This window comes from Oncorhynchus gorbuscha, linkage group LG24 (genome assembly GCF_021184085.1).
Source record: "Oncorhynchus gorbuscha isolate QuinsamMale2020 ecotype Even-year linkage group LG24, OgorEven_v1.0, whole genome shotgun sequence".
NCBI classification, from domain to species: Eukaryota; Metazoa; Chordata; class Actinopteri; order Salmoniformes; family Salmonidae; genus Oncorhynchus; species Oncorhynchus gorbuscha.
The window spans coordinates 27877414-27948626 of record NC_060196.1 but is presented as its reverse complement, the minus strand read 5'-3'; the positions used below and the strand labels follow the sequence as shown (position 1 = coordinate 27948626).

Sequence of the window (71213 nt, the reverse complement as noted above, 5' to 3'; positions counted from 1 at the left end):
GATATTTAATTTATCGACCCATTATTGTCCAATGTGTCCGCCAAACCACAATAGCGTCGTTCGCCGTCTTCTTTTGAACTCAACCCCTTCAGCTACCTTCCTACCCGGCGAATATTTTTTTTATGTGCGTGCGTGAGCGCGCCCCTGAAGCGTGTCTGCGTAATGGCAAGTCGGGATCGTAGTGGGCTGGCTCCTTCCGAAATCAGAAGAGGCTCGACTGAAATAGTATCTGGACGCCGGTTCGTATAGCCCCTTTTTTGTCGATGTCTTTATTCAATGAAACCGCTTTAGCGTCTCTGAATGCTTCTTCCCAGCACAATGGCCGCTTCTATAAAGTCACGGTTTGTGTGCTGCGACTCTTCGCCTGCCTCTCTTCCTCCCTCTCAGGTTTCTATATTCTCCCTGGAGTGGCTGTCATCCATCCCTCTCTACCGGCCATGCCAGAAACCTACACCAGAGGAAATGTATCGCTATAGGTCAATAGATGGCTGCGGTGGGACACATGTGCGTAAAGTAGTGTTGGAGCGCCCCTCGGTGGTATCCGGACCGGTGTAACGGCACTTCCTTTTACTCAAAAAGATGGCGTGTCCAGTAATCAGCTTTTGAGGATAGTTGCTTTGGTCTTGGGCTGAACCCGCCATCTAACGGCAATGTAATGTAATGCCATGCCAGTTGAGCCCTTTAAAAGGTCCACTGTTCCAATCACAATCCACACCCATCACAACAGTTTAAAAGAATGTGCTGTATTTCCTCAATCTCTCACTTCTTGCATGGAGACTAAAATCAAGATCGTCATTTAGGTCACTCCTTTCCAGAAAAATAAGGGCATGCAATGAAGGGGCTGTCTGCACAGCTACCACCGCACATTATGTCAGGGTGCCACACCAGGACATGCAGGTGAAGCCAATTATTCAATGAACACACAAAAACATCAATAGACATCAATTGGGCTGGATCCATTGTCCTCATATATACTCTCAGGTGATCAAGATCAATAACATCCCATAGACCTAATCCTATAAGTGGCTCGTCTATAGCCCAGTATAATCAGTGAATGACATGTTCACAGTAGCCTTTTCCATCGACAAGAGGTAAGGGGATCTGGACAGGTGAGACCGACGTGTGTTTGTGTCCGCCGTCCATAAGATGGGAGTCTGTGTGTAGTAGGCCTATGGGCGAGGCAGGAGACGTCTGTGTGTACGAGGATCTCAGAAGTCCAGACTAATGCGTCAGTAGAGGGATACCCGCCATAGCTTTCTCCAAGCCCAGCCTTACCCTGACCAATACTGTACTGTCATAGTGCTTCCTAGCCTGACCTGACATCAACCGGACATCATCTCTCCGTAGCCAGGAGCTGTTATGCATCATCAGCATTTCCTCAGTACTGTGGATAATGCAGACATGACTAGTGGAAAATCAACTTTTATAATCCATCCGCAACGGATTTGTTCAGTCTGAATATTATGGAATAACAGAACATTACTAAATAAATAGGGATAAGAAAGACTTATTTTAGTCCCCAAAATGTAAAGAGGGAGTGAGAAATGGAGAGAAATAAAGTGATGCTAACTTCCCCATGAAATTATTCAGAGCAACTCCATGGAGATATTTTCTTTCTCTCATTCTTTTTACTCAGACATATGTCTTGTCAGTTTCTCTCTGTCACCCCCCACACTTCTCTCTTTCCAAACACATTCACACATCCAATGATCCACAGTCATGAAGGCTTTGTATGAATACAAACCCACACAGTGTAGACCTTCAGCCGTCAGACCTGGCAAGCACACAGACACCACACACTGAGTTGAGTCACACTGACTGAGTCTAGAGGCAAATGAATGCAAAGCAGGACAGCCAGATGTTGTCGTTGACCGTCCATTGGCTCCCGCAGCAGTGCACACATACACAGACAGTCACACACACACATTCTGTAAACCCACACACACACACACAGACAGTCACACACACACATATTGTAAACACACACACACATAGACAGTCACACACACACATACTGTAAACACACACATACACATACTGTAAAAACACACACACATACTGTAAACACACACACACACACACACTGTAAACACACACATAGACAGTCACACACATAGTGTAAACACACACACATACTGTAAACACACACACACACACTGTAAACACACACACACACACACTGTAAACACACACACGGATCACCACCAAAACAGACATATGATACAGTAATATATATGTAAAGAGTAGAGGAAGAGGTAATAGTGATGGGAATGACCTCAAGGAGAGTGACGTGACTCGGGTGACATTCAGTTTACGGGACATCGGTAGATCCACTGACTGCTTGGCCACTGTTATCATTTTAAGGCTGCAGTTGTATAGTGTTTCCGCTTCTTGTATGTAGGCTATTCATTGATAGCTCCTGTACTTTAGCATACAGACACCTAGCATAATCCTTCCAGATGAACATGGGTTCACCCCAAACGGTTTGACATACATTACTGTCTAATAAGATTCCCTCCGTCCCCAGACCTATACCATCATCAGATAATAAGAATAGCTGATATAGTAGAGACATAGGATATCCCACCAATCACATAGTGCCTTCAGAAAGTATTCACACCCCTTGACTTTTTCCACATTTTGTTGTGTAACTGCATGCATTTAAAATGTTTTAAATTGAGATTTTGTGTCACTGATCTATACAAAAATACCCCATAATGTCGAGGTGGAACTATGTTTTTAGGATAATCATCATCAAGCTTTGGTTATTTGAATCAACTGTGTAGTGCTAGGGCAAGAATCCCATGGGGGGGCCCAGGACCGAGTTTGGGAAACCTTGCCTAAAGGCAAGTCTGCCAGGATCTTTAGACATGGACCGTTATAACCCCATCTAGTGGTCATTGGTGCCAACTACAACATTCTATCTGACCCTGCACGATAAAGAAGCACTGATGAAACATGATGAAATGCGCTAGTCATCTTTGTTTTTAGCACGCTGAGTCCAGCTGCAGACAGTGAATGAGGCGTACGAGACATGCACACACACACAAACACACACTATGAGACATGTTGCCTCTACAGCAACCCAGTTTCAACATTTTAGCCGATTGCATTTTTCTACGCACTGATTTAGCCCGCTAAGTGGCTAATTTGTCGCTAATGTTGCAAAGCACCTTCTATGGCATAAGATTGAATCAGCAAGTGTGACTGTTCTCAGTGTTCTGAGGTTGTGTGTATAGGGCCTCTGTTGACGTGTGTTTTAACTAGCCGACATAATTAACTTATAGCAAGGCATTCCAGTTCCCTTTTCCCATTCCAAATGGCTCAGATCCACCCTCCCTCTCTTTCTCTATGTTTCCCCACCACATATACTCTCTCTCCTTTTTACATGTCATCATTACTCTTCCTCCCATCCTCCCCGTTTGAGTCTTGTCCCCTTTTCCCTGTCTGCCCTCCTTCCATCTTCCTCTGTCCATTCTCTCTTTCTTTTCTTTTAAATGTGGATTCATCTTTGGGTTCGGTATATCCCTCACTCGACCTTCTTCCGTGTCCAACTTCAATTCAAATTCAAATGCTCGCTCTCTCTGTTTCCCTATTTATTTTGGCCCCTTTTTCTCACTTTTCCAGTGTCTTTCCTACTCGCTTCATAGCCATGGAAACCGGGAGACCGGAAGAGTGTGCATGCAGGTCGCCTTGGCAACAGGGGAATGGGGAAGAGCCAGGCTAGGAGCTGTCCTTTGCGCTGCCTGGTGAAAAATGTTTGAACAAGAGCTCAGGCAGGCAGTCGCCTAGACACCTCAGGTCCAAGCAGGCACCTTATGTCTGGGGCCTGAGTACATACTGTATGTACATACATTTCCCCCAACGCATTCACTCTGCCTCCAACTGACATTCGCACACACTCATTACACATGCACGTTTACACATAGGCTATACAAATCAGAAAATATCCAAATCCCTCATGTCAAGACAGTTACTTGAAAATAATTTGATAAATAATCCACAATAGCAGGACATTTTTTAACTGTTTTTGAACTGTTTTGAAAAGAACGTTCCAATTCATGAGACAAATGTAGCCTTTGTTCCATGTAACATGCAGATGCTCCTCAGCTTAATTTGGTCAAATTAATTACATTTCATCTAAATATATTATATTATAAAATGACCAGACATGCTAATATAAACAGTCACACTTGCTTTTATACTCGTTTATATTGATTCTCACTTCGTCCTCATCCTTCATCCTCAATTTAATCCAAAATGAAAACCAATATGAAATATTGAATAAAAACGACACCACACAACACCTTTTGTTGCCAATAGCGTGTTCCACTGTCAACACTGATACAAAAAAATCAGTAAGACAGACACAGCCTTTCTCCTGCCCACTCACACACACACACTCACACACTCTCGTACGCAAGCACACACACATACACAGCCCAAACCATGGAAGTGTGGCACCACAACACATCAGGACAGCTGTGAATTCCAGCTCTTCAAAAGAGGAGACGGTCAAATGACCAGTACGGTCAAAACCTCAAAAACACGGGTTCAAAAGAGAAAAAATGGTTAAAAAAGAAGACTCGTGTCACAACCGCTTCAAGTAAACAGGCAACCAAAAAAAAGACCTGTTTGTAGCTTTAGCATGACAATTTAGTTTCTCTCACACTCCTTTCTCCCTCCTTTCTCTTGACCTCTGACCAGGAATTGGTGGAGTGCCTCCTCTCTCCCCCACACTGGTTAGTATATACAGTTGAATTCTGATAAGTTCACATAAGTGCAAACTGTTTAAGTATTAAACCGGTTTTTAAAACTTAACATGGCAAAGTGGGTGGGGTTATATCCTTCCTGTTTGGCCCTGTCCGGAGGTATCATCGGATGGGGCCACAGTGTCTCCTGACCCCTCTCAGCCTCCAGTATTTATGCTGCAGTAGTTTATGTGTCGGGGGCTAGGGTCAGTTTGTTATATCTGGAGTACTTCTCCTGTCTTATCCGGTGTCCTGTGAATTTAAGTATGCTCTCTCTTTCTTTCTTTCTTTCTTTCTTTCTTTCTTTCTTTCTCGGAGGACCTGAGCCCTAGGACCATGCCTCAGGACTACCTGGCATGATGACTCCTTGTTGTCCCCAGTCCACCTGGCCGTGCTGCTGCTCCAGTTTCAACTGTTCTGCCTGTGATTATTATTATTTGACCATGCTGGTCATTTATGAACATATGAACATCTTGGCCATGTTCTGTTTATAATCTCCACCCGGCACAGCCAGAAGAGGACCGGCCACCCCTCATAGCCTGGTTCCTCTCTAGGTTTTTTCCTAGGTTTTGGCCTTTCTAGGGAGTTTTTCCTAGCCACCGTGCTTCTACACCTGCATTGCTTGCTGTTTGGGGTTTTAGGCTGGGTTTCTGTACAGCACTTTGAGATCAGCTGATGTACGAAGGGCTATATAAATACATTTGATTTGAAACACTTTAAAATGTTTTGTTTAAGTGGATTGCAGTTCACCAGTCCCAATTTAAATGTATTATTTTCGATGGCTCAGTCGATATCTGCACGATTCACAACAGTTATGAGGAGCTTCTGTTACACACCACATCAATCCATCTCTTTGTATACATCTCTATTCAGTGCACAACAACCCCACTGAGCACACACTGGTTGAATGAATGTTGTTTCCATGTCATTTCAATGAAATGGCATTGAAACAACGTGGAATAGACGTTGAATTTAAGTCTGTGCCCGGTGGGACGCTGATTGTGTTTATAAAGAGTCATGAAAGTAACAGAAATAGCAGGCGAAGAGCAGCTTGCATGCCTGAGGAAACAAAAGCGGGATACATAACCATTCCTTTTCCACTATATCTTGAGTCGCTCCTTCCGTCACAAACACTTTACTCCCTTATAAAACCCAAGCTGGAACAATGGCAGGTTCACCGATGAAACATTTTTTGAAATCTTCAAGCCATAAACCTGACAGATTATTTTCTCTGATGTATTTGTAACAGTATCACAACCCTTCAGTAAAAGTACAGTACACTCTGTTTAAAAATATATATGCCTCGTTGCTGCCAATTGGAGTGTTGCTATGATATGTTTTTTTTGCACTCCCAACCCACATCCACATTCATAAGGGTATAGAGGGGTGGAGAGATGTAGCCTCATCCTCGCCACTCCTTCTCATACAGCACAATCATTACAAAGATAGCTCTACATTAGATTTAACAATATTCCAATGTGTAATAAAATGCTTGACGTTGTAAGGAAAACATTGCCACACATTTGCCTTCTGTCTTCTACAAGACCATGGTGCTTGCCTACGGAGCTGTGAGGGGAACGGCACCTCAGTACCTCCAGGCTCTGATCAGGCCCTACACCCAAATAAGGGCACTGCGTTCATCCACCTCTGGCCTGCTCGCCTCCCTACCACTGAGGAAGTACAGTTCCCGCTCAGCTCAGTCAAAACTGTTCGCTGCTCTGGCTCCCCAATGGTGGAACAAACTCCCTCACGACGCCAGGACAGCGGAGTCAATCACCACCTTCCGGAGACACCTGAAACCCCACCTCTTTAAGGAATACCTAGGATAGGATAAAGTAATCCTTCTCACCCCCCCCCCCCTTAAAATATTTAGATGCACTATTGTAAAGTGGTTGTTCCACTGGATGTCATAAGGTGAATGCACCAATTTGTAAGTCGCTCTGGATAAGAGCGTCTGCTAAATGACTTAAATGTAATGTAAATGTCTTCCAGGAATGAAGGGGGACCATTATCAGTTCCCATCTCTGCAGGTATACCCTCTACAGGTGAGTTTTGTAGAAGTACATACTTCCCAAATGTCTTACCTGCAACACGCACCACCGCCCTCTCGGCCGGGTCCAGCACAGAGTTGTGGGTTTTCCTCTTTCTCCTTTCTCCTCTCTCGTGTCTGGACGGTCGGTTCCAGGGTAGGGTGTCCCCAGAGGGGCCTTGGAGTCCGGACGGGCAGGGGGACAGGGAGCCCCCCCGAGCGCTCGCTACGCAAAGACCGCTCGCTCCTCTCACTAACGTAGGAGCGCTCGCTCAGTGTCTCCTCGTCCGAGGACTCCATCACGCCGGAGGGCTGGAAGAAAAGAGGAGGAGAAGAGGAAGAGTGTGGGGGAGGTGGTAGAAATAAGGGGCAGGGCAAAAGGGGGGGAGAAAAAAGGGAGACAGAGAAAAGAAAGGAGGTATGAGAGATAGGCAATGCTGTGTAATTCATCATCCACAGTGTAATCTGGCATAGCTCACGAATAATGCAAGGCTTCTTGTAATTAGTTTAAGTCACCTTGATTACAACACGATGTGGTAAACTAATGGTGACGACAATAGGATGGAGGAAGAATTCGGTTAACAGAACTGCCAGGTCTCAATGATGCTCAATGAGTTGGACGAGTTCAAAGTAATATGACAGCAGAAAACCATTACTCAACTTCCAAGATGGAGATGATTGACATAAAGGCAAAGAGGATGGCTAGACATCACAGTGTCACTGGAGCGGTTGTGAAACCACACCACACTTCAAGCAATAGTCAATGGAGAAGGACAGGAAAAGGACTAAATCAGGACAATTGAGCATCTTTCAAGCAACTTTGGCGACAAACAAGAGCAGTATGACTTCCATTACTCTACATTCATAATAGATGATTGACAGGTGCGTCTTGGGGTCATGATGAAGATGGTTCAACTGCTGAGTCACTGAAGTAATGATGTGGAAAGACCAAGGGACAGGTTGATCGAATACCCTCGCTCCAGATTCTATTAATACAGTCTGGGTCCTGGTCTATACTGGATTCTCTACTCGAGTCATGCAGAGAGAGGAGCTGAGGAGCATTGAGTTCTTCTGTGATCAGCTGCATGTGGATGGGACCCAAGGGAGCATGGACTCGGGCTCTGTCCATCATATTGGGGATCAATACCACTGACCTCAGCACAGTGGTGTCTGGGGACTTTGAATGGGTTTTACTGTCTAAAGGCTGTCTAAAGGCTGACCCAGTCATGCTAAATGACTGACACGATTTGATTCTGGTTTTATTCAGCTATTTTTCAGATCAGACCTTTGCAGTTTTACGTCTCATGAGGGTCCTAGTTGACCACAAAATCACCACGGTGTTACATTTTTATCTAAATAAGGAAGAGTATTTTTTTTAAAGAGTTTTGGCTTTCTATCCATAATTTTATACAAACTCCCTTACTACTGTAGCAGTGGGTAGGTAGTGGAAATATTTAAATGATATGTGAGTCGTAAGGCAAACAAGCTAACTACTATTTCCATCTGTGGTAACTGTGGCGAATTTCCTTGTACTAGTCTAGCCCTGGGCAGAATGCCTGCCCCACTTCCTCCAGCATGTCCCTTCCCAGCATCCTCAGCGTTCCGTTGGATCACTCAGTTTCCCTGCTGCTGCCTGACAGAGTGTTGATTCTGAGGCGACCGGAGCCGGTGGTGTATAAATAGAGACAGAATGGGGGATTCAAAGCCACGCTGTGTCATTATGCCTTCGTGTGGCATCGCGTGAAAGGAAGACAGCTTTTGAAAGAAAAAGCTGAAAAGTCTGAAAAAAATCTTAATTATTCAATAATTACCTCTCCAAAACAGCCCCCTCCTTTCTCTCCCTCTCTGTCACAGTCCTCTTCCCTCTCTCTCGATCTTTCAGTCTTCTTCCATCTTTCTCCTCCCTTTCTGTCTCAGTTCTCTTTCCTCTCCCTCTGTCTCAGTCTCAGTCCTCTTCCCTCTCTCTCCCACTCACCCCCCGACAACAGCTGTTGGAGTTGCACCATGTAAGGACGCAGAACAGTTGACTGGGTTGATTTATAAGATGTAACGAGGCTTCCGGGTTTGCATGGCCATGGATACAGGGTGTTCCCATCCACAGCTGAGACAGAGTGATTCCAAAACAGCATTCCTTCATAGTCTATGGACCGGCTTACCGATGAACAGCTGTTGAAGCCTCATTGATAGTTGAACAGATAGTAGGGTTACGTAGGCATAAAGGCATATAATCCACATGGTTTTGCGTACATGCATGAATGATCTTGGAGACAGTTGAGAGATCCTCATAGATATAGGCCTCCAGCTATGAGTAACACTGACTAGACTCTCAACCCGGACTCACTGGCGATCCAGATATGCTCTGATACAGAAAGCCACTGTCAAAAGTCACTGCCATTGAGGTGCTGTTGGAGTTGACTGTCTGAGGGAAATGAACATGGGAGAGAGAGAGAGGGAGAAAGGAGAGAGAGCGTTTGTGTACTCAATATATAGGTTAGCATTTGTTTTCTTGTTCTGGAGGCAGCGCTGCAAAGTGGTCACTAGCTAGCACAGCCACAAAGTCCGAAAATCTGATTTTAAACCTAACCTTTACCCAAATCTTAACCACACTGCCAACCCTGATGTGTAAACCCTAACCTTAAATTAAGGTTAAATATTTTTTAAATAAATGTTTACAATATAGCCAATTTAGACTTTGCAACTGGCCTATCTAAGGGGAAATCGCTCATTCCTGCCACTAGGACAAGACTCAAGACAATAAACGTCAACCTGCACTGCGCATATGTGCATGTGTGTCAAATCAAATCACTTGTGCTGAATACAACAGGTGTAGATCTCACAGTGAAATGCTTACGTACAAGCCCTTAACCAACAATGCAGTTTTAAGAAAAATAAGTGTCAAGAAAGTACAGTTGAAGTCGGAAGTTTACATACACTAAGGTTGGAGTCATTAAAACTTGTTTTTCAACCACTCCACAAAAGTATCATTTACAAACTATAGTTTTGGCAAGTCGGTTAGAACATCTACTTTGTGCATGACAAGTCACTTTTCCAAAAATAATTTACAGACAGATTATTTCACTTAGAATTCACAGTATCACAATTCCAGTAGGGCAGAAGTTTGCATACACTAAAACTGAGTTTAAATGTATTTTGCTAAGGTGTATGAAAACTTCCGACTTCAACTGTATATACTCACATAAACTAAAGAAGAAAAAAAGATTAAAACAAATAAGAAAATAGAAAAATAACAAACAATTAAAGAGCAACAATAAAATAACAGCAACGGGGATATATACAGGGGGTACCTGTATATGTCAATGTGCACAGGTTAGTCGAGGTAGTTGAGGTATTATGTACAGTACATGTAAGTAAAGAGACTATGTGCACAGGTTAGTCGAGGTAGTTGAGGTATTATGTACAGTACATGTAAGTAAAGAGACTATGTATAGATCATAAACAGAGAGTAGCAGCAGCGTAAAAATGTGGGTGGGGGGGTCAATGCAAATATTCCGGGTAGCCATTTGATGAGCTGTTTAGGAGTCTTATGAATTGGGGGTAGAAGCTGTTAAGAAGCCTTTTGGACCTAGACTTGGCACTCAGGTACTGCATGCAGTGCGGTAGCAGAGAGAACAGTCTATGACTAGGGTGGCTGGAGTCTTTGGCAATTGTTAGGGCCTTGAGCAGCTGCATATCAAGAGGTGATGTAACCAGTCAGGATGCTCTCGACAGTACAGCTGAAGAACTTTTTGAGGATCTGAATACCCATGCCAAATCTTTTCAGTCTCCTGAGGGGGAATAGGCATTGTTGTCCCCTCTTCACGACTGTCTTAATGTGTTTGGACCATGGGAGTTCTTTGGTGATGTGGACACTCAGCGCTCAACCTGCTCCACTACAGCCCCGTCAATAAGAATGTGGGAGTGCTCGGCCCTCCTTTTCCTGTAGTCCACGATCATCTCATTTGTCTTGATCACGTTGAGGGAGAGGTTGTTATGCTGGCACCACACTGCCAGGTCTCTGACCTCCTCCCTGTAGGCTGTCTCATCGTTGTCAGTGATCAGCCCTACCACTATTGTGCCATTGTGAAACTTAATGGTGGTGTTGGAGTCGTGCTTGCCATACAGTAATGGGTGAACTGGGAGAAGAGGAGGGGACTAAGCATGAACCACGTGTTGAGGATCAGCGTGGCAGATGTGTTGTTACCTACCCTTACCACCTGGGGGCGGACTGTCAGGATGTCCAGGATCCAGTTGCAGAGAGAGGTGTTTAGTCCCAGGGTTCTTAGCTTAGTGATGATCTTTGAGGGCACTATGGTGTTGAACGTTGAGCTGTAGTCAATGATTAGCATTCTCAAATAGGTGTTCATTTTGTCCAGGTGGGAAAGGGCAGTGTGGAGCGCAATAGAGATTGCATCATCCGTGGATCTGTTGGGGCAGTATGCAAATTAGACTGGGTCTAGGGTTTCTGAGATAATGGTGTTGATGTGAGCCATGGCCAGCCTTTCAAAGCACTTCATTTAAGCAGGTTACCTTAGTGTTCTTGGGCACAGGGACTATGGTGGTCTGCTTGAAACGTGTTGGTATTACAGACTCAGTCAGGGACAGGTTGAAAATGTGAAGACACTTGCCAGTTGGTCAGCGCTAGCTCGGAGTACACGTCCTGGTAATCCGTCTGGCTCTGCGGCCTTGTGAATGTTGACCTGTTTAATGGTCTTACTCACATCGGAGAGCATGATCACACAGACAGCTGATGGTCTCATGCATGCTTCAGTGTTTCTTGCCACGAAGCGAGCATAGAAGTCATTTAGCTCATCTGGTAAGCTCGTGTCACTGGGCAGCTCGTGGCTGTGCTTCCCTTTGTAGTCTGTAATCGTTTGCAAGTCCTGCCACATCTGATGAGCGTCAGAACTGGTGTAGTAGGATTCAATCTTAGTCCTGTATTGACGTTTTGCCTGTTTGGTGGTTCGTCGGAAGGCATAGCGAGATTTCTTATAAGCTTCCGGGTTAGAGTCCCGCTCCTTGAAAACAGCAGCTCTACCCTTTAGCTCAGTGCGGATGTAGCCTGTAATCCATGGCTTCTGGTTGGGGTATATACCTACGGTCACTCTGGGGACAACGTCATCGATGCACTTATTGATGAAGCCAGTGACTGATGTGGTGTACTCCTCAATGCCATCGGAAGAATCCCAATACATATTCCAGTCTGTGCTAGCAAAACAGTCCTGTAGCTTAGCATCTGCGTCATCTGACCACTTCAGTATTGAGCAAGTCACTGGTACTTCCTGCTTTAGTTTTAGCTTGTAAGCAGGAATCATGAGGATAGCGTTATGGTCAGATTTGCCAAATGGAGGGCGAGGGAGAGCTTTTTACGTGTCTCTGTGTGTGGAGTAAAGGTGGTCTAGAGATTTTTTTCCTTCTGGGCTCACATGTAACACGCTGGTAGAAATGAGGTAAAAGGGATTTAAGTTTCCCTGCATTAAAGTCCCCGGCCACTAGGAGCGCCACCTCTGGATGAGCATTTTCTTGTTTGATTATGGCCTTATACAGCTCATTGAGTGCTGTCTTAGTGCCAGCATCGGTTTGTGGTGGTAAATAGACAGCTACGAAAAATATAGATGAAAACACTGTGGTCTACAGCTTATCATGAGATACTCTACCTCAGGTGAGCCAAACCTTGAGACTTCCTTAATATTAGATTTCGTATACCACCTGTTGTTTACAAATAGACACAGACCGCTACCCCTTGTCTTACCGGAGGCAGCTGTTCTGTCTTGCTGATGGACGGAAAACCCACCCAACTGTATGCTTTCCATGTCGTTGGTCAGCCACAACTTGGTGAAACATAAGATATTACCGTTTTTAATGTCCTGTTGGTAGTATAGGCTTGATTGGATATCATCCCGTTTGTTATCCAATGATTGCACGTTGGTTAATAGGACTGATGGTAGAGGCGGATTACCCACTCGTCGTCGGATTCTTACAAGGCACCCCGACCTACGTCCCCGATATCTCTGTCTCTTCTTCATGCGAATGACATGGATTTGGGCCTTGTCCGGTATCTGAAGTCCATCCTTTGCGTCCGAGTCGTTCTTGACAAACAATTTCTCTTTAACGAGGTGAGTAATCGCTGTCCTGATATCCAGAAGCTCTTTTCGGTCATAAGAGACGGTGGCAGAAACATTATGTACAAAATAAGTTACAAATAATGTGAAAAAAAACACACAAGGTAGCACAATTGGTTTGGATCCCGTAAAGCAGCAGCCATCTCTTCTCGGCGCCATAGACCATGTGTGTGTGTGTGCATGCGTGTACGAGTGAAAAATGAGACGATATGTCATCATCCGATCATCTCACCACAAGCAACATTTACAGAAGAGCAAACTACCTTATCACTTCTACCAAGAGGATGCTCTCCTAAAATAATGCTGAGGTCGGGAATGGAAGCCTGCATTGCTCTCAGGGAAGTACACTATGTATCCCGAGAAATCTGTTTTATTGGTTGTTCAAATAACCTTCAACAACAGCAACATTGGTTGGCTTATCATTCTGCACACACCGCCTGTTATGTTGTGAAGCTACTAGTATAATAATGTTGTTGGACTGTAATGATGATGTATCTCTGGTGTACCTGCCTATCATGACAAGACACATAGTGCATGGGACGAACAAGGCAATTCAGAGGCAAATGGCCAGATGCGATCGAGTAGACAGACAGACAGACGGACGGACAGACAGGCAGACGGGCAGGCAGATACAGACGGACATTACTTCCATTTTTTTTTACAGCAAATACAACACAGAACAGTGCCACCTCTGTGACATTTTATTCCATATAGTTTCATGGTGGTAATTCCCTGATTCTTGAATATTTAATTAAATGAGGGGGCACTGCAGCTGAAAAAAAGGTGTGAGAGTAGTAGACATAATATTCGGCAACGAGTGTGAAGTGTCTCACGGAAAAGGTGAAAAATGTCATTCTGGGTTCAAATGGGATATTGATGACTACTTGATTGTTTATTTACTTTGACTAGTGTGGGTTAAACAGAGCTTATGATTTATGATCAACACAAGGCTGCTCACAAAAGGAAAAGCCATCTGGTGTGTGACTCAACGGGGGACCCCTGAAACTTGCTTTCACCCGTAGCACAGATTTTTGCTATTTTCCAGACAGCCTTTGGTGTGAGGACGGCTGAACATAGACAGCTTGTGTAAAAACAGACTATAAATGTAGAACATTCCTTGATGCCGCTCTAGAGATGTATTACGATGGATGCACGGTCCCCATGTGTTTATCACCTGTAATTAATTACATTATCGTAATCAGGGACACCGACTTCTATTCAGAAATCGAAGCTATTGTAACATAAATTACAATAGCTTGAATAACCACCTCTTGTATATGGCTATGCACTTAACGTATATGGCTATGGAATGTTATGCTCTGTAGAAGGGGTGGTGTCTGTTGTGAGGAAAAGAGAAGCAAGTGCTTTAATATGTAGCGGTAAAGGTACGCATTTGAGCATCGGTCCTATTTGGAATTGTCGCGGGGAACACAGTCAAGGAGCATACTGGAGCTATTTGTCCACAATGCCTGCAGAACGGGCTAATAACGTCCATCCGTATGTTACGTGTGTCTTTTGTGTCTTTCTCATTAGTAGAATAACATTGTCAGGCTGTTGGACGTAGAAACCCTTCCAACCCCTTCTCATTTCTCATTTTCAAACACAAAGCACCTAAACCAGGAGCAAGCCTGGATAAAAAAAAAACGTTTTTGATAGGCATATGGGATACCTCATGTTTTTATCTAACCAAAATAATAACAATTCCCTATACATCAGTATTTATATCCTAATAGATGAATTAGACCAATAATTTTATGAATTACATTAAGATCGATGTATTACTACGCAAATAAGAACAGATACTGGACATCAGGCTATGGGAATAGTTTTACCACATCGGTAATTAAAATGCAACAGAAAACCAACCATAATACATGTATAGTATCATATGTATTTCACAATCTAAAACGGCTGTCAATATGATTCAGATTACACATGCTGTGTTGCGCGACACCGAAACCTTACCGGAGAATAGCGGTCCCCGAGTCCGAATATCCTATAGGATTACAGAGACAGGGATGCTGTGGCTTATCTCCCTCCTCACGACAACCTTCTCTCCTCTTTCGGACTCACGTTTAGATACAGACTGTCTGACCAGGGCTGCGACTCAACGGTTTGTACGGTTTCTACCGAACCGGGACAAGGAAGAGATGAATACCACGACCGTGATTCGGTAATGGCTGTCTTATTCCCCTCCTTCCTCCCGTTCTTTCCTGTCTCAACAACCCCCCCCCCCGCTATTTTTTTGGAAGGGGCGTTTACATTTGGAATATTTGTGGATGCATAGCAAACACGAAATGGCTGTTTAGCTACTGCTTTTGCAATAGGTTTTGCATGTGATCATATTAATCCTTAATCCATTGATCTATCATCCCTGTTCTCCTATTTCTCCTGACCCCTCCTCCAATATGTATTTATGTAACTGAGTTTTGTAGGTTCGTTTGTAGTTGCAGGACCTTCCCAGTCCTACAGGAGAGGCCAGTTTGTCCGGCCGGGAGAAAAGCTTGAAAGAATGATCCTCCCTCCATCCGCAGAGCCGTCAGAGAACGCGGCGGAATGTTGTCCGACAGTTCAGGATTAACTAGGCTCGCTGCTGATGTTTTAATCAAACAAAGGCGAAATGAAAAGCAGTGCAATTTTGCAACCTAGACTGGAGACTAGTTTCGGAAGGTAGCATAACTTTGGGCTGTGGAAGGTAACAACATTAGACTGCTTCAATTTACTGATAGGCCTATAATAAAGTCTCCTTTTACATTAAGTTAATCAAAATAAGGGAAAAACGCATTTCTGTACTTGACAATAAAACAGGTCGACTGCAAGGCAATAAAGTAGCACAATAGGCCTATAGTTTTGTAAAAGATGTCGTGCTTACCAGACAGGCCAAAATCCCCTATCCCAAAAACTTGATTAAAACCTTGTGATGACTAGCCTAGATCTATCCCATGTTGTTGCTTTTCACCTTGGCACACGGTCTAGATATAGTGTAACCCCAGGCTCTGACGTGATTCAGAACAGTAATGGTGTAACACTTTGACGTGAGTCAGGACAAGAGGCAATCTTTTGGCGTGTATGAAAAATCCATATTTGAATTGTTTTATTTTACTAGGCAAATCAGTTACTTTACAATGAGGGTAAACCATCCCCGAACCCGGACGACGCTGGGCAATTGTGCGCCACCCTTTGCGACTCCCGATCACGTCCGGTTATGATTACAGCCCGGGATCGAACCAGGGTCTGTAGTGACACCGCTTGCACTGAGATGCAGTGCCTTAGACCGCTGCGCCTCTCCGTCTCCCGCCCTCGCCCATCCCTCAATCACACACTTCATCAAAACTGTTTGTAGGCTATATTGTGACAGTATTGCCATCTCTAGTATCTATTATTAATAAAAACAAAATCCTTGTGATTAAGGCCGAGGCCAACGTCACTCCATAATACTTAATTTTCCACTGTATATCAGCAAGTAAGAAACCCTTTATTTTTGTTGCTACTAAACACATGGACTTCTCTGTAACATTTGTCAAGCATTGCAACAGAAGTCTATCTACTTTAAATGTAATTTGACATTAGGTAGATGGTAGGTTTTGTAGTAATTACTTGGCTTTTGGCACCACCTTGTGGTGACATGGAGAATCTCATAATCTTATAAACGCTAGTGAAACACTTGGTAATTGAATGAGGGTGTCAGAGTGCATCCATTCATATTTAGCTTTCATCAGGAGAAGCTGTCCCTTGGGAGCATTTCTCAACTAATCTATGGACTCTGTCATTTACCAGAATTAGGTCACATGGTTTAGAGTTGAGTGCATTTCAGATTTCATCAACTCCTTTACTTCCCAAGCAAGTCTGGCTTATGGAGAGTTGCTATACCAAGACATTTCTTGAAGTCTCATGTTTATTTATTTCAACATGATGAATTTAGCTGGTTATCACTGGCCTACCCACAATGCCAGTGTAATGTTTTTCAACATTTTTACTAATTAAGAATGAAAAGCTGAAATGTCAAGTCAATAAGTTGTTTTCAACCCCTTTGTTATGGAAAGCCTAAATAAGTTCAGGAGTAAAAATGTGCTTACCAAGTCACATAATAAATTGCATGGGCTCCCTGTGTGCAATAAGTCTAACATGATTTTTAAACGACTACCCCATCTCTGTAAGGTCCCTCAGTTAAGCAGTGAATTTCAAACACAGATACAACCAAAGACCAGGGAGGTTTTCCAATGCCTTGCAAAGAAAGGCACCTGTTGATAGATGGGTCAAAATACATTAAGCAGACAATTGAATATCCCTTTGAGCATGGGAAAGTTATTAATTCCACTTTGGATGGTGTACACAGATACTCGGTTGCCGGAGAGAAGGAAATCCACTCAGGGATTTCACCCTGAGGCCAATGGTGACTGTAAAACATGTCTGTGATAGGAGAAAACTGAGGATGGATCAACATTGTAGTTACTCCACAATACTAACCTAATTGACTGAGGGGAAAAGAAGGAAGCCTGTAAAGAACGAAAATATTCCAAAACATGTATCCTGTTTACAACAGGGCACTAAAGGAATACTACAATGTGGCAAAGCAATTCACTTTTTGTCCTGAATACAAAGTAATATTGGATTTTCCCCAAACATACAACATATTACTGTGTATCACTCTCTATATTTTAAAGCATAGTGGCTGCATCATGTTATGGGTATACTTGTAATCGTTAAGGACCGTTTCAAGATAAAAAGAAACAATGGAGATAAGCACAGGCAAAATGCTAGAGGAAAACCTGGTTCAGTCTGCTTTCCACCAGACACTGGGAGATTAATTCTCTTTCAGCAGTTTAACAACCTAAAACACAAAAGGCTAAATCTACATTGGAGTTGCTTAACAAGAAGCCAATGAATGTTCTTGAGTGGCTGAGTTAGGTTTTACTTAAATCTACTTGAAAATCTATGGCAAGACCTGAAAATCGTTGTCTTGCAATGATCAACAACCAATATCACAGATCTTAAGGAATTTTCAAAAGAATGTGTAAATGTTGCACAATCCAGGTGGGGAAAGCTCTTAGAGACGTACCCAGAAAGACCGGGCTGTAAAGATGCTTCAACAAAGTTGACTCAGGTGTGTGAATACTTATGTAAATGATATGCATTTCATTTTCAATACATTTGCAACAATATATATATATTTTTTAATTCACTTTGTCTTTATGGGGTATTGTGCGTAGATGGGCGAGAGAAAAAAAAATCTATTTAATCCATTTTGAATTCAGGCTGTAACATAACAGTTGTAAAAAGTCAAGGGATATGAATACTTTCTGAAAACACTGTACAGGTATGTGAAGAAAATATTCTCACTACTCTCAGGTCAGTAGTCCTGTAGTACTTCACCTGTAGCCATTTGCGTCCCAAAACAAGTAGGCTAATTTGAAATCATTATGTCAGTCTCAAACTGGGGTTGTAAATAATGAATAAGTTCACGCTCCAAAAAATATTGTCTGGTATTGTGTAGTTAGTATGGTATTACAAATAATTGAATACAAATCGGTAGTATTAACACATTCAAAACCAAGATCATAAATATTTATTTATTTTACCTTTATTTAACTAGGCACGTCAGTTAAGAACAAATTCTTATTTTCAATGACGGCCTAGGAACAGTTAACTTCCTTGTTCAGGGGCAGAACGATAGATTTTTACCTTGTCAGCTCGGGGATTTGATCTTGCAACCTTTCGGTTACTAGTCCAACACCAACCACTAGGCTACCTGCAGCCCCGAGATACACAGAGAGTGAGAGATATTCACGTCAGACACTTACTGCACATTCAGAGGAAATATTGAGAGAGGCTGTCAAACTTTTTTGGAGGGCACAAATAGTGAACATCAAACTGAAACCTGAGTGTACATATTATAAATCACCTTCACGTTTCTGTCCCTTCCAATCATCTCTCCCTACACTGTACCTAAAAAAGGACAAAGAGAAAATCAATACACAAGGTTCACAATCAATAATATTTATTTGCAAACTTGTACAGGGGTAGACACGAACAATAAAGTGATATCTGAATAAAAATTTGTATACACAAGTTGGGGACACAAGGTCAAATAGGGTCAAGGCCTGTTGTCAGCCTGAGCGCCAGTGTGGTGAGCTGGGGTCTGGTAGGTGCCCTCCTTCACCATCTTGTCCCGCTGCTTACGGATCTCATACAGCCTCTTGTGCTACACAGAAAGAGAGAAAGAGATGCACGGCGAGTGAGAGAGATATCCACGTCAAACACTTATTACTGCACATTCAGAGGAAATATTGAGAGGCTGTCAAACTTTTTTGTGGGGGGGGGCTCAAAACTTCAGCTCATTGCTGATCAAAACCACAATTCTCTTCATTGATCAACTCAATGTATTTTTAACAACAAAAACAGTCAAACAACAAAAGCATATCCTATAAGTCTTGACAATCATTTGCTAATCAACAGCAAAGCTTTCTCCAACTATCCATCAAGTCAATGAAAAAAAGGTAGAGCTGGACAGGATGGACTAAGGGTGTGAACGTTTAAACATTCAAATGTTTAAAGGAAATTGGGATCCTTAATGTTTAGAAAAATCCCTCACTGAAAAACATTTTATTTTACGTAGATGCAGAAAGTAAACAGCATAGTGGGTCAATTTCCGCAACAATAAGAGAGTTGAAGCACAAGGCTCAACTTCTCTGCTGTTTTGGTGCCCTGGCTACCACGATGTGAACAGCGTGACGCGAACCCGTGCAGATACTTTATGTGACTGTGTGAGAAGTGTTGCATCTCGTTTATCTCATATCCTAGGCTATTCATTGATCATTTGCCCTGCTTTACTGAAGGTGCGAGTCCTGCCTATACTGTGCCCCTCCCTATCACTCCGTCCGTCTCTTGCTAGCTCCCAATGAAAGATGCGGGTAATCAGTCTCCTCCAAAAATACTGAATCTTAGGAGTAGATTCCGCTACGAATCTTGACCCTCAGAAATAGGAGTCGACGTGCAAGGGAACAATTATTTGAGTTGACTCTCCACTACTACGTCATTGTCGTTAAGTGTTGGAAAAAGGCAGAAAAGGCAATCGACAGCACTGTATGGCAATACTTTGAGAAGTTAAATGAGAAGGAAATTCAAACTTTGAAAAGTGTAATTGAGGTACAGTAATGGTAGTACAGATGCAAAGCTTAACCTTCTGAAAGGGACCCACCGTGAGACACAGACCGTTGCTGACAGCAGTTCAGCTTCATTGTTTGCGTGGAAATTAGAGGTTGACCGATTTTGATTTTTCAACGCCAATACCGATTATTGGAGGACAAAAAAAAGGCGATACCGATTAATCGGACGATTTGTTTTACATGTCTTTGTAATAATGACAATTACATCAATACTAAATGAACACTTATTTTAACTTAATATAATACATCAATAAAATCGAATTTAGCCTCAAATAATGAAACATGTTCAATTTGGTTTAAATAATGCAAAAACAAAGTGTTGGAGAAGAAAGTAAAAGTGCAATATGTGCCATGTAAGAAAGCTAACATTTCAGTTCCTTGCTCAGAACATGAGAACATATGAAAGCTGGTGGTCCTTTTAACATGAGTCTTCAATATTCCCAGGTAAGAAGTTTTAGGTTGTGGTTATTATAGGAATTATAGGACTATTTCTCTCTATACCATTTGTATTTCATATACCTTTGACTATTGGATGTTCTTATAGGCACTTTAGTATTGCCAGTGTAACAGTATAGCTTCCGTACCTCTCCTCGCTCCTACCTGGGCTCGAACCAGAAACACAACGACAACAGCCACCCTCGAAGCAGCATTACCCATGCAGAGCAAGGGGAACAACTACTGAAAGTCTCAGAGCGAGTGACGTTTGAAACGCTATTAGCGCACACCCCGCTAACTAGCTAGCCATTTCACATCACATCGTTACACCAGCCTAATCTCGGGAATTGATAGGCTTGAAGTCATAAACAGCTCAATGCTTGATGCACAGCGACGAGCTGCTGGCAAAACGCACAAAAATGCTGTTTGAATGAATGCTTACGAGCCTGCTGGTGCCTACCATCGCTCAGTCAGACTGCTCTATTAAATTATACTTAACACACAGAAATACGAGCCTTAGGTCATTAATATGGTCAAATCCGGAAACTATCATCTCGAAAACAAGACGTTTATTCTTTCAGTGAAATACGGAACCGTTCCGTATTTTATCTAACGGGTGGCATACATCAGTCTAAATATTCCTGTTACATTGCACAACCTTCAATGTCATAATTACGTAAAATTCTGGCAAATTAGTTCGCAATGAGCCAGGCGGCCCAAAATGTTGCATATACCCTGACTCTTCGTGCCATGAACACAAGAGAAGTGACACAATTTAATATTGCCTGCTAACCTGGATTTCTTTTTGCTAAATATGCAGGTTTAAAAATATATACTTCTGTGTATTGATTTTAAGAAAGGCATTGGCGTGTATGGTTAGGTACACATTGGAGCAACGAGTCCTTTTTCGCAAATGCGCACTGCATCGATTATATGCAACGCAGGACACGCTCGATAAACTAGTAATATCATCAACAATGTGTAGTTATAACTAGTGATTATGATTGATTAAGTTTAATGCTAGCTAGCAACTTACCATGGCTTCTTACTGTATTTGCGCAACAGGTGGGCTCCTCGTGAGGCAGGTGGTTAGAGCGTTGGACTAGTTAACCGTAAGGTTGCAAGATTGAATCCCTGAGCTGACAAGGTAAAAATCTATCATTCTGCTCCTGAACAAGGCAGTTAACCCACCGTTCCTAGGCCGTCATTGAAAATAAGAATGTGTTCTTAACTGACTTGTCTAGTTAAATAAAGATTAAATAAAGGTGTATAAAAAGAAAATCGGCGTCCAAAATTACCGATTTCCGATTGTTGTGAAAACTTGAAATCGGCCCTAATTAAATCGGCCATTCCGATTAATCGGTCAACCTCTAGTGGAAATGTATGAATTTTATGTTTAAATGTTAAGAACATTTTTCCATTTATCACATTCCTAGGATGGACAACTATGTAGGATGACAAACAGTTACTTTATCAAAGACATGGACATCAACTGACAACTCTTCAACAGGTCTTAGTTGATGAAATCACAAGTGTTTATGGGGAAAGAACATGAAACACACACACAATCAAATCTTCACAGTTCACACACACACTGTTCAGCTCAGATGTCTTACACTCACCGTCTTCTCTCTGTGCATGCACTCATAGAAGTCCTCAAACTCGAGCTTGCACTCCTTTTTGGCACGGGTCTGACCAATGCCATCTGCACACTCGATCCACTCCTTCTCAAAGGCATGGCAGCGCGGCGCACGTTTATATGGCTGCTCTCCACCCTGGATCAACATCCATTTGTCCATGTTGATACCCAACTTCCCCTGGAGGTCGATGAACGGCATGATGCTGCAGGATGGGGGGGAGAGCAAAGGTGATGCTTACGGTTTTTGATTAGAAAGGGGCCTTTCTGTGTTTCTTTGTCTTTTTATTATGGCCATAATAACAAGGGATGTATTCACTAGGAACCAAGCAGAAACCAACTGAATAAAACAGGGAGACGCACACCTGAATTTGTCCAAAGAAAACTAATTTTAGTTGCAAAACATTTTGCAACTGTTTGCTAATGTTACGGTCTATTGGCGAATGAATACACCCAATGTGTTGGCTGTGCATTAAATCTCTGACATTTCTCATTGGTATAGATAGCCCTCTAGCTGTACATTATTGTTCATAAAACTGGAAGCATCAATATAAATTCAAGAACAATAGCCAAATGTTCAGTAGAATTAGATAACATTACTAACTCTCGAGAACACTGGGGCCATACCCAGCCATATGCGCTAGCAATACACAGTACATGAATGGGCAAGCTAGTTAAAGTGGAACTGACAGCGGTTTAACTACTTTGCAGATATGAAATAAATAAATAAAATAATATCAGTAAAAAAATATTTAAAAAATATCAGTTTATATTACAAAACCAACTTTATAAAGAGGTTTCAGAAGTAGGTTCTATTGGACTCCACATTCCACTACATGACCAAAAGTATGTGGACACCTGCTGGTCAAACACCTCATTCCAATATCATATGCATTAATATGGAGTATGTCCCCCATTTCCTGCTTAAAACAGCATCCACTGTTCTAGGAAGGCTTTCCACTAGATGTTGGAACATTGCTGCAGGGACTTGCTTCCATTCAGCCACAAGAGCATTAGTGTGGTCGGGCTCTGATGTTGGGCGATTAGGTCTGGCTCGCAGTCGGTGTTCCAATTCATCCCAAAGTGTTCGTTGGGGTTGAGGTCAGGGCTCTGTGCAGACCAATGAAGTTCTTCCACACCAATCTCGACAAACCATTTCTGTATGGACCTTGCTTTGTGCACGGGGGTATTGTCATGCTAAAACAGGAAAGGGCCTTCTCCAAACTGTTGTTACAAAGTTGGAAGCACAGAATTGTCTAGAATGTCATTGTATGCTGTTGCGTTAAGATTTTCCTTTACTGGAACTAAGTGGAACAAACCGTAACCATGAAAAACAGCCCCAGACCATTATTCCTCCTCCACCTAACTTTACAGTTGGCACTATGCATGGGGGCAGGTAGCGTTCTCAAGGCATCCTCCAAACCCAGATTCGGCTGTCAGACTGCCAGATGGTGAAGCATGATTCATCAGTCCAAAGAACGCGTTTCCACTGCTCCAGAGTACAATGGCGCAGAGCTTTACACCACTCTTGGCATTGCGCATGGTGATCTTAAGACTTATGTGCAACTGCTTGGCCATGGAAACCCATTTCACGAAGCTCCCGGTGAACAGTTAGTGTGCTGACGTTGCTTCCAGAGGCCGTTTGGAACACTGTGGTGAGTGTTGCAACCGAGGACAGACTATTTTTCCGTGCTACGGACTTCAGCACTTGGTTTCTCCGATACGTTTCCACTTCAAAATAATAGCACAGTTTACCAGGGCAGCTCTTGCAAGGCCAAAATGAGACAAACTGACTTGTTGATACGGTGGCATCCTATGACGGCACCACGTTGAAAATCACTGAGCTATTCAGTAAGGCCAGTCTACTGCCAATGTTTGGTTATGGAGATTGCATGGGTGAGTGGCTGAAATAGCCAAATCCACTAATTTTAAGGGGTGTCCACATACAGTACCAGACAACATTTTGGACACACCTACTCATTCACAGGTTCTTTATTTTTTGACTATTTTCTACATTGTAGAATATTAGTGAAAACATCAAAACTATGAAATAACACATATGGTATCATGTAGTAACCAAATATTTTAGATTCTTCAAAGTAGCCACCCTTTGCCTTGATGACAGCTTTGCACACCCGTGGCATTCTCTCAACCAGTTTCACCTGGAATGCTTTTCCAACAGTTTTGAAGGAGTTCCCACATGTGACCGACTAGCTAAAAATTGGTCTGATGTAGCAAAATTTGAAATTGTAGCTCTGGCGTCTCTACTTTTATCCAAAATGGTATATCATACACTACAGTTTATGAACAATAATGGTATATCATACCCTACAGTTTATGAACAATGGGAAGGAAATTTTGCTTTGAAAGTTAATAAACTTGTAAACTCACTTTTGAGAAAATGGCCTTTTCAATGTTTTGGTACTAAACCCAGCAAAAAAAGAAACGTCCTCTCACTGTCAACTGCATTTATTTTCAGCAAACTTTACATGTGTAAATATTTCTATGAACATAACAAGATTCAACAACTAAGACATAAACTGAACAAGTTCCACAGACATGTGACTAACAGTAATTGAATAATGTGTCCACCAGCTGCATTAAGTACTGCAGTGCATATCCTCCTCATGGACTACACCAGATTTGCCCGTTTTTGCTGTGTGATGTTAACCCACTCTTCCACCAAGGCACCTGCAAGTTACCGGATATTTCTGGGGGGTATGGCCCTAGCCCTCATCCTCTGATCCAACAGGTCCCAGACGTGTTCAATGGGATTGAGATCTGGGCTCTACGCTGGCCATGGCAGAACACTGACATTCCTGTCTTGCAGGAAATCACGCACAGAACGAGCAGTATGGCTGGTGGCATTGTCATGCTGGAGGGTCATGTCAGGATGAGCCTGCAGGAAGGCTACCACATGAGGGAGGAGGAAGTCTTCCCTGTAACGCACAGCGTTGAGATTGCATGCAATGGCAACAAGCTCAGTCCGATGATGCTGTGACACATTGCCCCAGACCATGACGGACCCTCCCCCTCCAGAGTAAAGGTCTCGGTGTAACGCTCATTCCTTCGACGATAAACGTGAATCCGACAATCATCCCTGGTGAGACAAAACTGCGACTTGTCAGTGAAGAGCACTTTTTGACAGTCCTGTCTGGTCCAGCGACAGTGGGTTTGTGCCCATAGGTGAAGTTGTTGCCAGTGATGTCTGGTGAGGACCTGCCTTACAACAGGCCTACAAGCCCTCAGTCCAGCCTCTCGCGGATAGTCTGAGCACTGATAGAGGGATTGTGCATTCCTGGTTTAACTCGGGCACCTGTGCATGTGTTGTTGCACGTGGCCTGCCACTGGAAGGAAAATCAGCTGTCCATCCTGTCTCCCTGTAGTGCCGTCTTAGGCGTCTCACAGTACAGACTTTGTAATTTATTGCCCTGGCCACTTCTGCAGTCCTCATGCCTCCTGCAGCATGCCTAAGCATTCAGGCAGATGAGCAGGGACCCTGGGCATCTTTCTTTTGGTGTTTTTCAGAGTCAATAGAAAGGCCTCTTTAGTGTCCTAAGTTTTCATAACTGTGACCATAATTGCCTACCGTCTGTAAGCTGTTAGTGTCTTAACGACCGTTCCACAGGTGCATGTTCATTAATTGTTCATTGAACACACATGGGAAACAGTGTTTAAACCCTTTACAATGAAGATCTGTGAAGTTATGTGTTTTTACCAATTATCTTTGAAAGACAGGGTCCTGAAAAAGGGACATTTCTTTTTTTGCTGAGTTTACTACTGGAGAGTTTTTGTCTACACCCATTTAGCATCGTTCACACCCTCTTAAGCTTTAACCCCACCCATCTCTTTAAGGGTTGATCCAAGCATTCTGTACTAACAGCAACAGTCAAGCCCCCTAGCTAACTTGCTAGATACTTTCAGACACAAATGACAGGGCAGCTCACTGAACATTACTCACCCTAGCAGAGCTGGATAGGCTGTTATGTTATATAGAGCGTTGGTGACTGCCACTGTGTGATCAGATTGTCCATTCGTAAATTCAAAATGTATCACTCTTGGAGAGCAAACCGGACGCTTTGGCCGATGAGTAGGGTTGATCCGAACGTTCTGACCTCACAACGGCAGTCAAGCACCCAAACTAACATCATTGGCTAGCTTACAAGCTACTTCCAGACACATAATGAGACAACACCCCACTCTAACCATTTTACTCAACCTAGCAGAACTGGTTAGGCTGTTTTCATTTTATCCAGAGCGTTGGTGAGTGCAACTGTGCTTCTGGCAATAATTTAATTATGCTTTTTAGCCCACGTTTACTGAAACCGGCCATACTCAGCTGGTGTTGAAGGTTCATAAATTCATCAGTTATTCTGCGCTCTGGCACACTCAGACGAGAGTGCTCTGAAATCGGAGCAGATGGACAGACTGAATTTTCGAATGCCCCCAAAATGAAAAATGGTTACTTGCATCGTAAAGTCTTTGGTTAAAACAAGTAGCTAGCGAGCTAGGTAAACAATGAACCATAATCCCAACTCATGACGTTACTACCCTGCATGAATCTGCAGGTAGCTAACCAACCAGGTTCAATGTTAGCTAGCTAACATTAGGCTATACCTAGTTAAGCAAATGTACAGTACCAATCAAAAGTTGACACACCTACTCATTCCAGGGTTTTTCTTTATTTTCACAATTTTCTACATTGTAGAATAACAGTGAAGACATCAAAACTATCAAATAACACATATGGAATCATGTAGTAACAAAAAAAAAAGTTAAACCAAAATATATTATATATCTGAGATTCTTCAAAGTAACCACCCTTTGCCTTGATGACAGCTTTGCACTCTCTTGGCATTCTATCAACCAGCTGCATGAGGTAGTCACCTGGAATGCATTTAAATTAACAGGTGTGCCTTGTTATAAGTTTATTTGTGTAATTTCTTTCCGTCTTAATGTGTTTGAGCCAATTACTTGTGTTGTGACAAGGTAGGGGTGGTATACAGAAGAAAGCCCTATAGCCCTAAGTCCATATTATGGCAAGAACAGCTCAAATAAGCAAAGGTATGACAGTCCATCATTACTTTAAAGACATGAAGGTCAGTCAATGCAGAACATTTAAAGAACTTAACGTTTCTTCAAGTGCAGTCGCAAAAACCATTCAGCGCTATTATGAAACTGGCTCTCATGAGGACCACCACAGGAACGGAAGACTCAGAGTTGCCTCTGCTACAGAGGATAAGTTCATTAGTTACCAGCCTCAAAAATTTCAGCCCAAATAAATGCTTCACAGAGTTCAAGTAACAAACACATCTCAACATAAACTGTTCAGAGGAGACTGCGTGAATCAGGCCTTCATGGTTGAATTGCTGCCAAGAAACCTCTACTAGAAGGACACCAATAAGAAGAAGAAGACTTGCTTGAGCCAAGAAGCACAAGCAATGGACATTAGACCGGTGGAAATCTGTCCTTTGGTCTGATGAGTCCAAATTTGAGATGATTATTGTTTTATTTTCTGGTTCCAACTGCCATGTCTTTGTGAGATGCAGACTAGGTGAACAGATGATCTCTGCATGTGTGGTTCCCACTGTGAAGCATGGAAGAGGTGTAATGGTGCTTTGCTGGTGACACAGTCTGGATTTATTTAGAATTCTAGGCATACTTAACCAGCATGGTAACCACCACATTCGGCAGTGATACGCCATCCCATCTGGTTTACGCTTTGTGGGACTATCATTTGTTTTTCAACAGGACAACAGGTTCTCCAGGCTGTGTAAGGCTATTTTACCAAGGAGGAGAGTGATGGAGTGCTGCAGCAGATGACCTGGCCTCCACAATCACCCGACCACAACCCAATTGAAATTGTTTGGGATGATTTGGACTGCAGGGTGAAGGAAAAGCAGCCAACAAGTGCTCAGCATATGTGGTTAGTCCTTCAAGACAGTTGGAAAATCATTCCAGGTGAAGCTGGTTGAGAGAATGCCAAGAGTGTGCAAAGCTGTCATCAGTGCAATTAGTGGCTACAATGTACTGTATAGATAGATAGGTGTACACTAAGGCATTGTTGGCAGAATAGATGGATGCAGTTCAATGCATGATTAATATAATTCACCAATCATTTTCTTGGTATTCCACAATTTAACAAGGCACACCTGTTAATTAAAATGCATTCCAGGTGACAACGTCGTGAAGCTGGTTTAGAGTGTGCAAAACTGTTGTCAAGGCAAAGGGTGGCTACTTAGAATAATCTCAAATTTAAAATATATTTGATTTGTTGAACACTTTTTTGGTTACTAGATGATTCCATTTGTGTTATTTCATAGTTTTGTCTTCACTATTACTCTACAATGTAGAAAACAGTAAAACAAAAACAAAAAATTAAAAACCTGGAATGAGTAGGTGTGTAAAACTTTTGACTGGTACTGTATGTTTTTATTAGGTTTTATTTAATGCAATGTCTACTAATTGTCTAAACGCACGGCTGCTTTCCCACTATTAGCTATATAATTTTCACAAATGCCTTAGTATATGCAAATCCCAAACACTTAAGAACTTATGAAAACGTGAAAATGACCTAATCTAAGTAACGTTAGTCGTTTGTCAGAACATGTGTACATGAACAGATTTTAATAAGATGTCATGTTCCTAAAATACTGTCAGACCCACTTTAACGTGCGATTGCCAGCTAGCTAACGTTACAGCTTGCCAGCCCTAACGAGTTAAGTTAGCTGGCTAACTAGCCAAAGCAACGTTGCATTTTGACATTCATACAAGCCCATTATTTAGCTAGCTAGTATTATTAACGTCGTTAATTCCAGCTATGCTAGCTAGCAATATTAAGCAGCCATGCACTTATTCCACTCGACTTTGCTGTCTAGCTAACTGTTTAGCTTGCTAATTGTATTGATAAACGAACATACTGACGTAAAAGACAGCTAAAGTTAGCTTGCTAACGACAAGAAAGACCGTTCGCGCTGTGTGGTCACTTGCTAAACAATTTCCCCCACATTGTTGTTGAGCAAGCATGTACAATATTATGTTAGGGTTGACTTGTCAAACGTTATGTAAATATGGTATACATGTCATTATTTACCGTGTTTTGGTGAACTCACTTTAACCTTCTGTGTGGATCCCCTCACTTTACAGTAGAGTGGCCTAAGCCTGAAATCATATGGTCGCTTGGCAACCTAGCCTATATTTACGACAATACTGTAAAGATCGTAGGGAAATTTCTTAACCCCAGCTGGACTGAACACGATCATATTTAACTGTAACATTACTATGACCAGTGTAGGGGAAGCTACCAATTACTTCACACTGGAAGAAGTTCAGCTACACTAAAGTTACTTTACAAAAGTAATTCACTACATTCAGCCTACGTGATAAATTATATCTAAATCTAAAATGTAATACACTACAAATTGTAATAACAGATCACTCTGGAGTCAGATGTATTTTAACCTATTAAATTACTAGTTGGACTACAGTACGTGTAGTTCACTACTCCCCAACACTGACTATGACCAAGTATGTTATGCATAAAGACTTTGATTCATAAGTCAAATGTGTGTGTGTTTCATTCCATTTCCCCATGAATAACCACAATAAGACAATATTGGTGCAACAGAAAATGTGTTTATTTTCCCAAAATATGTCCACAACGGTTTTTCACAGTCCTGTGTGTTCGGCCCCATATAGGGGCTTACAAAACAGTGTCAGGAGATACACATTTATATATAATACTTTTATATTACTATTTACAGTATATATTTATAACTATTTTATCCACATCCAGTGGCGACCCATCATTCAGGGCAGAGCCCCACCTGTTTTGAGCCCCTCCTGTTGTCTGTTTTGCATGTTATTTTGGTATTAATACGTGTTACATATCTTTCAAACAATATAAAATTAAAATTAAATCATTGAGTTAATAAAGCCGCATACAAACATGGGTCTCTTTTTTGCTTTCTTGAGTAAGGCAGCTTCAAAATGCAGGTGTTTCAGCTTAGCTCAGTGCTTTCTGTTGTGTTGGGGCAGCCAGCGGAAAATACGGAGCGTAGGTGTTGGTAATGTTCTCTAGTTGCGCCGTGACTAGCTCAGTGTTCTGTCACTCATGGGGACACTACGTCACTGAAAAATCTACGGGTAGAGCTAAAAAATTCAAGCCCCTCGGGTGCGGCCTTAGAGTTACATTAGAAGTGCCCATCCAAAAAAGCTCAAGGTCATTGGCCACAGATAAAATTGTCAAATCTCGTTATATCTACCGTAGCTTTGAGTGGACTGATCATGTCAACATACTTTCAAAATCTTAGCTAGCAGTCATCATCATGAATCACATTGACAATCTACTGGAAAATCCTTTTCAATCCTTGTCATATGAAGAGAAATTATAGATAAAACGTATCGGTGCTCATCTGCAATTGGACATAAATATTACACAAGTTGGACATCGCAATTTCAACAATGAGTGATTTGGAAGGAATCAGTGGCTAACTGCAAGCATAGCAAAGCAATCACTAGCCTGCTATTCAGTGGAGTGGGTGTGTGGTCTATGTCTGGGTTTAAGGGTCTCTTTTCCAAGATTAAAAGGATAAACATTCATGCTGTCAATCCAGCAAGACTTCTGCCACATTCAAAACAACTGGAAACTCAGAACTGGGAAATCTCAGACTTCAGTGAGTTCAAAAATAACTCAAAAAGTGAGTTTAAAAAAACTAGCTCCAACTGGAAAAATATGTTTTGAATGGTCATCAAACTTAAAATTCCAAGTCGGGAACCCAGGTCTCTTTCTAGAGCTCCAATTGGAAGATCACTGGAGGTCAGGATTCAACCTTGTTTTTTCCCCAGAGTTCCCAGTTGTCTCAAAAGCACCATAAATCCAGAGAATACCAGACTTTGATGACAAAGTTGGATGAGGAATGCTGTGCCACCTTCCTTGGTCCCTTTCCCCCTCATAACTTAGCCTACTGTTCTGACTTGGTGGTGCACATATAGCCTATAGCCTGTTTTAGATAAATGTAATCATTGAATATTGTAAGAGCTTTCATTGTCTGCTTATATGCCCTCTTTATGTATCCTACAGTTCTGACTTGGTGTACAGGGAGAATACTGTAAGAACGGACTCTGTTTTGAATTCTGTAGCTGTACATTTCAAAAGTACATAACAAGTAGTTAAATTGACTACGTCCGTATTAGCTCGCTCATCAATGTCTTAATCAAAATTACAGATTGCCTCTTATCCACTCGTCGTCCCCTTATGCCATAGTTTGCACATCTTAATTGTCAGAAGAAACCACATTTATTTAAGCAAGTCAGCCATATCAGCTATGTTTTTTTAAGAGGCTGAATGAACTGTTTCGCTGCCAGACAAGGCTCTGCTGATAGCCAGGTGTAAGCAGTGGTAAGGATTCACTCCATGGTGCTGAAAAGAAAGCTTTGCTGTTGGGACAGCTTTATATAGGCCCATACAGTTTGCGGGCACTGTTTGTCACCATTATAGTGCTATTAATGTATCGTTTAGTGTTGTGTAGTAGCTTTGCTGGCAATGCATCTAAAAACAAAATTGGGAGTTTGCCCCACCAAGATTTACATGCTAAAATCGCTACATCTAGGTGTGTTATTAATGGTATATCCTCCTTTCATATTTAGGAAGTTCTGTTTCAATCCGTGGTACATTCATGTGGTTTCTCATAGGCAGAAATAAGCCAAAACTGAATGACATCAACATACCATACTAAGCTCTGCCCAATCGTATGATTTGACCCAATAAAGCTTATTTGAAGTGAAACAATGTTCCCATATAGAGATTTCTCATGATGTCTATGATAAATGGGGATATCTTTAAGAACTGAAACACATGGTTTGTAAACAGCAAAAATAAGCTCTAGTAATTATCCTTGAAGAAATTAAAATGAGTCTGCAAAATGTTTTTACACTGTAAAAAGGTTTCTGATAATCAACATTTGATAATGATTGTACAAGTGTGATTTTAAGCAATGGACGAAAACTTGCCAATGAAGAGCAAAAAAAAGCTGAATATTTAAATAAAGTGCACAAGTGCTCATTCATAAATTCACTCGATAGTGGGACAAACAAATACAATCACAAAACGTCCTTCCATGTATATTGTGTCTTTATAGGTCTTTGTGAGTGAGTAGCACACACTTTCAATCTCTCTCTCTCTCTCACACACACACACACACACACACACACACACACACACACACACACACACACACACACACACACACACACACACACACACACACACACACACACACACACACACACACACACACACACACACACACACACACACACACACACACACACACACACACACACACACCATTCGAGTGGGTCAGACAGCTAGCATGTCAGAAAGCCAGTGTTTGTCAGTGTCTGTAAGGCAGGCAGTCAGTCATTCAAGTGGAACTGTCTGCTGGTTCAGTACTTGTCCATCTTCCACGGCATCGGATCTCATTAACCCCTCATTTCTTCTTCTCTGTGCAGCTGAGATTTAAGTGCAGATCGCATCTAAAAGTCATGTCTCTGTACAAACTACTGTAAACTCCACCAGTGTATTAGGTACGTATTATGCTTGTAGGCCTATACACCCATACAAAACGCAGTTCATGCAGACTCATGGACACAGCAAATAATTCAATTTCAAGATCATTCAATTATAAATAGAAACAAATTGGAAATCAAGCCTACAAAGTCCAGTACAAATGCCACACTCACGCATCCCTAAAAACATCCCCTTTCCAGAGTACAAACCCTATTCCCCACAAACCTTCACTCATTGGTGTGCTTGGTGACATTTCACCTCGTTTCCTTTTCTTTTCTTTTTTTGCAGTATTTCTTGTGGCAAATGTGTACGTCTTGTTTTAAAAAAAAGTTTGCTTAAGTAGCCAAGGCATTTTTGCACCAAGAAGTAAACAAAAATTGTTGTATTAAATCTCAGAGAGGTAGAACCCTGCCAATTCTCTGCAAGGAGATCGACATGTTGATAGAAAGACAGACACGTGTAGATAGGTGTTGTCTGCAGGTCAGATGTTTTGTAAACAAAAAAAGCAGCAAAAAAAATGACTGAAACGCTCAATCAATCAATGGAGAAAAGCTAAAACTAAAACAATTTGGATTTGTGCAATCTTAGAGAGCTCTCAAAGACAGTCGGACTCTTAAACATAGAGGATGACGTTATCCGGGGGACAGTGCAGGCTGTCGGAGGTGACAAGGGGTCTGCAGGTGGCCTGGGGTTGAGAGGGCCGGCAGCTTTTGAGATGAGGCGAATCACAGTCGTCTGACGTCAGCTCGGCGATGTCGTCTGATTGGGTATCGGACATCTCCAGGTCGCTGCGGATGCTCTCGGGCTGGGCCAAAGTGACATCGCGAAGCCCCTCCCTGAGCGACGCCCCTGGAGACAGGCCTAGTGCTGAGCCAAACAGAGCCCCGCCCCTTCTGGAGCTGCAGTCCTGAGGCTCCTCCCCCCCTGAGCCAGGGCATGCTGCCATAGCAGCAGGGGGCGTGTTTAGGTCTTCCTCACTGGTCAAGCAAAGGTGGCTGGGTTTAGTCTCGATGTCCACCTGGATCTCCAGGTTATTACAGTCCCTAGGAGAACAAAGACGTTTAGATTCACTAGTCACCATATCATCTGCTGTATCCAGTGTCACCTTGCCTACCATTATAAGTTAACTCAAAGCTGGTTTTAAAACGTCTGTCGGGAATTAAATCAACGGCAAAAATAAATATTTCTGAACCACAAAGTGCTGCCTGCATACCACACGGACTAAAGACAAGTCAGACTCAAGGAAGATTCAAGAAAATTGAGGAGTTGCATCAGAGACAACAACAACGTCAGACCGACAGAAACAGATTGAGACTAGATGGCAAATCAAGGAGGGGGAGCAGATTTTCTCAAAATCGTGTGTGTGTGTATGTAAGAGAGAGGGAGATTGTGACACTCACCTGTCAGGTAGTGTGTAGGAGGAGATAATGGAGCCAGCCATGCCCCGGGTGCTGGCACAGTCACTACCCGCTCCCAGACTACCTGTCTCTCTCTGGGCACCATCTTTCCCCAGCTCCCCTCCCTGGAGCTCCAACCTGGAACAACACAAAACATGCCCGTCTGGTGTTCAACCTTCCCAAGTTCTCTCACGTCACCCCGCTCCTCCGTTCTCTCCACTGGCTTCCAGTTGAAGCTCGCATCCGCTACAAGACCATGGTGCTTGCCTACGGAGCTGTGAGGGGAACGGCACCTCAGTACCTCCAGGCTCTGATCAGGCCCTACACCCAAACAAGGGCACTGCGTTCATCCACCTCTGGCCTGCTCGCCTCCCTACCACTGAGGAAGTACAGCTCCCGCTCAGCCCAGTCAAAACTGTTCGCTGCTCTGGCCCCCCAATGGTGGAACAAACTCCCTCACGACGCCAGGACAGCGGAGTCAATCACCACCTTCCGGAGACACCTGAAACCCCACCTCTTTAAGGAATACCTAGGATAGGATAAGTAATCCCTCTCACCCCCCCCCTTTAAGATTTAGATGCACTATTGTAAAGTGACTGTTCCACTGGATGTCATAAGGTGAATGCACCAATTTGTAAGTCGCTCTAGATAAGAGCGTCTGCTAAATGACTTAAATGTAAATGTAAATGTAATGTAAATGTAATTACAGTGTTCAACATATGTCACATTACATTTACTCAGCAAAAACATTTACCGCAGAGGTTATAAGAGCAGTCCTCATCCAACCAAGATACATAACCTTCAAAAGGGACAACAACAACTGCAAACTGTTAAACTGTTTGTTTAAGTCTTACTTGGCCCCTATTTATACTGTCTCCCTGTTTACAATACCCATTCCCCTCCATAAGACGTACAGAACAGGTTCTCTTCCCTGCTGGGCCCCCTCCATACCTGTTGTATTTGCCAGTCCTGGCTCCAAGGGCGCCCCCGGCCAAAGTGTTAAAGTGGGGGGTGTCCCCCAGGACCCCAGGGGCCACAGAGAGACCATCGCTGGGGGAGGTGGTGCTGAGGCCGCTGGCTGCCCCCTCCAGGCTGCTCTCACCCAGACTGGGGGACTTGAGGGCCCGCCAAGCATCAGCCACTGGGGGACAATTATTTGATATTTTTATTTGATGCATTATCAAAGATGTTTATCAATTCGATTCCATTCAATATTTCTTATCTCAATTCATTTGCAGTTTAATTACGTTTGTCACATAAAATTGAGAGATACAGTTGAAGTCGGAAGTTTACATACAACTTAGCCAAAAACAAGTCAGTTTTTCAGAATTCCTGACATTTAATCCTAGTAGAAATTCCCTGATTTAGGTCAGTTAGGATCACCACTTTATTTTAAGAATGTGAAATGTCAGAATAATTGTAGAGAATTATTTATTTCAGCTTTTATTTCTTTCATCACATTCCCAATGGGTCAGAAGTTTACGTATTAGTTTCTGGTAGCATTGCCTATAAATTGTTTAACTTGGGTCAAACTTTTGGGTAGCCTTCCCCAAGCTTCCCACAATAAGTTGGGTGAATTTTGGCCCATTCCTCCTGACAGAGCTGGTGTAACTGAGTCAGGTTTGTAGGCCTCCTTGTTCGCACATGCTTTTTAAGGTCTGCCCACAAATGTTCTATGGGATTGAGGTCAGGGCTTTGTGATGTCCACTCCAATACCTTGACCTTAAGCCATTTTGCCACAACTTTGGAAGTATGCTTGGGGTCATTGTCCATTTGGAAGAACCATTTGCGACCAAACTTTAACTTCCTGACTGATGTCTTGAGATGTTGCTGCAATATATCCACATAATTTTCCATCCTCATGTTGCCATCTATTTTGTGAAGCGTACCAATCCCTCCTGCAGCAAAGCACCCCCACAACATGATACTGCCACCCCAGTGCTTCACGGTTGGGATGGTGTTCTTCGGCTTGCAAGCCTCCCCCTTTTTCCTCCAAACATAACAAAGGTCATTATGGCCAAATAATTATATTTTTGTTTCATCAGACCAGGGGACATTTCTCCAAAAAGTATGATCTTTGTACCCATGTGCAGTTGCAAACCGTAGTCTGGCTTTTTAATGGCGGTTTTGGAGCAGTGGCTTCTTCCTTGCTGAGGGGCCTTTCAGGTTATGTCAATATAGGACATGTTTTACTGTGGATATAGATACATTTGTACCTGTTTGCTCCAGCATCTTCACGAGGTCCTTTGCTGTTGTTCTGGGATTGATTTGCACTTTTTGCACCAAAGCACGTTTATTTTTAGGAGACAGAACGCGTCTCCTTCCTGAGCGGTATAACGGCTACGTGATCCCATGGTGTTTATACTCGCGTACACTTGTTTGTACAGATGAACGTGGTACTTCCAGGCGTTTGGAAATTGCTCCCAAGGATGAACCAGACTTGTGGAGGTCTACAATATTTATTCTGAGGTCTCGGCTGATTTCTTTTGATTTTCCTATGATGTCAAGAAAAGAGGCACTGAGTTTGAAGCTAGTCCTTGAAATACATCCACAGGTACACCTCCAATTGACTCAAAGCCTATCAGAAGCTTCTAAAGCCATGACATCATTTTCTGGAATTTTCCAAGCTGTTTAAAGGCACAGTCAACTTAGTGTATGTAGACTTCTGACCCACTGGAATTATGATGCAGAGAATTATAAGTGAAACAATCTGTCTCTAAACAATTGTTGGAAAAATTACTTGTGTCATGCACAAAGTAGATGTCCTAACCGACTTGCCAAAACTATAGTTTGTTCACAAGACATTTGTGGAGTGGTTGAAAAATGAGTTTTAATGACTCCAACCTAAGTGTATGTAAACTTTCGACTTCAACTGTACATGTAGGTAAGAGTTGTTGTTGTATTTTACAGTATTAAGTCTATTAAAGCAAAAATGATAGCTATTGAAGTATTGCTCACCTGTGATAGGGCCATCGTCCTCGTCAAAGTCGATCCGCATGCCTCGCCCCTTTCCTCGGCTGACGCCACAGCCTCCTCCGCGGCACAGAGAGATGGGCACAACTCCATAGACATATGCCAACATGATGGGCACACCAATACCCACGCTGACGGCTGCAATCACAGGAGCTGTGACGATTGACAGGGCCACTCCCCCTGTGATGGCCAGGTTCCTCCTGTGGCGATTGGTCTTCATCCCGTCATAATGGGCGTGAATCTATCACAAAAAAAGAAAAGATAGATATTAGTGAAGTTCTACAGTAAATACACATCCTGGACTTTCACAACGGTCTAACAGTGTAGCCTGGTCCCAGATCTGTGTGTGCTGTTTTGCACAATGAGTTGGCAAAAAAGGGCTGTTGCAGATAAAATGTCTGTACTGTGATTCAGATACAATTATATTATAAAGCACTTGGGAGAAGTAGGTCATGTGTCGTGTAAGGGGATTTCTTTCTTTTTTTCACAGACTTACAGTGCCTTCGAAAAGTATTCAGACCCCTTGACTTTTTACACATTTTGTTACGTTACAGACTTGTTCTAAAATGGATTAAATATTTTTTAAATCCTCAGCAATCTAAACACAATACCCCATAATGACAAAGCGAAAACAGGTTTAGACATTTTTGCTAATAAAAAAAAATAAAAAACTGAAATAGCTTATTTACATAAGTATTCAGACCCTTTGCTATGAGACTCAAAAATGAGCTCAGATGCATCCGGTTTCCATTGATCATCCTTCAGATGTTTCTACAACTTGATTGGAGCCCACCTGTGGTAAATTCAATTGATTGGACATGATTTGGAAAGGCACACACCTGTCTATATAAGGTCTCACAGTTGACAGTGCATGTCAGAGCAAAAACCAAGCCATGAGGTCGAAGGAATTGTCCGTAGAGCTCCAAGAGAGGATTGTGTCGAGGCACAGATCTGGGGAAGGGTACCAAAAAATTTCTGGTAGCACTGAAGTTCCCCAATAACAGTGGCCACCATCATTCTTATATGAAAGAAGATTGGAATCACCAAGACTCTTCCTAGAGCTGGCCGGCCGGCCAAACTGAGCAATTAGGGAAGAAGGGCCTTGTTCAGGGAGGTGACCAAGAACCCAATGGTCACTCTGACAGAGCTCTAGAGTTCCTCTGTGGAGATGGGAGATCCTTCCAGAAGGACATCTCTGCAGCACTCCACCAATCAGGCCTTTATGGTAGAGTGGCCAGACGGAAGCCACTCCTCAGTAAAAGGCACATGACAGCCAGCTTGGAGTTTTCCAAAAGGCATCTAAAGACTCTCAGACCATGAGAAACAAGATTCTCTGGCCTGAATGCCAAGCGTCACGTCTCGAGGAAACCTGGCACCATCCCTATGGTGATGCATGGTGATGGCAGCATCATGCTGTGAGGATGTTTTTTAGCGGCAGAGACTGGGAGACTAGTCAGGATCGAGGGAAAGATGAACGGAGCAAAGTACAGAGAGATCCTTGATGAAAATCTGCTCCAGCATGCTTAGGACCTCAGACTTGGGCGAAGGATCCCTTCCAACAGGACAACGACCCTAAGCACACAGCCAAGACAACACAGGAGTGTCTTCAGGACAAGTCTCTGAATGTCGTGGAGTGGCCCAGCCAGAGCCTGGACTTGAACAACTCTGGAGAGATCTGAAAAAAGCTGTGCAGCATCGCTCCCCATCCAACCTGACAGTGCTTGAGAGGATCTGCAGAGAAAAGTTTGAGAAACTCCTCAAATACAGGTGTGTCAAGCTTGTAGTGTCATACCCAAGAAGACTCTAGACTGTAATCGCTGCCAAAGGTGTTTCAGCAAAGTATCGAGTAAGGGGTCTGAATATATGTAAATGTGATGTGTCTGTTATTTTATTTTATAAATTAGCAAAAATGTCTAAAAACCTGTTTTTGCTTTGTCATTATGGGATATTGTGAGTAGATTGATGAGGGGAAAAAACGATTCAATCGATTTTAGAATAATGCTGTTGAGAGTGGATGGTAGGGAGTTGGCTTAGTACAACGGGTAATAGTCTGAAAGGTATTTCTACAGCTGTTAAGGCTTAGGGGCCTGGAACAATAAAGTGTGTGTTGGAGGGCTATAGTACATCATTCAAATGAGTTTAAATTCAAACTCGCAGTTATATTGTATTTCCACAAGGGTGCGCTAAAGAGATATCCTTCAAATAAGGTAATTCTGCAATTCTATCATGACACAATTATGTTGTTTCCGGAGAACAGTTGTAGCACCATACTGAAACTAACAAAAATAGTTTCTATGGTTTGAAAGCTCATCTATTTCAGGAATTGTATTTCTCAATTACTGGAATATAAAGTAGGAAATGAAAGTAACACCATGAAATGAAACATCATATTGACACCAACTACATTTTTAAGAACAGCACTGGCACATTTAATTTCTACAATGGATTGGTTTTCTGTTAAACTTCATGAAAAGTAAATACTTTCATGATCTTCCTTTTAATGTATATGCACTCACAGTAAGCCACTCTAAATAACAGAATCTGCTAAATGACTTAGTGTAGTCCTACATGTAAGGGGGGGGGTTCAGTAAGGGGTTGCCCACCTTGCGTCCCACATAGACGGGGAGGCCAATGACCATGGCAGGCACAGCGATACCAGCGATGAGGGTGATGCCCACTGGGGCTCCGATCAGTGTGCCCAGCTGCCACAGAATCTTCTTCTTACGGGTCCATGGCTTCTTTCCCCAGAACGTACATCCTGATGGACTGAGAGAAAGAAGAGAGAGAGAGAGATGGGAGGGTGGGATATAGAGGTAGAGAAAAAGTGAGAAAAAAGAGAAACGATGGAATGGGGAGAAAATACAGAGAGAGCGAGAGAGAGATTGTGAAAGAGAAAGAAAAAGGAGGAATGAAGAGAAAACATTTAGAAAGAAAGGGGGAGAATTATGTGAAGAGTAAAGGCAGAGGGGTAGACAGAAGAGTGATTAGTTCTGGGCCCAAGTTCAGGAAAGGGAAAGAGGGATACCTAGTCAGTTATACAACTGAATGCCTTCAACTGAAATGTGTCTTCCGCATTTAACCCAACCCCTCTTAATCAGAGCTGCCTTAATCAACATCCACGTCTTCAGTGCCCGGGGAGAAGATACACCACAGCAACAGAGGAGTGGAGGTGAGGCTGTGTCATTATGAATTCAGAGCCCTCTGCTAAACATCACACAGCAGTGAGACATGCATCACTGCCTGTTATCCACCGTTACAGGATGCTCATGTGATGTCAGGAAAATCTGTGGAAATGTTCATTCATTTTACTGTATGAATATATACTGAACAAAAATATAAAAGCAACATGTAAAGTGTTGGTCCCATGTTTCATGAGCTGAAATTTTTTTTTAATGAATTTTCTCACACGCACAAAAAAATGTATTTCTCTTGAATTTTGTGCACAAATTTGTTTACATCCCTGTTAGGTAACATTTCTCCTTTGCCAAGATAATCCATCCACCTGACAGGTGTGGCATATCAAGAAGCTGATTAAACAGCATGATCATTACACAGGTGCACCTTATGCTGTAGACAATAAAAGGCCACTCTAAAATGTGCAGTTTTGTCACACAACACAATGCCACAGATCTCAAGTTTTGAGGGAGTGTGCAAATGGCATGCTGACTGCAGGAATGTCCACCAGAGCTGTTGACAGAGAACTGTATCTTAATTTCTCTATCATAAGCCGCTTCCAACGTCATTTTAGAGAACTTGGCAGTACGTCCAACTGCAGACCACATGTAACCACGCCAGCCCAGGACCTCCAGCTTATTCACCTGTGGGATCGTCTGAGACCATCCACCCGAACAGCTAATGAAACTGAGGAGTATTTATGTCTGTAATAAAGCCCTTTTGTGGGGAAAAAGTCATTTTGATTGGCTGGGCCTGGCTCCCCAGTGGGATAATACAGTGGGATAATGCACCAAATATCAATTTCAACAATTTTACTGAGTTACAGTTCATATAAGGAAATCAGTCAATTGAAATAAATACATTTGTCCCTAATCTATGGATTTCACATGACTGGGCAGGGGCACAGTTTATTTATTTCAATTGACTGATTTCCTTATATGAACTGTAACTCAGTAAAATTGTTGAAATGTATATATTTTTTATCCTTCTTATCAAAACAATAAGACTTTTAACTCCATTATGTTTGTGTCAGTATTTAGTTTGACCTTAATTCCATAAAATGTGTAGGTATTTATTTTTGTAAATAATTTCTGGAGGATTTTTTTTTTTAAAGCACCAGTCCAGCTCCAGTAATAACAGTCATGCTTTAAAATTGGGTGGATGTCATGTAGGCCTAAACCTAATGTAGCAGGAGTAAAAGAAGGGAGTTCCGGAGTTCCCACATCCGCTTTTCAACAGAAAATGAAGCTCGATTGAACTTGCTGTATCCCTAAAAACCGTATGCATCCGGCTGTTGGCAACTCCACTAAGGGTGGGTAGGCCTACACGTATTTTTGGCCACATGGAAAGTAGTCTACTACTACGTTACATACTGTGTTGACGTGAACTGCCGTAGGCTTGAGAGTTACCTGAGGTAGTGCAGGTCAGAGATCTCCTTCATGCAGAGCCAGCAGAACTCACAACCACACACTGCACAGGTCATGTGGTTACAGCTGCCGTCGTTCATCTTGATTATGTAGGCGCCACATCGTGGGCAGGGCTTGATGTCATCAGCTAGAGACGAGAGAGAGAGTGGGTAGGTTAATTAGTGGGAGGAGGATTCAGGACAATGTTGATCTGAGGTCAGTTTTCATGGTTTCCCGTTAGGATTTGGAGAGGGTAAACTCATTCTAGATCTGTGCCTAAAAAGGGACTTCCACTTTTACCAGAGACAGAGGAGAATTGGTTTGGAGACATTGACTGCCAACAGCTAGTATAAGAGACAGGCTGAGACAGATAAGAGGTTGTGGTGAGGGCTAATTTATACGGACTTTTTGTTCTGTCCTTTGGAACCTGAGAGGTCTGAAAATTGCTTTATGAGAAGAGGGCGACGAATACAGAGACATAAAAATAACAACATTATGAAGAGTCATCAAAGTACTTACCAGGCCCGTGCTCCTGCATGTAGCTGGGTGAGTGGTTGCTATGCGGGTGCAGGAAGAATGCCCTTTGCTGGCGGGCCGAGTCACAGGTCTGGTTGGGGTGCCACGCCTGCTTGCAGTGGTAACAGAACTCAGCCAAGCAGCCCTCTCTACGACACACCAGCCTGGGGCAGCTGGCACAGCCCGAAGCGATCACTGCAAACCTGGCAGAGGGAGAAAGAGGGAGATGTTTGATTTTCAGGAAAACCTTTATAGGCACAATTCGGCTAATGCGAAATCAATTGCAAAGGGAAAACTACATCACTGCACTGAAAGAGAGCGAGAGGGAACACAGCAGCCTTGGAGGAAGTGGCTAAGGTCAAATGTAAATACACGGTAGCTGGACAAATGGTTACATTTACTGAGCCGTGGAGAGAGAGTATGTTAGAACAAAGGGTAAGAGTTAAGGAAAAAGAGAGGAAGGAGAAATAGGCCAGAGGTGATTTCAGGCTGTCTCTAGAGTAACCTAAATAAAGGGCATGAGGGGAAAACGACCAAGAGCTAAACGTCATAGCACATTATCAGAATTGCATCGACACAACCTGATCTCAGAGCATTTCGTATTATTCTGTATGTAAATCCGAGACACTCCATTTGTGTGACATGTTACGGTATGTATTATTTTCTGGATGTCCGTCACCCATTTCGTATGATATGTTTACGAATTACAATTCTTATTACATATGTTACGAATTTGCAAATCGTACAATATATCATGAATTTGCAAATCGTACAATATATCATGAATTTGCAAATCGTACAATATATCATGAATTTGCAAAGCGTAGTACATGTTACGAATTTGCTAAACATATGATATGTTAAGAATTCTAGCTAGGTGGCTAATGTTAGCTAGCTGGCAGACTGAGCAAAACTGAATTTAATTAGAAAGTTACTCTCTTTCTCATCAGAAAACAATGCTAAAAATGACATACGACCCTTCACACAACTATTGCTTTGAATGTAGGTACTGGTATTCAAGCTGAGCACTCAATCTTATTGACCACCGCTCTCTTAAAGGCCTCCAGCATTCCATTACACAGGCAAACCAGATGTCAAATACCGAAACTGTTGAATCCCTACTCTGTCTCTTTCAAAACCTCAAACTAGGGGAAATGTTTCCAGCACTATGGGTTTTCCCCTTTAACACAGTTTCGAGCAGCCCCTATAATCCAGTTTGAGCTGGTTTCTCTCCCAATGACTGTTTGTTTATTCAAACTGGCAACATGTCTTCAAGCCTAAACTCAATGACTTGTTGCAACAGAGCAAAGACACAAGTTACCAAGGCAGGCTTTTCCCTGTCGGGAACATTCCATGTTAACGCTGTATTTGAGTCGTCAGTTGTGCTGCGGTGGAGCACGATAATGACAGACATCAAGGCTTTGACCGGTAGCAATCTGAGGAGTACAATGCTTACAAGCTGCACCTTTCGGAAGCAAAGGCACTCGGACAGCCACATCTAGTGTCCAAGATTTCATTGCTGTAAATGGTGTGAAACTGCTTTGGTTTTCCAACATTACAAATGTAATACAGATGCAAAAGTGAGACAGACAGAAACACAAACACACTGTCTGTGACTCTGTACACACACACACACTCAGTCCTGTGAGTGTGTAATGATCACTTCAATTATAGAAATCCCAACCTCTCTGTTGCCCCTGGTAACACTGGCTACCTCTATGCCACATCACTAGTCACCATAGCAACTGACAGCCTGCGGAGCGAGCGGTGGACCGCTCACTGATCTGATTGGTTGTCTCTCACTGTCAATCAGGTAGAGTGAGGTCTGATTGGGGAATGGAAAGGGAACTGACCGATGAGACGATAGGACAATGAAGCTCAAGAGTGAAAGGAGCCGTTCACAAAAATAATTGATTGAGTCTGAGTATGTCTTTGTATATGTGTGTATGTGTGTGATCATTCAAGTGAGAAAGAGATAAGGAGTCTGGGGTTTTTGTGACTGTGAAAAACAGATTTTAAACAAAGTGAAAGACAAAGAAAGAAAGAAAGAAAGAAAGAAAGAAAGAAAGAAAGAAAGAAAGAAAGAAAGAAAGAAAGAAAGAAAGAAAGAAAGAAAGAAAGAAAGAAAGAAAGAAAGAAAGAAAGAAAGAAAGAAAGAAAGAAAGAGAGCAATTGAGACAAATATATCCCAGAGACTCTATTGCCAGAGACAATCCAGGCCAATTTACAATAACCAAGGCCACATATTCCTTACATGACAATGTAGTTCGTACTAGAGGTCGACTGATTAATCGGAATGGCCGATTAATTAGGGCCGATGTCAAGTTTTCATAATAAATCGGTACCGATTTGCCGATTTTTATTTTTTATATATATATATTTTTTTACACCTTTATTTAACTAGGCAAGTCAGTTAAGAACACATTCTTATTTTAAATGATGGCCTAGGAACGGTGGGTTAACTGCCTTGTTCAGGGGCAGAACGACAGATTTTTACCTTGTCAGCTCGGGGATTCGTTTTTGCAACCTTCCGGTTACTAGTCCAACGCTCTAACCACCTGCCTTACATTGCACTCCACGAGGAGCCTGTGCGGCAGGCTGACTACCTGTTACGCGAGGGCAGCAAGAAGCCAAGGTAAGTTGCTAGCTAGCATTAAACATATCTTATAAAAAACAATCAATCTTAACATAATCACTAGTTAACTTCACATGGTTGATGATATTACTAGTTTATCTAGCGTGTCCTGCGTTGCATATAATTGATGCGGTGCCTGTTAATTTCTCATCGAATCACAGCCTACTTCGACAAACGGGTGATGATTTAACAAGCGCATTTGCGAAAAAAGCACTGTCGTTGCACCAATGTATCTAACCATAAACATCAATGCCTTTCTTTAAAAATCAATACACAAGTATATATTTTTAAACCTGCAAGTTAATATAGCCTGCTAACATGAATTTCTTATAACTAGGAAAATTGTCACTTCTCTTGCGTTCCGTGCAAGGAGTCAGGGTAGATGCAGCAGTTTGGGCCGCCTGGCTCATTGTGAACTGTGTGAAGTCCATTTATTCCGAACAAAGGCCGCGATTATTTTGCCAGAATTGTACATAATTATGACATACATTGTGCAATGTAACAGCAATATTTAGACTTAGGGATTCCACCCGTTAGATAAAATGCGGTTATTCTTTCAGTGAAAGTATAACCGTTTTGTTTTCGAAATTATAGTTTCTGGATTCTAACCATATTAATGACCAAAGGCTTGTATTTCTGTGTGTTATTTTGTTATAATTAAGTCTATGATTTTATATTTGATAGAGCAGTCTGACTGAGCAATGGTGGGCAGCAGCAGGCTCGTAAGCATTCATTCAAACAGCACTTTCGTGCAGTTGCCAGCAGCTCTTCGCAATTCTTCAAGAATTGCGCTGTGTATTTATTTATTTATTATTTTTACCTTTATTTAACTAGGCAAGTCAGTTAAGAACAATGACGGCCTAGGAACAGTGGGTTAACTGCCTGTTCAGGGGCAGAACGACAGATTTGTACCTTGTCAGCTCGGGGATTTGAACTTGCAGCCTTCCGGTTACTAGCCCAACGCTCTAACCACTAGGCTACCCTGCCGCCCCTTATGACTTCAAGCCTATCAACTTCCGAGACGAGGCTGGCGTAACCGATGTGAAATGGCTAGCTAGTTAGCGGGGTGCACGCTAATAGCTTTTCAAACGTCACTCGCTCTGAGACTTGGAGTGGTTTTTCCCCTTGCTCTGCATGGGTAACGCTGCTTCGAGGGTGGCTGTTGTCGTTGTGTTCCTGGTTCGAGCCCAGGTAGGAGCGAGGAGAGGTACGGAAGCTATATTGTTACACTGGCAATACTAAAGTGCCTATAAGAACATCCAATAGTCAAAGGTATATGAAATACAAATGGTATAAGGGAAATAGTCCTATAATTCCTATAATAACTACAACCTAAAACTTCTTACCTGGGAATATTGAAGACTCATGTTAAAAGGAACCACCAGCTTCATATGTTCTCATGTTCTGAGCAAGGAACTGAAACGTTAGCTTTCTTACGTGGCACATATTGCACTTTTACTTTCTTCTCCAACACTTTGTTTTTGCATTATTTACACTAAATTGAACATGTTTCATTATTTATTTGAGGCTAAATTGATATTATTGATGTATTATATTAAGTTAAAATAAGTGTTCATTCAGTATTGTTGTAATTGTCATTATTACAAATAAATAAAAATACATGTTTAAAAAATGGCCGATTAATCGGTAAGGGCCTTTTTTGGTCCTCCAATAATCGATATCGGTATTGAAAAATCATAATCGGTCAACCTCTAATTAGTACCATTATGTGTGTATGGAATCTGCACTCTTCACACACACACCCCACACACACACACACACACACACACACAATGTACTGCTTTGGAAACCTCCACTCTCGGTGGCCCAAACCACACTAGACCTTTCCATGGTAGGACTGTAGGGAGGGAATGGTAGTGTATTGAGTCACTCTGGTTTCATTAGAATGTAGGTCATCTATAGTCCAGCCCGCTGTCGAGGTCCTTCCCCTCTGTCTGACAGGATTCACACTATCAAACAGACATGTTTCCTTCGAATATAAACATCATAGAGATTCTGTGCTTTCCCTCCCACAAACACAAACACACACATGCGTGTGGCACACATACACAAACATGCTCATACCAGCTCATCAGAAATTTCCCCATATCACATTAAACGATCAGCCTCTGAGCATTGTCATTCCCCTTGTAACCACATAATAGCCTGACATTCTAACCCACTTAGAGAATTCTAGGCTATAAAACTTTCCTTTCACCCTCATAGTGCCAACTGTCACCTCTGCCAGAGCCAATAAAGCTTGTTATAATACTCTAGGTCATTCCAGTTTACGACAATCAGCCTCAAACTTATGATATCATTGACAGAACAATGCTTTCAAAGCATGAATCTGCTATGAAAAAAAAGGTTATGGTTAGTGTTAATGGTAGGGGTTAGGTAAAGGTAAGGTTTAAGTTCGGGTTAGGGGTTGAAATCCTATTTGTGGTCAGAAAGAGCTTGAAGGTTCTTCCACCCCTTCCTGCATGGCTAGGCTATAGAGCTAGGCTTACGGTTCAGGTTTACACCCAGGTTCAGATTAAGGTTAAGGCCAGGAAACAATGAGAGTTGATTCTTACCCGCAGTCGGGCGCGGGACACCAGCGGCAGTCCGGGTCGGAGGCCAGGCAGCGTCGCAGCAGGAACTCCTCATACTTCTCCAGCAGGGCTGCGTCGCCCAAGATGTCCGCCACCTGATGAGGCGCCAGGCGCTCCGAGCACTCGGGGCAGCTGAGATGGACGCGGCTCTCCGTGATCTCGATGCGCAGATACTGGCGCAGGCAGCACAGGCAGGAGCGGTGGCTGCAGCCCAGCAGCTCGGGGAGCTGTTCGGGGGGCTGGGGCACCAGGCACAGGGGGCACTCCAGGAAGTCTGCTGGAGGAGAGGAGCTGGAGGTGGCGGAGCTGGAGGACTGGGGGGGACCCAGGGAGGTCCGGCTGGAAGAGAGGGGCTCTGCTGGGGTGGAGGTGTGAGCGGTGGCTGGGCCCTGGGGAAGGTCCGTGGCGGTGTTGGTAGGGGCTGGGTCGGGTGTGGAAGGGACTACAGGGGGAACAAGGGGGGCAAGTTGCTGTTGTTGATGCTGTTGGTTGTGGAGCTGGGATAAAGGGGTGGCTGCCCCTGCTTTGGCGCTCCGGGAACCCCGTTTGCTGTGGAAGAGGCTGTGGAAGGAGATGCGTCCTTGGCGTTTTCTCGGTGCCCGGCATTTGGGGTTGGGAATGCCGCTCACCGAGGAGTGGGGGGATTCCGAGTCCTTTTCCGATCCCATTTTCCCAGAAAGTGACACACGGTAGCGTCTTTCCTTTTCCGCTCTTATTAGTCTTATATCACCGTGAGGAAGCTTGCCTCACACACACGAACACAAACACACTCACACACGGGAGTACTTGTGCTCGGGTGAAACCAGAACGGAATGTCACTGATACCCAGTTGTAAACCCTTTTTCCTCTTCCTCTTAAACCCACAAATGGAACGATAGGTGAGAAGACAAAAGAGAAAGAGAAAGACACAAATAGCCAAAATTCCCCTTCCCTCCCGCTGGCTTTCACACCTCTCACACTCAGTTGCTCCAAATCAAGAATGTGAGAAAAGTCACAGGTGTGCTTTCGTCCAAACCAACATAGGGGTCCAAAATTACAGTAAACTGTTACTGTAAACCACAAAGAGGAGAATGAATACAACAGGAAACGTCACTGTCACTCCTTAGTAAATGGTTCTCAATTCAAACGAGGAGGAAAAAAACATTGAGGAACGTTATAAAAATGTATAGAACAACTTCTTGGGGGTTATTCAAAATGTCTTAAATCCTTCTTGGTGGTTGCTCCAGTCCAATTTTCTTCTGTAGTCCTTTTTCTCTCTTTTCTTCTCCTCTTCTCTTCTGTGTCTCTCACTCTCTCAATCAACCGTCTGTGAGGAGGAAGAAGAGAACAGGAAGTTAGCTGAGCAGAGAGCACAGGGAGCATGCTCAGTATGACACACCTCTCCCCTCCTTCCTCATTCTCTCTCTCGCTGTTATTACTTCACAATTAACTCTTGGCGTAGATAGTCAGGAAGAATAAATCCATTACACTATGCACACACATGGCATAATCACTGATATGCTCACTGACTCACACTCATAAGATACAGCCATTTGGAAAGCGAAATACTTTCTTTCTTTTTTTTAACTTACTAATGATGATGACGTAATGTGTTTTGAAGAGGAAGCAAACTTATTCATCCGTCCATTTAGCTCCTATATTATTTATCCTCTCATTCCTTCTCTTTCTCTCATCCGCTCTTCTCCTTTGTCTCTCTCCGTCAATATGAAACCCTCTCTCTCTCACACTCACACACACACACACGTCGCAAGCTGCTCTCCACTTCACACTGCGCTTCTACTGCGGTTGCCATGACGATGCGCACTAGGAGCCGAGCAAACAGCGACCCACTCAGTGACTGTGGCACTTATGTATGCACTGACACACACACACAACACACACACAAGTAACACATGTACTCTTGTCATTTACTCTCTCTCTCTCTCTCTCTCTCTCTCTCTCTCTCTCTCTCTCTCTCTCTCTCTCTCTCTCTCTCTCTCTCTCTCTCTCTCTCTCTCTCTCTCTCTCTCTCTCTCTCTCTCTCTCTCTCTCTCTCTCTCTCTCTCTCTCTCTCTCTCTCTCTCTCTCTCTCTCTCTCTCTCTCTCTCTCTCTCTCTCTCTCTCTCTCTCTCTCTCTCTCTCTATGCATATATATAATGCAGACACTCTCTCTATGCATAAATATAGCAGATTAACACTGTGTATTGTCACAGTGTTATATAGCACTGATTAATGTATGTGTGTATTGTCACAGTGTTATAGGTGTGTGTGTGTGTGTGTGTGTGTGTGTGTGTGTGTGTGTGTGTGTGTGTGTGTGTGTGTGTGTGTGTGTGTGTGTGTGTGTGTGTGTGTGTGTGTGTGTGTGTGTGTGTGTGTGTGTGTGTGTGTGTGTGTGTGCCGAAAGTAATGTTATGCTAAGATAAGAGAAAAGGGCAAGAGAGAATCAGAGGGAGGGTTATGAGGATTGACATTCAGAATCTGTGCCCCTCTCTTTAAGGTAGCCTATATATAATAATAATAATAATAATATATGCCATTTAGCAGACGCTTTTATCCAAAGCGACTTACAGTCATGTGTGCATACATTCTATATATACCCACCTTCTAAGCACACACACACACTGAGTCATAACAGCGTCATTACTGTGTTCTGGCCTGTTTTCCTCCTCCTAAAGTATGCCTGTTCTATGACAAGGTCTATGACAAGGCCAATCTGATTATGATTCCAGTAGTAGCCTTTGAGTGCAGGAGGCTGATAGACAGACACAGACAGAGGATCAACCAGTATGAGTCATAAAACATCAGACTTCAGCCCTTGTTGACAGACAGGTATATGGGAAAGGGCTGGGCTAACATAGATACTGCATGTAGCTAGCCATGATTGATTGAAATACTATTGGGTCAGTGACTGACAGATAGCAGCACCAATCGATAAGAGACCTTGGCTGAAAGAACTGGATGTTGTCTGTTTGCTTGCTCTCTTGCCTTGCACAGCCCTTAATAACAGCCAATAGCCACAGTTAAGACAGGTTGACCGGTAGTGATAGCGTTAGACAAAGGCTACAGGCTATCACAACAGGTTGTGTTGAAAGAAGAACATTGAACCATATTGATGAAACTGTAGTAGATTTCCACCACGTTACAGATGTACGTACACGTACACGTACACACGTACACACGTACACACACACACACACACACACACACACACACACACACACACACACACACACACACACACACACACACACACACACACACACACACACACACACACACACACACACACACACACACACACGCGATGAGGTGGAAATAAACATTCTATGTTATCCCAGCAGCAGTGCAGTAACCATGGTGCCTCTTCCCTCCCTGATCTGCTTGGCTGGCGGGTGAAGTGAAAGGGCCACTGTTGAATCATGGATAGCTGCGGAGTATAAAAATAATGGCAATTTATATACACTATATCTACAAAACACCCCTTCAAATTAGTGGATTCGGCTATTTCGTTCACAGTATAAAATTGAGCACACAGCTGTGAAATCTCCATAGACAAACAAGTCAGTTCATCATATTTCTGCTCTGCTATAACTGCCCAGGTCAACTGTAAGTGCTGTTGTTGTGAAATGGAGCAACAACGGATCTGCCGCGAAGTGGTAGGCCACACAAGCTCGCAGAACGGGACCGCCGAAGGCTGAAGCATGTAAAAATGGTCTGTCCTCGGTTGCAACACTCACTACCGAGTTCCAAACTGCCTTTGGAAGCAACGTCAGCACAATAACTGTTCGTCGGGAGCTTCGTGAAATGGGTTCCATGGCCAAGCAGCATCACACAAGCTTAAGATTACCAAGCACAATGCCGAGCGTCGGCTGATGTGGTGTAAAGCTCGGCGCCATTGTACTCTGGAGGAGCAGAAATGCGTTCTTTGGAGTGATGAATCACGCTTCAACATCTGGCAGTCCGAAGGACGAATTTGGGTTTGGCTGATGTCAGGAGAACGCTACCTGCCCGAATGCATAGTGCCAACTGTAAAGTTTGGTGGAGGAGGAATAATGGTCTGGGGCTGCTTTTCATGATTTGGGCTAGGTCTCTTAGTTCCAGTGAAGGGAAATCTGAATACTACAGCATACAATGACATTCTAGACGATTCTGTGCTTCCAACTTTGTGGCAATAGTTTGGGGAAGGCCCTTTCCTGTTTTAGCATGACAATGCCCCCATGCACAAAGTGAGGTCCATACAGAAATGGTTTGTCGAGATCGGTGTGGAAGAACTTGACTGGCCTGCACAGAGCCCTGACCTCAACCCCATCAAACACCTTTGGTATAAATTGGAACACCGACTGCGAGCCAGGCAAAATCGCCCAACATCAGTGCCCGACCACACTAACACTGTTGTGGCTGAATGGAAGCAAGTCCCCACAGCAATGTTCCAACACCTAGTGGAAAGCCTTCCCATAAGAGTGGAAGCTGTTATAGCAGCAAAGGGGGGACCAACTCCATATTAATTCCCATGATTTTGAAATGAGATGGTCAATGAGCAGGTGTCAACATACTTTTGTCATGTAGTCAGCAGAATTGGTAATAGCCCTCTCATCATACACTCTTAGAAAAAAAGGGTTTTCGGCTGTCCCAATAGGAGAATCCTTTTTGGTTCCAATATTTTTCCAATTAGCTTTCTGTACTTTTATTTCTATGACTCATCCAAACTCGTTTTCTCATGGCTCTCTCCTGTCCCTCTGCAGGAATATGTATGGAACAATGAAGCGCCCCCCCCAAAAAAAATCACAATACTGAATCACAATATATATAGAATCGTGAGAATCACAATACATATCAGATCGGCACCTAAGTATTGTGATAACATTGTATCGTAAGGTCCCTGGCAATTCCCAACCCTAGAACCCTCTGTGGAAAGGGTTCTACAAGGGATCCAAAAAATGTTCTATCTGGAATCAAAAGGGGTTCTTCAAAAGGTTCTCCTATGGGGACAGCTGAAGAACCCTTTTAGGTTCTAGATAGCACCTTTTTTCCCCTAAGACTGTACCCTCAGGTTGGCACTAGCCTCTACTCTCCTATGATGAAACATAATTGCAATCTGTGTGTGTGTGTGTGTGTGTGTGTGTGTGTGTGTGTGTGTGTGTGTGTGTGTGTGTGTGTGTGTGTGTGTGTGTGTGTGTGTGTGTGTGTGTGTGTGTGTGTGTGTGTGTGTGTGTGTGTGTGTGTGTGTGTGTGTGTGTGTGTGTGTGTGTGTGTGTGTGTGTGTGTGTGTTCGTGTCACTTCAAACTGAACTTGATGACAAAATAGATTGTCCCTGGAAACTGTGTAAAAGTGTACTACACTGACTGTCAGAAAATAATTCTGTTCATATGTCTCCTATGAGATTCCTTTTCAGAGGTAAAGGGAAATGCATGATTCTGTAAAAGGCTTTCAAGAGAAATAGCTCTTATGAAAATGCCCTTTTTCCCTTTGGTAACAAATTAAAATGTTAAAAAGCATAAAGAAATTCCTCATCTGGTTCAAAAACTCTCCTTCAATATATACTGAACAAAAATATAAACGCAACAATTTCAAATATTTTACTGAGTTATAGTTCATATAAGAAAATCAGTCAATTGAAATTAGGCCCTAATCTATGCATTTCACATGACTGGGAATACAGATATGAGTCTGTTGGTCACAGATACCTTTAAAAAGAAATAGGGCGTGGATCAGAAAACCAGTCAGTATCTAGTGTGACCACCATTTGCCTCATGCAGTACGAGACATCTGCTTCATATAGAGTTGATCAGGCGGTTGATTGTGGCTTGTGGCAGTCCTCTTCAATGGCTGTGTGAAGTTGCTGGATATTGACGGGAACTGGAACATGCTGCCGTCGATCCAGAGCATCACACACATGCTCAATGGGTGACATGTCTGGTGAGCATGCAGTCCATGGAAAAACTGGGACACTTTCAGCTTATAAGAATTGTGTACAGACCCTTGCGACATGGGGCTGTGCATTATCATGCTGAAACATGAGGTGATGGCAGTGGATGAATGGCACGACAATGGGCCTCAGGACATCATCACGGTATCTATGTGCATTCACATTGCCATCAATGAAATGCAATTGTGTTCGTTGTCCATAGTTTATGCCTGCCCATACCATAACCACACCGCCACCATGGGGCACTCTGTTCAGAACGTTGACATCAGCAAGCCGTTGGCCCACATGACGCCATACACGTGGTCTGCGTTTGTGAGGCCGGTTGGATGCATTGCCAAATTCTCTAAAAAGACGGAGGCGGCTTATGGTAGATAAATGAACATTAAATTATTTGGCAACAGCTCTGGTGGCCATTCTTGCAGTCAGCATGCCAATTTCCCCCCAGGTGGATGGATTATCCTGGCAAAATGAGAAATGCTCATTAACAGGGATGTGAAAAAATGTGTCCACAAAATTTGAGAAAAATAAAGCTTTTTGTGAGTATTTGGAACATTTCTGGGATCTTTTACTTCAGCTCATGAAACATGGGACCAACACTTTTCATGCTGCGTTAATATATTTGCTCAGTGTGGGTATTAGAGCTGTACTCAGTTACTGTTCGGTGTAAATGGCATTATATAGCTTTCATTACATTAGCAAATGTGTCATCTCTGGCATTAAGAAAGTATCCTTGTCAAGTGACAATATATGTGGAAGGGTTTTGATGCATCTAGTATCCAAACGTTAGACCTTTTCGGATCATTTTGGTGGGATATATATTGAATGTAGCCCCTACATGACTTGAGAGAGAGAGAGACAGAGAGACATAAATAGAAAGAGGGATGAGAGTGAGTGAGGAGGCATGGCAGATGGGCATGAACAGGCTGAAGACTCAGTGGTCTAAGTTCTGTGATCGGCACACGCTTTTTCCCCCTCACTTGTCCTCCCACTCGACTGCTGCTCGCGCACGCACACACGCACACACAATCTCTCGCTGTGATGTACAATTACACTAATGACATTTTATTTAGCCTCTAAGCAGCTCTACTTTCTTGTCTTCTGAATTAAAAACCTCTCGGACATGTCAGATATTGTTATGCTTGCTGCTGCAAGGTGAGTCAACTGTGTGCAGAGCCTCTTGACAGAGACATTACTCTTCTTGGACATTAAGTGGGGCCAGTTTGTGCTTTCAGTTTGTTTGGCCTCGTCTCAGCAATTCTATTTCCGGAAGACACTGAAACTGTACAGTCTAAGTACTTTAGGATCCTCCATCCTTCCCAGGAACCCTATGAACCTACATACTGCCTCTATGCATGTACGCAAGTCAATTTGATATGATACTGTAAGTAAATTTGATATGATACCGGTGTGCCACTGAAAGACCCGATAGTTGTTACACAAGCTGCTGAGTCAGAGCTGATTTGTTGCTGTTGCAGAGCTGTTTTGGGGTTACACTTTTACAAGCCTCTGCAAATACATTATGCAAAATGAAGACAATAAAAGCATGGATCTATTTTGGACCAGGGACTTCCAACCAAAGTAAAAGGGAAGACTGGGGATGTTCCTGTTATATTGTTGTGCTATATTTCACTTTGGCAACTTTGATTATGCTTTATAAAATACATATGTTTTGTGTGTGTGTAAATGTCATATTATTCAGGGATATAGTTGATATTCAGAGATATGGTTGACACAAACCAACACAATGGGGGCACAGTAGGCTACTGATACAGTACTATACGCCAGTAGGCTTCTGATACAGTACTATACTCCAGTAGACTTCTGATATAGTACTATACTCCGGTAGGCTTCTGATACAGTACTATACTCCAGTAGGCTACTGATACAGTACTATACTCCAGTAGGCTTCTGATACAGTACTATACTCCGGTAGGCTTCTGATACAGTACTATACTCCGGTAGGCTACTGATACAGTACTATACTCCAGTAGGCTTCTGATACAGTACTATACTCCAGTAGGCTTCTGATACAGTACTATACTCCAGTAGGCTTCTGATACGGTACTATACTCCAGTAGGCTTCTGATACAGTACTATACTCCAGTAGGCTTCTGATACGGTACTATACTCCAGTAGGCTTGTGATACAGTACTATACTCCAGTAGGCTTCTGATACGGTACTATACTCCAGTAGGCTTGTGATACAGTACTATACTCCAGTAGGCTACTGAAACAGTACTATGCTCCAGTAGGCCTAAGTAATTAAAACTCACCATCACACAAACAATCTGATTCATGTCACTGTGTGGTTGTTTACAAAGATTGACAGACAGCGGGGTAGGCAGACGAGCTGGTAAGCTAATTAGCTGGTTTGTAGTGATACTACCTAAACCCTCTGTAAGCCCTAAGCTCTAACTGAGGACTGAGGCCTGTGTCTCTGGGCTGAGTCTCTGGGTAGAGCAGGTGGTCTCTGTGAACTCAGGTTTACTGGTTTAATAGACTAAATTCATTAGAGCAGAAGGGCGCAATAACAGGTTAATAAAGAGCCTCCCGAGTGGCGCAGCGGTCTGAGGCAATGCATCACAGTGCTAGAGGTGTCACTACAGACCCTGGTTCAATTCCAGGCTGTATCACAACCGGCCGTGAGTGGGAGTCCCATAGGGCGGCGCACAATTGGCGGCCAGCGTTGTACGGGTTAGGGTTTGGCCGGGGTAAGCCGTCATTGTAAATAATAATTAGTTCTTAACTGACTTGCCAAGTTAAATAAAAACAATAAATAAAAATAATGAAGCGTGAGGCAGGTGAGATGCCTCTCGGTGTGTTGTTCTCTTTATCGACATCTTTCAATCTCTCCTGGCAGAAGTTAATATAGGAGGGAGGAAACACAGGGAACTGCTCCTGTGGCTACGACTCTCTCAACCTCTTCCTCTCGTTCCTCTCTCTCTTCCCCTCTCTGTGATGAGGCCATCGCCGTGTCTCGCTAACATGCTGGGCAGGCCAAGACTGCTGCCTCCTCCAAACACCAGGCCAGTTGAGTCATGTCGTGATGTGATGAGACTATGTGAAAACTGGGTTAAAAAGGAAACATGTCCTTCTGTTCAGCCAAAAGCGCCATTATCTGGTTGCCTACTGATTCATAGTGTTTGGCGGTCATTTGGAGGCCATTTGGAGCCCTCCCACACTATCGGTTGTATAAGGTAATGGAAGATGTGGGAGTTTTAAAAAAGGGGTTGAGAGCCAGAGACAGTCGTTGGCCATTCTGTGGAAGCACCTAGAGAAACCAGACTTTGCATTTCCTCTGAATTTACCTCAGAACTGAAGCTGGCAGGGAGGAGTGGTCAGCCAGTCTCGCATCCCTTTTCAAACAAAATGAAACAACAGGAATACCCTGGAATAACCCCATTACAAGCACTCGAACACACACGCCACGCACCCACATACTTATACACCCAGTCATCCACACATTGACACACCGTCAAACAAAACACACACACACACACGCGCGCACACACACACACACACTTATGTATTGCATAAGAGATACACACGTATGAATGCCCCTCTGATTCAGTGAGATAAAAGGGAGAGTCAGGCTACGAGGTTCTATAATTAGAGGAGCATTCAGGAGGCAAACTGCTGAGTTGTTGAATGTTTAATGTGAAGCCTGGAGGCGTCACAGCGGCAGAGAATAGGCCCAGGTCCCAGCCCCACAGCCCCCTGAGCCCCAATCCACCAACACAGACCAGGGCATACCAACCAGCGGGTATGAAAGACAGGGAGGGGCCGGGTCATTTGAGGGAGAAAGAGAAGGAGGTTAGACATGGTCAATGAGGACAGTGCATGTGAGTAGAGATAGATACAGTGGGTCACATAGGCCTAGTATGGTTGGTTGACTGTTAGGCTGACTTCCAGTGGACTGGAACCTGAAGCAGCCTTAACAAACCATGATTACGAGAATAGTTCTAGTATGTGGGACCAGAGACTATAAATGAAGTCAGCATTTCCAGTAAATAGAGGTAATATAGTTGCGGGGTAGTGAGTGTTGACTTCCCTATTAGTTGTTGAAGACAGACGGTAACTAGAGCAAGCAGATGGATACCAGGCTTTCATGGTTGCATGTCGTCACCTCTTTCCTCTCTCTCTCTCTCTCTCAATGGAATGATATTAATATCCTGGCCTCAATAATGCTTTCGGGGACAAACAGGGGAGTGGTGGGATAAGGAACGCATGAGTGAGAGGGGAGAGGAGGAAATTGAGAATGAGAGGGCATTCGACATGACGGGCATTTTGGAATAGAGATGTCAAAGAATGCTCAGAGGTGTTAAACAGTAGCTCACCACTTCCTACAGGCTACTGTAGCAACATGCATGTACACAAACAAACACAGACGAAACACACAGTAGTTATGTACTATGGTACTCTATCATCAGCCTCACTGTTAGATTACTGTGCACTTGTTTTATACTCAAGAATGAGGAGCAGTCAAAACATGCACAATAATATGGGATATATTACATTTTACATTTACATTTAAGTCATTTAGCAGACGCTCTTATCCAGGTATGTGGACACCCCTTCAAATTAGTGGAATTGGCTTTTTCCAGCCACACCCATTGCTGACAGGTGTATATCTTTGAGCACAGAGCCATGCAATCTCCATAGACAAGCATTGGCAGTAGCATGACCTTACTGAAGAGCTCAGTGACTTTCAACGTTGCACTGTCATAGGATGCCACCTTTCCAACAAGTCAATTCATCACATTTCTGCCCTGCTAGAGCTGCCCCGGTCAACTGTAAATGCTGTTATTGTGAAGTGGAAACGTCTAGGAGCAACAACGGCTCTGGCGTGAAGTGGTAGGCCACACAAGCTCACAGAATGGGACCGCCGAGGGTTGAAGCGAGTAGCGCATAAAAATTGTCTGTCCTCAGTTGAAACACTCACTACAGAGTTCCAAACCTCCTCTGGAAGCAACATCAGCACAAGAACTGTTCGTCGGGAACTTCATGAAATGGGTTTCCATGGCCAAACATCAAATCAAATGTTATTTGTCACATGCACCGAATACAACAGGTAAATGAAAGTAAAAAATTATAAAAAGTAACACAATAAAATAACAATAGCGAGTCTATATACAGGGGGTACCGGTACAGAGTCAGTGTGCAGGGGTGCAGGTTAGTTGACGTAATTTGTACACGTAGGTATGATTTTCAAACCACTTGATGAACTTAGGACTGCCAGAGCATCTAGCTAGCTGACGTTATAGCGTTATAGCGTTAGCTTACTAGCTACGATTAGCCACTGTAGCTATGTCTGTTTGCAGACGATGAAGAGAAAGTCCACGGATATCTCTTCTTTCTTTAAGAAGAACAGTAGTACAGGGGAGATACAGCCGACAAGGGGAGCAGCAGCAGAGGGTTAACGTTAGTGAGGATGCAGACGAAGATGATGAACAGGCAGAGGCAGCGAGAGAGCATGGCAGAACGTGACGGCGACGAACTGGCACAGGCAGCATCAGTGACAGAGCACAGTTAAGAACACCAGACAGCAGCACGGCACAAAAGTGCGGAACAGGCAGCAACAACAGTCCCAGAGGTCAACAACCAAGCGAGGCAGGACCCAGCTAGAGCTATTCAACCCGTTCCTGGACCAATAGGTGAAGTTATGACAGCATGACAGTGCCCCTGATAATGAAATGGGTGGCTAGAGAGTAATGTTATCTGGGTCATGACATAATCACATAAAGCCTTCTGATTCATGTTTATTGGTAGTTGAGTTTGAATAGTCCGAATTGTCTGTAGGCCGATATTACAAATTAGCCCAAATAGATCTACAGTGTCGGCCTCCTTGTAACATTCACCAATGTTTTTGGTGAGATAAAACATCTGTCAGATATTTTACAGTCCCCATAACTCAATTTGGGCACAGCTGTTACCCTTGTTGATTCTCTTGCTGACACATTGAACAGTTATAGAGAGGGCTCTCGCTTGAATGAGATTTGGGACAACACTGTGACCTCCAGGCCGTCCAGGGCGTCAGATCACACCAAGCTCTAGGCTTGATGGGCATCACATTACCACTCCAATAGTTCAAAGACAGGTCAACACGGATAAGGAGTCATTCGGGGCAGGTTCATTCATTCCAATAGTTGATGTGCTTCTCTCTGAGGTGAAGAGAAGATGTTCTACAGTAAATTGTGTCATTATGCAAGGCCTTGAAGCTCTGCAGTCCCACATTTTGTGAGAAAAATGAAGTGTTTTCCATTTGCCTCACAATACAACTGCAGCACTGAGGATCTGGAATATGAGATCCCTCAGCTTAAGCGAATTCTTGATAGGAAGCAAACTGGTGGCTTGGAAACACCAGTTTAATAGAGCTCACAGTCTTCCTTGAGCCATATAGGGAGGTGTTCCACGGGATGTTTAAATGTTGCAAAATTGCACTTTGCATTACCTGTGAGCACTGCAGCATGTGAGCACAGTTTCCCTGTGCTAAAGTTAATCAAGACTGTCTTGAGAAATACAATGAGTGATACACTGTCTTGAGAAATACAATGAGTGATACACTGTCTTGAGAAATACAATGAGCGATTGCTCCATTTGGGGGTGTTAAGAGTAGAGTCAAGAAGGGCAAGGGCCATAAATCTTGATTTTTGTGGATGTGTTTGCCAAAAAAGACACAGCAACAGGTGAATAAAGCTGTATTGAAAATAATGTAGCCCTTAAAGCAGGGATAAGAATAGGTTGTGATTAGGCTATAGTAAAATGTACATTGTACATGATAATGCTTTTTTTTTTTCATTTTTGGACATAGTCTATAATATATTTGTTTACAAAAAGACAGCAACAGGTGAATAAAGCTGTATTGAAAAGAATGTAGCCTATTACAGCAGGGATATGAATAGGCTATGGGTAGGCTATAGTAAAATGTATATTACTGTCCATGATTATGCTTTTTTGTTTTGTTTTTCATTTTTGGACATATACAGTTGAAGTCAGAAGTTTACATACACTTAGGTTGGAGTCAATAAAAAACTTGTTTTTCAACCACTCCACAAGTGTCTTGTTAACAAACTATAGTTTTGGCAAGTCGGTTAGGACATCTACTTTGTGCCTGACACAAGTCATTTTTCACATATAATTCACTGTCTCACAATTCCAGTGGGTCAGATGTTCACATACACTGTGCCTTTAAACAGCTGGGAAAATTCCAGAAAATGATGTCATGGCGTTAGAAGCTTCTGGCAAGGTAATTGACATCATTTGAGTCAATTGGAGGTGTACCTGTGGATGTATTTCAAGGCCTACCTTCAAACTCAGTGCCTCTTTGCTTGACATCCTAGGAAAATCAAAAGAAAATTAGCCAAGACCTCAGAAAAATACATTGTAAACCTCCAAAAGTCTGGTTCATCCTTGGGAGCAATTTCCAAATGCCTGAAGGTACCACGTTCATCTGTACAAACAAGCGTATGCAAGTATAAACACCATGGGACCACGCTGCCGTCATACCAGGAGAAGGACTGGTTGGTGCGAAAAGTGCAAATCAATCCCAGAACAACAGCAAAGGACCTTGTGAAGATTCTGGAGGAAACGGGTACAAAACTATCTATATCCACAGTAAAACGAGTCCTATATCGACATTACCTGAAAGGCCACTGAGCAAGGAAGAAGCCACTGCTCCAAAACCGTCATAAAAAAAGCCAGACTACGGTTTGCAACTGCACATGGGGACAAAGATCATACTTTTTGGATAAATGTCCTCTGGTCTGATGAAACAAAAATAGAACTGTTTGACCATAATGACCATTGTTATGTTTGGAGGAAAAAGGGGGAGGCTTGCAAGCCGAAGAACACCATCCCAACCGTGAAGCACAGGGGTGGCAGCATCATGGTGTGGTGGTGCTTTGCTGCAGGAGGAACTGGTGCACTTCACAAAATAGATGGCATCATGAGGAAAGAAAATTATGTGGATATATTGAAGAAACATCTCAAAGACATCAGTCAGGAAGTTAAAGGTTGGCCACAAATGGGTCTTCCAAATGGACAATGACCCCAAGCATACTTCCAAAGTTGTGGCAAAATGGCTGAAGGACAACAAAGTCAAGGTATTGGAGTGGCCATCACAAAGCCATGACCTCAATCCTATAGAAAATGTCAAATAAAGTGGTGATCCAAACTGACCTAAAACAGAGAATTTTTACTTGGATTAAATGGCAGGAATTGTGAAAAAACTGAGTTTAAATGTATTTGGCTAAGGTTATGTAAACTTCAACTGTATAATATTTTTGTTTACAAAAAAAGACACAGCAACAGCTGAATAAAGCTGTATTGAAAATAATTGGAGGCCTCTGTGTGATGTTTTTAAACTCAAGTAGGCTTGTTCCCAGTAAATGTTGTGTTCCTTACAATCAATGGGCTCCTTCAAATTAAAGCTGTATATGTGTATTTTTAAGGAAAGGGACAACTCGCCTATTTGAAGAACAATGAATCGCCTAAACACATTTAAACAGGATTGTTGTGGTACTCAAAATGTTAACTGTACCGGTACTAGTTAATGCACATCAGATAAATAGTAACATTTAACTGTAAAATAAGAAACCAAAGTATATCCGTATGCGATTCCTTAACTCTCATATTGACATAGTTTTCAACTAGCCTATATACTACAACAGCATAAGAGAATTCCTGAATTTCAGTTATGGCTTTGGTTTTGGTGAGCCACCTCAAGATTTTCAGTGGCCCAACCTGGCCACTGCACGTAGCAGTAGCGAAAAACAAATATGGGGGGGTATATGTAAAAAGTCCTGGTGGCTATTTAATTAATTGTTCAGCAGTCTTATGGCTAGAAGCTGTTAAGGAGCCTTTTGGTCCTAGAATAGGCGCTTTTCGTGCAGAAATCTAAGATCACCATGTGCAATGCCAAGCATCAGCTGGAGTGGTGTAAAGCCATTGGACATTGGAGCAGTGGAAACGTGGTCTCTGGAGTGATCGTTCATGCTTCACCATCTAGAAATCAGACGGACAAATCTGGTTTTGCCAGAACACTAGCTGCCCCAATGCATAGTGCCAACTGTAAAGTTTGGTGGATGAGGAATAATGATCTGGGGCTGTTTTTCATGGTTCAGGCTAGGCCCCTTAGTTCCAGTGAAGGGAAATCTGAACGCTACAGCATACAATGACATTCTAGACGATTCTGTGCTTCCAGCTTTGTAGCAACAGTTTGGGGAAGGCCCTTTCCTGTTTCAGCATGACAATGCCCCCATGCACAAAGCGAGGTCCATACAGGAAATGGTTTGTCGAGATCGGTGTGGAAGAATGTGACTGGCCTGCACAGAGCATGACCTCAACCCCATCAAATACATTTGGGATGAATTGGAACGCCAACTAGGAGCCAGGCCTAATCACTAATGCTCTTGGCTGAATGGAAGCAAGCCTGCAGCAATGTTCCAACATCTAGTGGAAGGCCTTCCCAGAAGACTGGAGGCTGTTATAGCAGCAAAAGGGGGATCAGCTCCATATCAATGCCCATGATTTTGTAATGAGATGTTCGACGAGAAGGTGTCCACATACTTTTGGTAATGTAGTGTACCTTTGGCAGTTCATATAAACTGACCAGGTAGCAAACTAACACTTCCGTTAGCGATAGGTTACTAACCTTAATGTAGCCTAGTAGGCAACTGAGCGACATGACATTCCAAACCACAAGACGCATGATGAAATGTGTAAAAATCGAACTCTTGAACATGTTGCAATTTGTGTCAAGGCCCAATACGGCAGACTTTTCTTACCTCGGGGTAGTACGAGACCGTTTTCTGGTACCCGTTGTGAGTCTTCTCCCGTGAGTGGCGATGCGCATTGATCTATTGCTTTGGGCGTGTTGAAGTCCTCGTTTTGTCTAGGCTATTTCATCTCAGCCTCCAATACGGGACCTGACACCATTCCTAAAATATCAATGGACTATATATATGCGTGTAGACTTAATATACAATACAGCTGTGACCCCGTTCCCTATTTGGAGCGCAACAGAATCATCTTCGCAGCTTGCTTCTTTGCTCTCTGACGGAGGAAAACCCTGTGCGGCTACCAACATGGAACTCGGAAACCCCACCCGTCCGTGGTGACGTCACATTTGGAAACTCAAAATGCACTTCACGAAGGGAAACTGATGTCATTGTGGAATGAAATCACCTGGAACATTATTTTGTGTAGAGGTCCCAGAAATAAGTAAAATCCTAAAGATAGTGCTTACCACAGTCGATGACGAATTTCATCCAACTTTACAGATTTGTTTACCTTTATTCAACTAGGCAAGTCAGTTAAGATCAAATTCCTCTTTCCATTGCAACCGTGGGTACACTGCCTTGCAAACCTTTCGGTTACAAGTCCAACGCTCTAACCACTAGGCTACCTGCCACCCCCGAACAAGGCAGTTGATTGAGTGCTGGAGCAATGTACTTTGATTCATGTTCTCAAAGTACATCTCTCAGTGTCTATAATTTAGAGATTTTCCTGACCAGGTGATTACACATTACCCACTATACAGGCGAACGCATTATGTTCCATAAAGACAGACGCCCACCCAGTATGCAAAGTAAACCATGACTATCTTCACATTGAGATAATGGCAGTTGAGTGTTACATTAGTAGCAAGTAACATTATAATGGTAGTAATTAGCACAAAGGGAGGCTACAAAATGATGTCATGATTGTAGAACAGTGTCTTCATTTTATTAGAAGGGTAACAATCAATGTCAATTCCAAGATGGCTCCACTTATTCCTTGTAGAATGCAGTACATTAAGCTCCCTCATCCTCCAGCAACATTCCAAAATGAAGTGCTATAGTACAACATTTCCTCCTTCATTTCCATTGCCAGGATTGGAGAAGCAGGGATTCAAACAGCTGGGGGAAGAAAAGAAAAAAAAGTGTCTCAGGTGATTTTAAAGACATGCACACAAACATTTTAACAAAATACTGAGTTTTGGGTCATTCAAAGATTCATGAGGCAGAACTATAGCTACAGTCACAAGTTGCGCCCTTGGACATCTACAGGTCCTTGTGCTTAACAATCCAGTCCATCTATAGCGCAATTAGGCTTCCAACATCCATTTCTAAAACTTAGTGCATTACCATTTAACAATCAAACACGTCAGCCGTTAGGCTTCACATAAGTTTAAATTAACACTGAACTACAATGGTGACTTAGCAGTACATTAACAATCATTTTGCCAGTAGAAATCTTGACGTGAACTAAAGCAGCATTCAATGCAGTGGAGTCATCGTTTTGATACTTTTAACATCTAGTCAAAGCTAGAAAAATTCAAACAGCAAGACTACTGGCCAATATAGTAGTCACATAATACAACCGCTATCGTTCGCCGACGACCCTGAGAACATCATGCAGTCACAGGAGAGAAGTCAGTCTACAGAGAAGGGACAAATCTAGACAGGAAAAAGGAGTCTCCTTTGCCCTTTCCTGTAGCCTAGTCATAGTGTGGAATATACGTCACATCAATAGGAAGAAAGTGTTATTGGTTAACGGGAACTAAATGTACATTGTGTGACAGGTACTTTGACTATGCTCTAGAAAAGTAGCATGCTTTCACTAACCAAAGCACACAAGCTGTCAAAGTATAAGTCAATAAATTCATAATGAATTCCTGAGTAGACTTCTGACATTGCACGACACTAGCTATCCCAGCCATCTATCCTGGACTCATTACATTCAGGTGAAATGTAAGTCATTCTTAATCACATCCCTATTCCCTACTGCTTCCTTAATTTAATCCAAGTACAGGGCCCATCAATGAAGCTACATTATATAGACGTGTTACATAGCAAAGTTATCGTTAGTAATTGTGCATTTATTCCTTGTGTTATTACTTCTCTTTTCCCTCTGCATTATCGGGAAGGGCCCATAAGTAAGCATTTCACTGTTAGTCTACACTGGTTTACAAAGAACGTGACAAAGGAACATTTATTTCGATTACCACTGATATGTATACCTGGCCCAAGGAGAAATTACTCATTTTATACACTCCATTATAACCAGCTAGTCCAGTCTCTGTAGTTTCCAGGAGGAGTCTATTCAAGTCCCAGTAGTGGAGCGTGATCAAGTACAAGGGAGACACCCCACCACAGAATGAAGAAAGTGGAGAGCAGAGAGACGAAGGGGAGGAGAACAGAGCACAGACTAGTCCCGAGTGTGAAAGACTAAGAGGAAAGTTGGAAAGCTAGATGATAGGAGCGTGAAGGAGAGACCGAAAAGGAAGTGGGAGCTTAGATGGAAGAGCACCAGGTCTTTACAGGTGGCGGCTGTGGCCGAGGAGAAGGCGGCGAGGATGGAGGAGAAGACTACGTCGGGGGACTGGCCAGCATCGACTGCCTTGTGCAGGCCGCGGGCACTGTAGTATTTGACCAGGGGTACAGTCTGCCCGTGGTAGGCCTCCAGCCGTGAGCGCAGCGTGGGCGCATTGTCGTCGCTGCGGCGCATCAGCAGCTCCCCTGTCACCTGACGGGGACAGAGAGAGGAAACATTTCATGGGTGAAAAGTGCAATTTTGGTTTCTTTCTCTGGTTAGGTCTTTTTCCCCACCCCTTTGAGTTCAGATCTGAAAGACTTGGCTCGATGTTGGAAATATGGTGATGGCGCCCCCTAGACCTCAAGTAGGGAAAATGCATCTGCCATATTAAATTCTCTCCTATCCAGTCTCGTCAGAGCTATGATGAACACAGAAGGGCTTGTGAAGGTGTGGAGCTGTGTCAAATAGTTTTCCCAGCCAGTAGCACTGAGCGACATCTCTGGGTACACCACACATATTACAACCCCTCGTGTATGTTGAAAGCCATCTGTTCTGAGCATCTGAAACAGTCCCATGAGTCTCAGTTGGTAGAGCATTGCAACGATAGGGTTGTGGGTTCAATTCCCACGTTGGACCAGTACAGAGAAGGGGGGAAAAAGTATGAGATGTAGGCACTGGATAAACACATCTCTAAATGACTCAAATGAAACAGGAGCTCAAAGCCATTAGCACAGAAGCTCCTAGCTAAGGGGTTTCACAAAACTTGTGAAAGACTGCGTGCAAATGAGCCACTGCTTTCCTCAGATTACAAACATAGACACTTGTTAAGTGCAAGTTGACCAAGAAACGCATTTGAACACCAGTTAGCAGATTGGGATCTACAATAGAAGTAGGATTTCCAGACTCAGAGAGGGGGACGTCCGTTGACAAGATACTTACGTCGTCCTTCATTGGCTCTTTGGGTGGGTTGAACTCCTCGTGGTAGGAGCGACCACTAGGCTGGTGAATTAGTCTGAGGGGGGAGAGGAGAAGGTTAGTCCTCCACTCACACTGCCCTTGGCCCACTTCAAAGACTTACACTATATCCCACCATGGCAAAACAAAGAACCCTTTTTGACATGCTGATGTGACCATTTGAATGGACTACAGGTACATAATTTCCCCTCTATGAAGCTGTGTCCTCAATACAGAGCATTGTTTGTTGTGGATGAGGTGGTATTGCTCTGCAACATTATTTGTCCAACAAATGGTCGATAATAACTAGCTCAGACCACCGCAGAATATTTGGTCCTACCTGCCACAGATTCTGCGCACCAGTAGGGAGTCGTTGACAGAGAACTCTATCACAGAGTCCAGCTTCTCTGTGCGCTTCTCCAGCAAGTCATCCAGCTAGAAGACAGAGGGAGTCAAAACATAGGAGCAGGGAGGAAACAGGTTCATATGCTCAATGGTATAGTGGAGGGTAAACGTAGTTCACGCACCACATTCATTTTGCATGATGTTTACCACTGCTTATTCTTGATTAACATCAAGACAAACTTTTGCTCTGGGGGATTGACAGCAAAATGGAGTCAGGCACCAACCAATCCTCACCATCTCTGCTTGTTTCACTGTGCGGGGGAATCCATCCAATAGGAACCCCTTCTTACAGGGAGGCGTGTCCAGGTTCTTTTCTATGAGTTCTACCACCATCTCATCACTGACCTATGAGTCATTTGACAGGAGTAAATTCACAGAGTGATGAGCAGTGAAAATAAATGCATAAGAGCACACAATTAGGACAGACGCCCAAGTCAACCGGTCTCTGATTACTACTAAGTTCCAGCACCAGTGACAAAAAGATTCATTCCTATTAAAAAAATGAACACAGAAACATGTTCAGAACTAACATGAAAACACACTACACATCTTACCAGTTTCCCGGCATCCATCGTCTCCTTGAGCCTCTTGCCGAGCACAGAGCCAGATGCCACCATGGCCCTCAGCATGTCCCCAGTGGCCAGATGACACACACAGTACTGCTCTGCCAACCGAGGAGCCTTGGAGGAGAGGGGGAGAGCGTGGGTATTGGCATCAAGTCTCATGTTATAAGGGCAAAAGGTGTAGCATTTATGTAGTCACTTCGCAAAATCGCAACTCTGAGGAGAAGAGTATGGGCAAACATAGGCGCTTCCCAACCTGGCAAACTACTACAACAGGTGGGAGCCCGTCAAAGCATTAAAGGCGTGCTGAATCGTAAAATGACTGGCTGTTATATTTTGGGCACAGTCACAGTCCTTCAGATACAGAACATAACCTCCACACATGACATGAGACTAATGTCTGAATGTGTGTGGGGAAGGCATGGGACACTTTTGGAAAAGCAAAAATAAGTGCTGAATAACTAACTTCATAGCACATGCATAACTGTGGTTTTAAGGACATAATCATGTTGCCATTTTGTTTTTACATTTCAATGTGATTCAGGTTGTGTCACAACGGGGGAAAAAAGACCAAACCCTCAGGAGACTGACTAAATAGTTGGGATCTTCAAAGCTAGACCAAAAGTATGTGTCTGAAAGGACCTTACAGTACTTGTACCAGCCTGTGCAAAAAAAATAAATAATAATTAAATAACATTTATTCCGTACACACTGCAGTGTGTGTATATTTACAAGGCTATGCAGCCACTATAGCCATGAGACACATATGGATACAGATCTTAAAGGAAATACGTAAGTCCCCAACTCTGGTCGTGGGAAGCTGCAGGGTGTACCAGCTTTTGTTCCAGATAAGCCTAAACACACCTAACATAATTACCTCTAACAAAACCCTGGACAAGCTGTTGCTCTCCTGTACCACATACCCCCAGAATTTAAAATAAGAACTACATTGAGCTTTTTGACAGGGAAGTCGAGCGGTAACACGTCTTCATTGAACCTGGTTAGATCAAGTGAAAGCAGTTGGCGCTGGCCAGCTGGAGAGTATGATTAGCATACAGTCCCTAATGTGACGTTGAAAGGGCCCTCTTATCTTTAGGACTCTTCACACAAACGGTTGGCATGCGACTCCAGAGACGAGTACCACATTGTGAGCTTGCAACACCTTGGCAAACAGTCAAATCTGCCAGCACCAGATAGTGGGAGCCAAAAGGGAATTAGTTTCATTCCAATGGACAGACGCTCATAACTGCTTAGCGAGCTAACTACAACTTTTAGGATACTTCCTTATTCGTCTGATCTAGCTACCCAATTCATTACACGCGACTTAGTCAAGCTAGCAGAGATAGCCATCTATGCAAGCCAATTCAGAATGAACTTCAGGACAAGGTTTATGAAGTTAGTTGGTTGGCAGTGTCGGCCAAGCGGTATCCCATTCCTACACTTCCTTAGCAAGTTAGCATAACTCACTCACCTGTGTTCCTTTCCCAGCACCAGGGGGTCCAAGCAGGATTGCCCGAATTCCCCTTTTTACGTCGGACACAGCTTCATTCCGTTGCGTGCTGGGGGCCATGTTCACTTCAGTCGTCCTTGTACCACTTTTATTATCTGCCAACTCGCCCAAGAAAGGAAGTGACCCCGCCCTCTTTCTGGATGAACCTCTCTTTATCAGAAAATACTTCCACCTCATTGGCCATTAGATGGCTCAGTCAAGCGTCCTACACACCGATTGGCTAAAATAGTAAGTTTCTTGATATAACATCCGGGTTTTGCATATGCAATTATGAATCTTCTTTGGTCAGGGACCATCAAAATGAACATTGTTATTAGTTACATAATCCTCTATCATTATTGTTATTATTATTTGTTAATTGTTATTATACTTATAATTATGAATGAATAATTATTATTATTATTATTATTTCATCTGTCGAGAAGTATTACAAGTACTGCATGATGTGTCCAGAGATGGCAGAAGAGGCTCAGAGACTGTTCTTAACCACTGCCAATATGTAGTTGCTTTTTGTGCGATTTTCAGCTGCAATGGTTTCACATAGGTGGGTGCTACATGTTCGGCAATGAAGGACTAGTACCCACTGTAATATTCATGTGTAAACATACGGAATTGTAATTGGATGCATTTCAATTTAAATGAGTTGTTTGTTTTGCTTTTTATGTGCTTTGAGATTATTTTCTGTAATGAAAAGCACTATACAAGTTAAATAAATAATAATAATTATTAACATTGTTATTTGTGTCTAAATATAGGCGTTTGCTCACTCTATAATGAAATGAATGAGTAGTCAAATGGTAGGAAACTATTAGCTGTGGAAATGATTCAATCGTGTTCAATGCCCATCTGGCTACTGCAGTTTAAAAGTCTAAACGGGATCATTGGGACGTCCCAACTCTGATGTCACCCCATTAAAAATTCAATTTAAATGGTTATGTTAAGGCTTAGGGTTAAGTAGGGGTTATGGTTACATTTAGGGTAGGGGTTAAGGTTAGAGTTTAGGGTAGGGATGTCCCAAGGATCCCTGATAGCACAAACACTGTTTATGCACACTACACTGGAAGATCAGTCATTACATTATCAAATTCATATCCAATTAAGACAGGGCTGATTAGATGGTAAAGATGGAATGACGGATTCGATGGAAAGACAGAGTTGTCATAATGTCAACACAGTGTCCACAATGTATCTTCATCATGTCATCGAGGTACCAGTCCAGGACATTTGACTTGAGGAAATGTTCACACCAAACTTGATATTCTTATTTAGTCTCTAATGAGCAAGCATTAATGTAGATACTTTTAACGCTATAATAAAATATAAATGGCACATCTGTCTTTGTAGGCAAACCCCTAATTAAAGGTTGCTCAAATAATAATTTTCCAACTAACAAGAAAACCAACAGACTTCTAATAAAACCACAGTAGTTATCTAAACTAAGAGCTTTTAGAAGCAAACAAGAGAAACATACTATTAATCAAACTAATAAGATTCCAATGTCTCATGTAGTTCAGCTACATGTCAATGAGAGATTGAACGGTGTGAATGTAATGGATGACCAATGATAGGAGTAAGGACTATTATGTATTATTTAATAGTGATAGCTAACATATTAGTTTGTTGGTTGAGAATGAATGAAACAGAGAAAGAGAAGTGTCATTGCGAAACTTTTTTGCTGTTGTTTTCAACATCTTCATTCCCTCAGTTCCCATCAACACAGAAGAAATGTCTATTTTGGATTGATGTAAATCCGTGCCTGGTAGCAGTGTTGAGGATCAGTAACCATCTCTACCCCACTGAAAGACAGACAATTGCAATAGCTAATTATGTCTGAAGGAATAGTCTACGCTGATGTAAAGTTCAAAAAGCAACAAAGGACTGAAGGAAAAAATTGCGGTATGTTCTAAACTAAAATCTGTCACCTAAAAAATGTTTGTTCATAGACATGCTTGTATGCTCAGGATGTGAAGAATGTTCAACAAAAAGATCTACCTGCATAAATATCTATCTAATGTCAAAGAGGCAATCTGCGATTGGTAAATCCATTTTAAGACTTTTATATTAATGATATATAGACATTTGTTCTTGAAGAATATTACTTCTAAACGCCTCATGAGCTTAGTTCAACTGTATTACAACATCAGAACAAATGGAAGCTTGTTGTACTACATTGTTTG

General features: G+C 42.8%; 5 protein-coding genes across 9 annotated transcripts in view; 1 reads left to right on the top strand and 4 right to left on the bottom strand.

Moving 5' to 3' along the window:
- LOC124013140 (microtubule-actin cross-linking factor 1-like) overlaps positions 1-7080 on the bottom strand; it is a 308472-nt gene extending 301392 nt beyond the window's left edge. The window contains 2 exon segments of the mRNA XM_046327332.1: positions 6836-6995; positions 6997-7080. Coding sequence (XP_046183288.1) covers positions 6836-6995; positions 6997-7080 — 244 coding nt within the window.
- Positions 7081-18600: 11520 nt separating this feature from the next.
- On the bottom strand, positions 18601-29369 carry LOC124012888 (NADH dehydrogenase [ubiquinone] iron-sulfur protein 5-like). 3 transcript variants are annotated; one of them, XR_006834790.1, is made up of 5 exons: positions 29230-29369; positions 22123-22342; positions 18965-19101; positions 18802-18845; positions 18601-18648 (listed from the first exon to the last, which is right to left on the bottom strand). XR_006834790.1 is itself a non-coding variant. In XM_046326909.1 (3 exons), exons 2-3 carry the CDS (start codon positions 22336-22338, stop codon positions 18994-18996), a joined length of 324 nt encoding a protein of 107 aa, XP_046182865.1. In that variant the 5' UTR covers positions 22339-22342; positions 29230-29369; the 3' UTR covers positions 18881-18993. The 3 variants fall into 3 exon arrangements, 2 of the variants coding, with proteins under 2 accessions (XP_046182865.1, XP_046182866.1); XM_046326909.1 differs by lacking the exons at positions 18601-18648; positions 18802-18845 and having other exon boundaries at positions 18881-19101; XM_046326910.1 differs by lacking the exons at positions 18601-18648; positions 18802-18845 and having other exon boundaries at positions 18881-19101; positions 29249-29367.
- A 2690-nt stretch (positions 29370-32059) lies between these two features.
- On the bottom strand, positions 32060-63396 carry LOC124012530 (E3 ubiquitin-protein ligase RNF19B-like). Of its 2 annotated transcripts, none has more exons than XM_046326261.1 (9): positions 63093-63396; positions 47384-48707; positions 42176-42375; positions 41660-41804; positions 39680-39842; positions 37062-37317; positions 35055-35244; positions 34107-34241; positions 32060-33749 (listed from the first exon to the last, which is right to left on the bottom strand). In XM_046326261.1, exons 2-9 carry the CDS (start codon positions 48067-48069, stop codon positions 33320-33322), a joined length of 2205 nt encoding a protein of 734 aa, XP_046182217.1. In that variant the 5' UTR covers positions 48070-48707; positions 63093-63396; the 3' UTR covers positions 32060-33319. The 2 variants fall into 2 exon arrangements, with proteins under 2 accessions (XP_046182217.1, XP_046182218.1); XM_046326262.1 differs by lacking the exon at positions 63093-63396 and adding an exon at positions 48973-49223.
- A 608-nt stretch (positions 63397-64004) lies between these two features.
- Positions 64005-69162, bottom strand: LOC124012619 (adenylate kinase 2, mitochondrial). The gene is made up of 7 exons (XM_046326454.1): positions 68998-69162; positions 67518-67643; positions 67198-67308; positions 66899-66993; positions 66544-66616; positions 65610-65814; positions 64005-64205 (listed from the first exon to the last, which is right to left on the bottom strand). The coding sequence occupies exons 1-7, from the start codon at positions 69094-69096 to the stop codon at positions 64198-64200; spliced, it is 717 nt and encodes a 238-aa protein (XP_046182410.1). The 5' UTR covers positions 69097-69162; the 3' UTR covers positions 64005-64197.
- Positions 69163-70710: 1548 nt separating this feature from the next.
- The window catches only part of LOC124012889 (C-type lectin domain family 4 member D-like), a 5524-nt gene continuing 5021 nt past the window's right edge, over positions 70711-71213 (top strand). The window contains exon 1 of one of the 2 annotated variants that reach the window (XM_046326912.1): positions 70711-70932. In XM_046326912.1, coding sequence (XP_046182868.1) covers positions 70863-70932 — 70 coding nt within the window. In that variant the 5' untranslated portion in view covers positions 70711-70862. The remainder of the gene's footprint in view (positions 70933-71213) is intronic. The other variant, XM_046326911.1, reaches the window with a different exon arrangement.

What these genes read in the sequence shown, in the direction of transcription:
- LOC124012888 (XM_046326909.1), bottom strand. Translation starts at nt 22,338, where the DNA reads ATGCCGTTCATCGACCTCCAGGGGAAGTTGGGTATCAACATGGACAAA. An exon ending in GCATGCACAGAGAGAAGACG is followed by an intron (nt 19,102 to 22,122) that starts GTGAGTGTAAGA and finishes CTTTCTGTGTAG; the next exon opens with CACAAGAGGCTGTATGAGAT.
- LOC124012530 (XM_046326261.1), bottom strand. Translation starts at nt 48,069, where the DNA reads ATGGGATCGGAAAAGGACTCGGAATCCCCCCACTCCTCGGTGAGCGGC. An exon ending in CATGCAGGAGCACGGGCCTG is followed by an intron (nt 41,805 to 42,175) that starts GTAAGTACTTTG and finishes TCTCGTCTCTAG; the next exon opens with CTGATGACATCAAGCCCTGC. An exon ending in TCCTACACACTACCTGACAG is followed by an intron (nt 33,750 to 34,106) that starts GTGAGTGTCACA and finishes TTGTTCTCCTAG; the next exon opens with GGACTGTAATAACCTGGAGA.
- LOC124012619 (XM_046326454.1), bottom strand. Translation starts at nt 69,096, where the DNA reads ATGGCCCCCAGCACGCAACGGAATGAAGCTGTGTCCGACGTAAAAAGG. An exon ending in CAGTGAAACAAGCAGAGATG is followed by an intron (nt 66,994 to 67,197) that starts GTGAGGATTGGT and finishes TCTGTCTTCTAG; the next exon opens with CTGGATGACTTGCTGGAGAA. An exon ending in AAGAGCCAATGAAGGACGAC is followed by an intron (nt 65,815 to 66,543) that starts GTAAGTATCTTG and finishes TGTCCCCGTCAG; the next exon opens with GTGACAGGGGAGCTGCTGAT.